We start from the raw sequence: 71,505 nt of genomic DNA, 5'->3' as shown, positions 1-71,505 counted from the left end.
AGGAGTTTGGGGGAGAGAGAGTGGTTACCCCATGTACTTATCATGGGCCACCCACAACTGAAGCCAAGAGGACTCTCAGAAGGCTCAGCAAGTACAGGTGTTTGCTGACAAGCCTGACAACCTTAGTTTGATCCCCAGATCCCACAGGGTAGAAGGACAAAACTGACTCCACAATTGTCCTTTGACCTCCACACTCTCGATGTGGCACAACCACGCCCACACACGTGTCCACAAACAACAAATAAAAGAAACATTAAAAAAAAAAGAAAGCAGTCGCAGCTTGGGCTCGCAGACCAGGTTCCCAGCCTCAACCTGCTGAGGAGCAAGCTCTGTGCCGGAAATCAGGAGAGATGAGTTTGGTTTCCCTGTGACCTTGGCACAATGCCTCACGCCTCACACCTGGGTGGCGTCCTTCCCTGTGGAAGGAATCTGTCTCCCATCAGGCCAGAGGATTTACCCACCAAACTATCCGTTTGCTTGGTCTGAGCTGATTCACCAGCCCTGGGGTCCTCTCTTGCCTCCCTGTCCGGACCTCTGTTCCTGGTGCCCCTTCCCGCGGGATCATCTCTGCTCCTGCCCAGCATCACTTCCTTTAAAGACCATCTTATCCTGTACATTCACAGCACAGTGTCTTTGGATCTCCCGAACAGCATGTTTCCTTCCTTCCTTGCTTTTACGTGGATTATATCCTTGGGTAAAGCACACTGCGTGGTCTGGATTAAGGGATTTATGCAGTGCGGAGGACCAAACCAGGGCTCTGTGTGTGCTGCCTAGAGCCCAGCACTAGGCTGTCTCCCTTTCATTCTCCTTCTCTCTCCCCCTTCTCCCTCCCTCTGTCTCCCCCTCCTCCCTCCCTCTGTCTCCCCCTCCTCCCTCCTTCTCTCTCCTCCTCCTCCCTCCCTCTCTCTCCCCCTTCTCCCTCTCTGTCTCCCCTCCTCCCTCCCTTTCCCTCCTCCCTCCCTCTGTCTCCCCCTCCTCCCTCCCTCTGTCTCCCCCTCCTCCCTCCCTCTGTCTCCCCCTCCTCCCTCCCTCTGTCTCCCCCTCCTCCCTCCCTCTGTCTCCCCCTCCTCCCTTCCTCTGTCTCCCCCTCCCTCCCTTCCTCCTTCTTTCTGTCTTCTTCCTCCTTCTTATTTTCTCTCCTCCTTTGAAATGGAGTCTCCTTCTGTTGCCCAGGCTGTTCTGGTACTCCTGCGTTCAAGCAATCCTCCTGCCTCAACTTCTGCAGCTCCTGGGACTACAGACATGTGCTATAACTATTCTGAAGCTATTTCCTTCCAGTTGCAGTGTTCCCTCCTGGAGGGAGGAGACAGGCTCGTAGGAAGCCCACAGAAACAAGAATCAGAAAGCATGGAGAATCACAAGACGCCCGTCCTCCCTATGGAAGCAATAAGCACGCTGCGGAAGTGGAGACTCATCCCTGGAGATGCCTACAAGCTGGGCCAGGAGCTGTGGGGGTGCAGTGCAGCATCGGATGTTTTCTCCCATGCTGGGGTAGGCTTTGAGTCACTCATCTTCCTGGGAGCAGCCCTAATACGTGTGTTGGTTTAGAAGCTAGTCCCAGAGAGCTGTTTCTTCGGCCAGCTGCCAGTGCCCTGTCTCTGGTAGACAGATGTTTGCTCACACAGGAAAAGTCACACAACAGATGCTTAGCCAGTATTTGTCGCTCTAGACTGCTTTATTTTGCCTAGCCCAGTGCTCACATTCTGAAGTTCAAGGTCCTCGTTGGCTGCATAGTGAGATCCAGGCCAGGCTGGGCTACATGGAACACTGTCAAAAGAAAGAAAGAAAGAAAGAGGCCAGGCACGCACCTTTAATGCCAGAAATCTGGAGGCAGAGGCAGGCAGATCTCTGTGAGTTTGAAGCCAGCCAGCCTGGTCTACGGAGTGAGTTCAGGGCTGCATAACAAGACCCTGTGTCGAAAGAAAGAAAGAGAAAGAGAGAGGGAGGGAGGGAGGGAGAAAGGGTGGGAAGAAAAGAAGAGAAAAGAACAGAACAGAAGAGAACAGAAGAGAAGAGAAATAGTATGCACGTCTCCCCCTATTCACAGACAGGGAAGAGGATGCTGCCCTGCTGGGTGTGCCAGGAACGGGCTGTTGTTAACTACGCAGCCCAAGAGGGAGGGTGAAAATTAAAACTATGAGCCAGGCAGTGGTGGCGCATGCCTTTAATCCCAGCGCTGGGGCGGGCGGGGGGGGGGGGGGGGGGGGGGGCGGCGGGGAGGGAGAGACAGGTGGACCTCTGTGAGTTCAAGCCCAGCCTGGTCTACAGAGGACCTGTCTAGAAAAGCAAAAACTGAACTAAACTAAATTAAAACTAAAGTGAAAGGGCAGAGCAGATAGCTCCCTGGCTGCCAAGCCTGATGGCCTGAGTTTCCTCCCCAGGCCCTTCATGGTTGGTCAGCTGTCCTCAGACCAACATGCCTGCTCTTTGACACATGCACAAAATAAACAAATGTTAATTGATTTATTTAATCAATCAATTAATTAAAAGTTGGGCACCGTATTGCACACCTGTAATGCCAAAACTAGGGAGATGGAGGCAGGAGGATTCCGAGTTTGAGGCCAACCTGAGCTACACAGCATGAGTCTGTCTCAAAAAAAAAAAAAAAAAAAAAAAAAAGAGCCCAATGTTTTTAGCTTCAATTAAAAGAGTCATTTCGGGCTGAAACTCTCAAGGGTCTTTGCAAGAACAGAAGCAGCTGAAAAGAGCTGCTTAAAGTTTAAACTGTTTGGATATAAACATTTTTAGTGTCCGCGAGCCACCCATATGTACATCCCTTCCACGGCTTGTCTTTCTTCTCCTCGCTGCTCTGGAGGGTGACGTGAGCCCCATCCGCACAGGAAGGATCTAAACGACCCGATGATTACAGGATAATACTCATACGATGAGGTTAAAAGCACTGGCTGCAAAGTTCTTTCATAAGCCCCGCTACACAGGAGGAGAAAATAATTTATGAGAACACGAACAATTAGCACTTTGTAAAAAAAGAAATAATGCGCTTCACTTGATCCCTATATTTAACATCAATTAAAGATTATCCTCATGAATGAAACCCGACCTGGAAATTAACAAGGGATTTAAAATGCATTATGCAAGTGAAAGAGAGAGAAGCCCCAGCTAGCGTTGGTTCAGGGTTTCCGAGGTCCACAGTCGCATCTGTGCAGGGCAGCTTGGCCATTCCTCCACCTTTCTCTGAGATTCAGGAAGCCACCGCTGCTGCACCACATGGCAGCCTTCGCCTTTGCTTCAAGGGAAGAGAGAGAGAGAGAGAGAGAGAGAGAGAGAGAGAGAGAGAGAGAGAGAGAGAGAGAGAGAGAGAGAGGAGGGGGAAAATGGGATCAAAATTCCCGTGTAGCTGCAAACACAAGGTTGGCACCCTTCATTTTTAAAAATAACTTCTGGGTCAATCTTTCTTTTTCTTTTTTTTTTTTTTATTCCAACTGATGAAACTGACCCAGCGAGTCCCCTAGAAAGGATATCTGTGCTGCTCCAGGACCCGTATCTGGACCATCTCCTCAGGACTGTTCAAGTGAACCCACAGGGCAAGGACAAAATGAGGAACTATAATCCAAGTCCACCGGTTCCAAATCACTGAGGGTTTTTTTTGTTTTTGTTTTTGTTTTTGTTTTTCACCACCAAAACAAGAAGCTCAGAAAAGATCAACTGAGCCAGATGTGGTCGCTCGCGGCTGCAACCCCAGCATTTGGGCGACTGGAGCAGGAGGAGTAAATATCTCGACTTCAAAGCTATCCTGTGCTACACAGTGAGTTTTAGGCTAACCTGGGCTGCATAGCCAGACCCGCCCCCTCAAAAAAAGAGAGGATAAAACAGATGTCAAAAAACAAGTGTAGGCTCTAGCTCCTTTTTTACATTTCAATGTTATCTTTTATTTGTATGTATATGTGTGTGCCCACAGAGGCCAGAAGAGGGCGTCAGAGAGCCTGGATCTGAAGTTTCAGGAGGTTGTGAGGCGCCAGAGATGAGCTCTGGGATCCCAGCTTGAGGGCTCTAAGCCACGGATTCATTTCTCCAGCTGGTCTACAGCTCCTGTGTCCTCAACAGCCTCTTTCCCACTAGATCAGCATCGTTGTCCGTAGATCCGGAACTTGTACTAGGTTCGTATGTTTCTGTGGCTCACAAAGGACACTCGTGAGGGTGGAAGCACAGATACCTGCCAAGGGGGCATGCTCAGAGCCCTGCGTCCAGATCTGAAAGGTAGACTCTGGCTTTGTGGCCTTCTGAAGCCAGCACACTGCCGCTTCCGGAGGTGGGGAGGGGGACAGGACAGGACATGTCAGGACCACTCTCTAACGCTGACTGCTAAGAATTGGCCCACTGGGAGAAGCAGAGTACGTCTTACCATCTCTCAGATCCCCCTGGAAGAAAGGGTCTTGTTCACAGCCTAGAAGGTGCCCCTTGAGAAATAGACTTTGGCTCGTGCCCCTCCCCCTGTACTGCCAACCTGACTATGCTCCGGAGTGCTTTGGTTATTGTACTTACTGCTAGATCCAGGGACAACTTATCCCCTTTCAGAGGGGTGGGCGTCTCATCTCTCTCACTCCCGCTTGCTGTGCGGATTGGTTTCTTCATTGTTATCTTGGGAAAAGAGGAAGCAGATGTTAACCATTACCCCTGGAGAATTCACCTTGCTGTGCTGTAAAATTCTGCATTATTAACATTCCAAAATTCTTCCGTTCTCTGCACACATCTTAGATGGGGTGGGGGTGGGGGCAGGCGGCGGTGAATATTCGAGAATTCAAAACTGTGGAAAGGATGGAGGTGGCAGAAGTTTATTAAATTGGCCCAGGGCGGTTTTGAAATTTGAAAGTTTCTTACACTCCATGGCTCTGGGCCAACTCTCAGCCGGCTCAGCTGAGCAGCCCACACTGAGCTCTGTCACTGAGGTGCCTTCTCTCCAGCCCCACAGATGAAGGCAGGCATTTGGGGGTACTGAGGGAGGCCTTCAGGTTTGCCGGACTCCAGCTTGGCTCAGAGGAACACCGAGAACAGTCAAGATGACATGTGGGAGACACCCAGGTGACTTTGACAGTGAGTGGAATCTTGAAGCAGTGATGGTGTTGGTGTTGGCTGGTGGTGTCTCCCACCAGATGCCATTGGTGGGACCCATGGCTTTCTCCTTCTCAGATCTGCCTGACCCATGGGGAATGGGGGTGGGGTGGGGAGGGGGCTTGTGTCATTGTTGTATTGCCATTCTCATTTTTCTCTGTTTGGTGGGGGAAAGAGGGAGGCAAAACCAAATATTTGTGAAACTCTTTCAGACACAGACAATATGCTTTTGCCACAAGATGACAGTGGGTTCCTGTAGTGAGAGAGACGAGTGCTGAGATCAAGGCTTTGAAATCAGACCTCTTGGGCTAAGGCAGAAGTCTTCTGCCTCTGTACCTTTCCAGCAGTATCACCTTGCCGTCATCACTGACCCTCAGTTTCCACCTCTGGGAAATGGGGACACCAGCAACACCTGCGCTGTAGAGATGACCTGAAGATGGAATGGGAAAACTAATATAGCATACATACATACATACATACATACATACATACATACATACACACACATACATACACACATACATACATACATACACACACATACATACATACATACATACACACACACAGTCTCTGGCATGTGGCAGATGCCCAAGAAACGCAAGTGGCATCTTTTATTATCTTTTAATTCTTTGTTTCACTTTATGTGTACAGATGTTTGGCTGTATGCATGTATGTATACCACAGGTGCCTGTTGAATCCCCTGGACCTGGGGCTATGGATGACTGTGAGCTACAAGGTAGGTGCTAGGAATTGAACCCTGGCCCTCTGTAAGAGTAACAAGTGCTCTTAATCTCTGAGCCATCACTCCGGCTTTGGATTTTGTTATTTTCAGCATGGTTATTGTTGGTGAGGTTGTGGTTAAGCAGCTAGGTCCCCAGCATTGGTAGCACCCCACAAGTCTGACCCTGGAACGGCAAACTGAGACTTGCTTTATGAACCAGTAAGCTTGACAGGAGCCATGCTGCAAACAAAACCCCCTCCCCAAAGGGGGCACGTCTCTCCCCAAATCCACTTCCTTGGCCCTCAGATCCTACCCTAAGCTTTAATTTCAGAATTCCTAGCTATAAAAAAATTCACTAAGAATATTTTAGGATGCAGGGGTGGCACATGCCTGTAATCCCAACACTTGGAAGGCAGAGGCAGGTGGATCTCTGTGAGTTCGAGGCCAGCTTGGTCTACAAATTGAGTCCAGAACAGCCAAAGCTGCACAAAGAAATCCTGTCTCAAACAAAACAAAACAAAACAAAACAAAACAAAAAACAAAGCAAAAAGAATATTTTTAAGGAGAAAAGAAATAGAATCTAGGGGATGGAGAGATGGCTCAGAGGTTAGGAGCACTGTCTGCTCTTCCAGAGGTCCTGAGTTCAATTCTCACCAGCCACATGGTGGCTCACAACCATATACACCCTCTTATGCCCTCCTCTGGCCTGCATGTATACATGCAGATAGAATACTCATATGCATAAAATAAATAAAATCCTTTTTTTTTTTTAAAGAAATAGAATCTAATTCCTGCAATTAACTAATTAACTAGAACCCTCAGTTAATGGAATTTTAAAATGCATCACCCTTAAGAGAAAAGCTGGCCCAGTACTAACCTCCATGTCCGTCTCCTCCTGGGGGGAGCCTGTTTGTTCTTTAGCCTAATGAAGCCTAAGAAAATCCAGGTGAGTCCTGGTGTCCCCTGAACCTCAAGGCACGGAGGACAAAAGACTCCTCGGCTTTGCGGTAAAGAAGTCAAAGGCTAGGAGTTCACCGTAATGCCATCACTTGAGAGGCTGGGGCAAAAATGTCCTGAATTCTAAGCCAGCCTGGACAGTGAAACTACATCAAACAAAAATAGTCAGAGGTAGATGGGGCTGGGGGGGGGGGGGAAGCCTGGCACAGAATCGGATGAAATCCAAAGGGGTGGTCTCATTGACTAAGGTGACTGACCACCATAACTGGTCCTGAGCCCACACTCCCTGACACTTTGGGCCACTGTTCTTTGCAATATTCCCAGCTCAGGGTGTGCGAGGCTGAGTCCCCACAGAGGGAGCTGTGTGGGCAGGAGCTCCTCTGCCTGAGCAGACAGCCACCCATCACTCCTGGAGAGGCAGTACTAAGGATGTGAACTCCATCACCCTTTCTCCCCCTTCACCCCTCCCCTGCAGGCTGGGAGAAGCCCAGGCAGTGGTGTAGAGTGAGAAACAGAATGGCAGCTCCTAACCATTTGGCTACCCCATCCCCTTTCCAGGATTGACAATGCAGACAGAGGAGTCTTCATTTCCCCAAACAGACCCTCTCATTGCCATAAGGATGGCTGCTCTAGGCCCTAGAGTGCTGTCAAGGGGCCTTCTGGTGAATAAGGGGAAACGGACACCTCTCTGGGGTCAGAACCAGTGCCGGATCCCCTGGGGAGACTTGTTTTCATGGCACCCCCCCCACACACACACACACACTGTCATTGGGTGATTGCAGGGTAGTTATATGAAGTAACTACTGAATAATTTGATAGCAGTCCCGATAGGTGCTGGGTCCCCTTCGAAATCACAATCTGCAGGCTTCGCATCCTCAGTGCGCTGGGCAGGGTTAGTGCCTTGGAAACCCATCCTGGGGCTGCAGGCAGTGTGCTCTGAGCCATTGCGGCCTAAGCTGAGTTGACAGGCTCCATTAGAGAGCAGCTCTGTCGTGGAAATTGTGATGTTAACCAAGGCCCATGTGGCGGACAGCAATTTCCCATACTGCCCTGTGCCGAGGAGCAGGCCAGACAGTTCCATTACCCATCTGCTGTCCTCTAGCTTGACCTGCAGTGAGGTGAGACTCGGTGACCCTCCCCTGGCCAAGAGAACCCCGTGCTACCACACACCCAGATCCACTCCAGAGGCCCAATGTTCCCAGCACCCTCGGATCAAGTCTTCAGGTGATTCTTAAAGTTAATCCAAAGTGTAGAACCTTGAAGGACTTGGGGATCTAAAGTAGGGAAGCCCCGCCCCCCCCAACCCCATCTACCTCTGACTATGGGTGGGTGGGCAAGATGACCTGAGTCCACATGAGCTTGCACACAAAATAAATAACTATCTCACAATTTTGGTTCTGGTGGGGTTTTGCTTGTTTATTGTTTGGTTTGTTTTGTTCTTCGAGGGGGAGGGTTCTGTGTAGCTTTGGCTGTCCTGGACCCGCTTTTTAGACCAGTCTGGCCTCAAACTCACAGAGATCCGCCTGCCTCTGCCTCCCTGAGTGTGCTGGGATTACAGGCGAGCGCCACCATGCCCCAGTTTAATGCAGAATTTTTAAAATAAAAAATAAAAAATAAAAGTGGGGAAAAGTCTTCTGAGCAGGCTCTGTAGCAGCCAGAATCCTGGAGCAAAAGCAAGCCTTTTCTCCTGAAGGCCTGAGCACCCCCATTCCCAAGGTCCAGGACAAAGCCCAGACTCTGAATCACCTTTCTGTTGTAACTGCCCAAGATATGGTAGGCAGATGGCAGGTAGGCCAGGCCAGGCCAGGGGCATGCTGAGCCTTCCTTCACTTAGAGGGGAAAGGAGTTGTCTCCTGCCACGGAACTGGACTGAAGAGGAGGCCAGAGGCCCTATCCCCGAACTCATCCACACAGGAGGCAGACCTGGAACAGTAATCCCCTTGAAGTCAGAGACCCTAAGACTTTGAACCTAACAGAACGAGATCAATAAAAGAATGAACTCACGAATCCACACACTCCAGGGACAGAGCCCTGGGTCCCAAGTCTGTCTTCCTTTCTGGGCCCAGGATCCAAGGTCTCACTGGCCTCAGAGACTTCCAAGCTCTGTCGATCCAAAGGTGTGGCTGTGGATTGGGCATTGTGGATCCCGAGTGTGTGAGGAGCATCGTTTCGGCTTAAAGGAAGGCCGGATAGTGTGAGGTAAACACTAAAGTCTGAAAGGAGTTTAGAACAGCTAAGACGTGTCGATCATGAACAAGGGCCAAATCTAACTACAGCCGGAGCTGTGCCACCGGTTCCCTGTACAGCAGCCTGGATCCTGGCGACCTCCCTCCCTAGACTCACCCGCCAAGCAAGACAAGTGGCTCCGGTCACCTAACATAGCTCTCCAAGACGACGACCCATCCCAGCTGCGAGGCAGCTCCCAGCCCCTCCCTTCTCTAGGCCATCCGGCAAGGCGGGTCTTGGGTGCTAGTGCCGCCTCCTGCGAAGCCTCCCTGGGGGTGGCGGTGGGGATGGGGTGTCCTTCAACCACACTGGCTAGCGCAGCCGCCGCGGCCCAACTGGCCCCGGGCGGAGATCGAGGCTGCCATCTAGCGGTCGCGCGGCAGGTGCCATCGGGGACCCCAGTCCGGCCGAAAGCCAGAGTCTTCCCGGGTCTGCGCCTGCTTGGCTGATGCAGAAACTATGACTCTTAGAGAGTTGTGTGATCTCACCCCCTGAGCCTCTCTGGGTCAGCTCTCCTTTCCCGGTAAACCGCATTTTCCAACTCCTTCATTCGGGTCGTCGGAAAATGCGGAGCTTAGGGTCATCACACCCTCCTTCTCCCAGACCACTGCCCCAGCACTCTTTCCTTGTCCAAGCAAAGAGCCGGTCTGGTTCCCAAAAAAGGAGGAGATGGAAGGAGGAGTTCCGGAAGCCGGCAAAGCGGAGATCCGCTCTGAACAGCAGGATCCTTTTCTAGGAATTGTAAACCCAGAACTGTAAATAAAATGCTAATGATTTACTCGTGCTCAAACTCCGGGGGCTGCGTTGCAGCTTTTCAAGACAATTCCAAGCATGGCTTTCCAGGAAGGCGGGCCTCCCCGCGGGGCGCCTCCTTAGGCTCTCTCTGCATGGGCTTCCCCAACTTGGTCTTCTACTTCTGGCGTGGATTCCATGAGGGTTGTGGGAACCTCCACGGACATCTCTGTAAGCCTTGACTGCCCTACCCGTGCTTAGGCAGTTCTTTAAATGGTGAACTTTAAATAAATACATAAATAAATACTTGAAAGCCATCCAAGGAGTAGAAGTTTACATCTGTACCTGCTACTGGGTTGTCTGATGCTTGGGTGTGCTAGGTGAACTGAGGGCCAAGGGGTAAGGAAAGAGCCCAGAAGACTGCAGTCTTGCCATCCCAACTGACAGGAACCAGCAAAGATGGCTCCGTGTCTCTGTAACTGCGGTGCTCCATTTGAAAGATAGAAGGCAGAGGCAGGAGCCTCCCTGCCAGTCTGTGCTCCAGATACCCCGGTGCAGACAGGAAGAAACAGGAGACCTTGCCTCAAACAAAGTGGGCAGTGAGAACCAACACCCAAGGTTATTCTCCGACCTCCACATATGCCATAACATGCATGTACTACACACACACACACACACACACACACACACACACACACACACTTTTTTTTTTAATCTATGCAAAGAAAAGGAAAAATAATGCAAAGAAAATGCATCAAATTGAGCTACTCACTACGGATGAACGGATGATCTGTGCACTGTGGTGCCAAAGAAACAAAACAGAAAGCACACACAGTGGGGTTCTACTTATGTAAAGTTTAAACACAAGAAACAACAAGATAGTTGGGTGTAAAATTATGAAGACAAGCCAAGAAATGATCACCACCAGAACTGGGGACATAACTCAGGGATAGAGCCGTTGCCTAGCTCTGGCAGATGCCTTAGGTTCTGTACCCCCAAACCACCACGAAACAAAAAACAAACGACAAAAAGAGACCAATGGCAATGTTTAGCTCATACCGGGGCTTTTGTAAGGCTGGAAACACTCAAATTTTTCGTTTGTTTGAGACAGGGTTTCTCTGTGTAGCTCTGGCTGCCTAGAACTCACTATGTAGACCAAGCTGGCCTCAGACTCACAGAAATCCACCTGCCTCTGCCTCTGGAGTGCAGGGATTAAAGGCGTGTGCCACTATTCCCCAAACAATGCTCAATTAAAAAAAAAAAAAGACGTATACCTATTTCCTTGTTTGAATGTTTGCCTGCGTGTATGCATGTGCACCATGCGTATGCAGTGCTTGAAGTGGCCAGAAGAGGGCATCGGATCCTCTGGCTCTAGAGTTATAGCAGTTAGCAGGGCTATGCTGATGCCAGACACCAGCCCAGGCTCTCAACAAAAGCAGCAAGTGCTCTAAACAGTTGAGCCATCCCTCCAGCCCCTATTCCATCTTTCCCCATTGTTTGGAGACAAGCACTTAAGAAGCTCAGGCTGACCTGGAACTCAATATATAGCTGATGATGATCTTGAATTTTGAATTCCCAAATTCTCCTACATCCACTTCCCAAGTGCTGTAATAAAAGGCATTTGCCATCACACCCAGTGACTCCTATCTCTGCATAAACTAAATGGAAAGCTTTTTGGGTGTGTGTGTGTGTGTGTGTGTGTGTGTGTGTGTGTGTGTGTGTAGCCAGAAAGTAACGAATAAAGAAAATGTCCAGCTTGTTTGTTTGTTTTGTTTTGAGACATGATGTCATATAAGTTGGCCTCAAACTCCATGTACAGTTAAGGATGACCTTGACCTTCCGATCCACCAGAGTGCTAGGATAACAGCCTGAATCCATTCCTGGCTCCTGCAGCACTGAGCCCCCTGCCCAGGACTTCATGTGTGATAAGCACTCACTCATAAGCAACACTCCCCACCCTCTAGATTGTTTTTAATATTTTTATATTTATTTGTGTGTGTGCACACTTGCATGTGTGTGTACATGGATGTAGGCTGTAACATGTGTGGGGAGGTCAAAGGACACCTTATGTCAGTTCTCTCCTTCCACATGTGGGTCCTGGGGCTCGAACTCAGGCTGTCAGGCTCGGCGGCAAGTGCCCCTACATACTGAGCCATCTTGTGGATGGCTCTAGTTTATTTACTTTTATTTTTGATGGTCTCACTTTGTAGCTCTGGTTCTCCTGTAACTCACTATGTAGACTAGGCTGGCCTTGAACTCACAGAGATGTGTTGGTGTGTTTTTAACAACTAATTTTATTTTGAGCTCCTTAAATCTCTTCTACCTTCTCCACCCCAGTCCCTTCCAACAGCCAACACCAAGTAGGAGAGAAAAAAGGTTAGTGGGGAGAGGGTTATAGTTTTCCTTTCCTGCAGTTTAGGGTTGTCATGTTCCTTGGGGCAAGTCCAATCCTCCTTTCAGGACCTCTGACTTCTTGTCCAAATGCATCAACAGCAACCAGGAGCAGCAAGGGGGAAACCAGTCTCTCTCGATCTGATTTTTATCCTCGCTGACAAAGACAATGCTGACAAAGATCATGTGCCCTCTCAGGAGGCAACTATCAGCTGTGGACAAAACAAAGCAGCCCCACCCAGACTCCCACACCCTCTCCCCCCTCCCCCACTGCTCCCCACCCCGTATCCCACACTGGGATAAAAACAAAAACATGTCTACATATAAACCAAACCTTCCACAACAGAGATCTGCCTGCCTCTGCATCCCAGGTGTAGGCATTAAAGATGTGTGCCACTGCATCCAGCTCAGTCTTCTTCTTCTTCTTCTTCTTCTTCTTCTTCTTCTTCTTCTTCTTCTTCTTCTTCTAATATAACTTTCTCAAACTGCACTCTTAGTCTGGATATCCACATTGCTAAACTCTCTAAATTACTTGTGTTGATCTTTTGTTGGCTGTGGTGATTTCTAATTCTATTCAGCCTTAGACAAACGGGGAAAATAAAAAGCGGTGTTGGATAGCCTTAGGAACTCACTGCATGATCTTCGGCACATCCTTTCTCTGTCAGCCTCAGTTTCCCCTAGTATGTGGCAAGGGAAAGTAGAGGAGATATCCCAGGCCACTAGCAATGTGAAAGGTGCCTTGTGTGTCTAGAGAGGTTTTCCCTGTTCTGGACACCTGTCTCTGGAGCCCAGGAAATCCTTTGGAGGTATTACAAAGCCAGAGCAAGTGAGTACCCCACAACACATACCCAACACCCCAGGAGCATCTCTGACAAGATCACAAAGACTGCTCCTGAGGGCTGGGCACCCACCTCTTGCCTCCTCCTCAGAACTCAGAGAGGAAGACTCACAGATCCTCCCTCTACAGGGGCAAGAGCTGTCTTTGGGCCTCTCATGCCCCTTGGGGAAACAGACACCGCTAAAAATCCCATTGATTAATCGGGTCCCACCCTCGGATCAATGGCTGGCATTAGTCAAGCTTAGTGCAGTTTTATTAGTCTGGCTGCCCTCTTGCAGATTTTATAGATGAAGAAATAAAGTGAGGAGGAGAGGGAAAAAGGACAAAATCATTAGTCTGAAAGGAGTAAAAGAGCATCTCTCTGTTTTGTATTCTGATTCAGGGCCAGGCCATCCACAGCAGGAGCACACACAACAATCCATTTCAAAGCTATTTCCAGAAGTTCTGCCCAGCCTCTTGATTTCCTGTGTCTCCGGATAGCTAAGATCCCAGGAGCATTCGGTCCATAGCAACCACCAGCTCCATCCCTGAGGCCATTTGACGAGGCTCCAAAAACACCTGAGGCCCCATTCGCTGGTTCATTCATTTCTCACAAGGGTCAGACTTTTGCAGAATGTAGGGACACCAGCCTAGCCATGGGCCAGGCAATCTGTATTGAAAGTGTCATGTCTGCTCTGAAGGGACGGATCCTTCCGCGGGACTCCAAGAGGAACCAGCTACACGGTGCCTGCCCACCTTACCAAAGCTTTGCTTCAGCAAAGGAAACCCATGCGCCTGCTTCCCAAAGCACTCCAGAGAGGTGCTTTGAATTAAGACCAGAAACGCTTTTAAAAAGACTCCAGTCTCTGGTCTTCTAACGATGACCTCTTCCTTAATTTTGTGATGGCTTCGTTCTGCCTTTTTCGATCAGCTAGGTAGCTATAAAAAGCCAAGCACCTCCTCCTAACCCCATTAGGATGAAAGCGGAGGATTTTATTATTCATTTTTAATAGGAAGACTCTGAAACCCCCGACCTCCCTGGAAGTGTAAAAGGTAGGGTTTTGATGTATCTGGGTACGGAGAGAGGTGGTGACAGAGTTCACCCTCCAAGAGTGGGAAGGTTGGGAAAGGCTTGGGTGACCCATCTGGGCACAAAGGGAAAGTGGGTAACCTCCGTTAGTCCCCTCCAAGGCACCTCAGCTCCAACCGTATGGGCTGACGTTAGGACCTTCCTAAGAAGCCAGGAATCAACTCAAATCCCCTAGAACACAGCCTCCTGGTAATTGTCTGTTAAACATTAGCAACACACACACAAAGGTAACTAAACAGAATGGCTCCCCCCAGGACTGTGCTGTTCATAATGGTAATAACGCCCTTGCCACAGACAGTGTCATTATCCCAACGCCATTAACATCAATATTCGTATCAAATACCATCTGGCGAAGGCGCCCACAAACCGAAACCTCTCCCTCTCTGGGACTTCCCAGCTTAAGAGGGGAGGGGCAGGCCACAGCTTCTTCCTCCTGCCACTGATGCGCAGGGCACAGGGGTCCAGGCCTGCCTGAGAACCTCCAGGGCCAGGCTAGCAGCTGTGCTCTGGGAGGATGTAGGAGAGTGACAGACACCGAAGTGTAGTGTTTTTTTGTTTTTTTTTTGCTTTTTTCAATTGCCATCGACTCCTCTTCAAGTCTTAATTATGGAGATGCACCCAACCGCTCCTTCATGTTGTCATAATAGGGAAGTGATTGAGTATTTATAGAACCCTCAGAAGAATCATTGTTTTTTTCAGAGAAACAGAACTTAACCTCCCGCCAGTCCCCAGGCTGTCTTGAAGACAGAGTTATATACCAAGCCCTATACTTAAGCAGAAAGAGCTTTCTATGGGGAGTGATTTTTGTGACCCTACAACACCAGCTCTTCCTGGAGAAAGGTCAGATACCGGGAGCAGTACCAGGCTCCTCTTCTAGACTGGATCTGGCCCTCTCAGCCACTGCGTCAGGATGCCCTTGAGAATGGGAGGTCAGCCACCCAAGCGTGAGACTCAGCCTGGGCTCCTTCAGGAAGGGAGAAGCCTGGGACTTTGGTAAGACACTGCTGGGCAGGCACAGGCAGGAAGCAACTCAGGAGCAGGCTTGGAAGAGATCCTACCAAGCACTGTCCAGCCTCATCTCACTCCCTGTGGGTGTTAGCTACTGTGATGATTGGGGATCACAGGAGTACCTGCAGGTTATGGGGCGATGCTGACAAATAAGCAGTGGTGATGATGGTGATGGTGATGGTGATGATGATGACGACGACAATGATGATGATGATGTCAGCAGCAACGGCGATGACGACGATAAAAATAATCACAACTGCCTTGCTCTACACACAAGAAATGATTCACATTTTTCTGCTTAATCCTCATAATCACATGAGGTTAAAAGGTAATTGTTCCCATTCCATACAAGACAAAGGAGAGATTCTGAGAAATCAGGTAACATGGGGGTGGGGGGCTGGAGTTTGAGTCTTCGCCTTACTGAGCTCAAGCTCTGAGCTCTGAGCCATTACTCTGTCCCTCCTCTCAACAGCACAAGACTCTGGCTTCTGGATCGTCCGTGTTCCACCTCCACAACTTTTAACTGCTTAACCTCTTGGGTCATCTCTGCCTCTCAGCAGTGCGAATGCTCTTCTGCAATGAGGGGCTGAGACAGCCCACACCTCTTAACGGGAACAGACTGTACAGAGGAGGGCCAGGGCTGTGGCTCAGCTGGTAGAGAGCTCAACTGACAGGCACAGAAACCTGGGTTCAATCCCAAGCACCACGTACACTGCTTGCAGTGGCTCTTGCTGAATCCCAGCTCTTAGGATAGAGGCAGGAGGGACCAGGAGCTTCAGGGTCATCCTCAGCTACATAGGGAATCTGAGGCCAGCCTGGGCTACATGAGACTGCCTTATAAGAAGGCAGGTTTAGCTGGGCGTGGTGGCGCACACTTTTAATCCCAGCACTCGGGAGGCAGAGACAGGAGGATCTCTGTGAGTTCGGGACCAGCCTGGTCTACAGAGTAAGTTATGGGCTCTTGGGGAGGACTAAAAGCAGGGCATCTATTGCCACCCCAGCAGACTCTCAAGAGAATACTCATAGGCCAAAGAAACGCCTGGACTATGGGTTGGGGAGAGGCCTCTGCTCCTAAATAAACCCACATCTTTAGAACCAGGCATCTGACCAATGGACACAGAGGACACGATTACTTTCACTGGCTGTTGCACCATCTTTCCTATAGAGATGAGACCGTCTGGCACATGGAGAACCATCCACACTTGCACTGGGTCACCAGACGTGAAGATGCATGAGGCAGGAAAGATTTACTTTAAACTCTCTCTCTCTGGAAGGACATAGGGCTCAGAAAAGTAAAAGGAGTGAGCTTTGCAGTTTTGGAGGCAGAGACTACCAGGAAGACAGCGGGTCTTTGAGCCTAGAACCAGATTCTAGAGTGGCACTTGGTGATGGCCCAGCACAAAGCCTTCCTATAGAAGATAGCAACAGGCTAAGGAAGGGGACACTCTCTACCCTTGGGGACTCCGGGTCTTTGAATTCAATACTATTCCTACAGCGTCTCCCACCGCAAAGTAGATTCAGCCGCCAACCTCTGTAGCCTCTAACGTGGCCCTTCGAGGCCCACAGCAGATTTGCGTTGTCTAGAACAAGTCAGAGCTGGGCTTCCCTTGTCTGGGAAGGCAGAGCCCAGCTCACAGGTGGAGAGAGGCGGACCAGGATCTGAGAAGTGAGCCAATCAGATGCAGCCCACACCCACCGGAGCTCACCTTTCCTACAGTGAGGAAGTGACTCATGGCTCTGTCAACACTGTGCAAACAGATTGAGGACACTGTGTCCTTGGAGCAAAGAGAAACATCCCTGACACCAACTGCACACGTACCCAGCCCTGCCCTCGACTCCTTGGTCACCTGCAGTGCCCCCTGGACACCCTAGACACTGTGCCCTCTGAACCCAGCATACTTTCCTTAGTGCAATAAGAGACAGGGTCTCCATTAGTACTTCACAAGGAATGAAAAATCAAAGGGGGCATACTTTCTTCACTGTATTTTTTAAACATTTGGGTAAGAAAAGTCAGATGTCAAAAGAAGAAAGCCCTCATTTACATCTTTTAAAATATGAGCAATTAATATTTTCTGCGCAGGTTCATGCTCCCTCCACTCTGTTTGCAGGGCATTCATTGTTCAGCCCTGCCTTGTAATTTGTTGCGTGCTTAAATATTCAGTCTGTATTTCATTTGGGCTACACATTTAATTCAGCCAACATGTTCATTTGAAGATCAATACTGTCATAACTATGTTGAAAAATTAAATTATTGTAACTTTATTTACATTTCTTAAAAGTACTGTGAAAATTATTCTTAACCAGGACCTAATCAATGTTAGAGTCTAAAAATATGCCACTCTGCATGAAGCTATAAAAAGATTAATGTACATTTTTTTACAAGAAATTAGTAGCTTAATGAAGTGGATAAAAACGCTGTCACAATTTTTATTGGATCTAAATTGCATAGTAGTGGAGGTACAGTAAGTGCCTTCTACATAATGACATAATGAGTCATGACTAGTGCTGGAAGGCTAATTTGCCCTTAACTGACACAAAACCAAGGAATTAACATCCCAGTCGCTCTACGCCAATAGCAGATGCATTATTTCATTGCACAGCAGGGTTTTTAACTAAACTCTTAACTGTAGAAATATTGATCTATTCTTCTGTGAAATGATGAAATTGGAATTTTTTTTAAAGGACGTCTTAAATTATGGCTGCAGCAGTGACATTTGCTTTCACACTCCCCTGCCTGCCTACAGAGCAGATGCAAGCAGAAAAGTTATGGAGGATCCCACCTGTGTCCCTGGGTCCTCAGTCAGAGGAGAAAGGCAAGGTGGGGGAGGAACGCTGTGTGGAGGTAAACTCTGGCACAAAACAACTAAAGCCTACTAGGAGAAGCTGGGAGTGTGGTCCCCCTGACAGGGCATTTGCCTGGCACGCATACATGTTGGATGGCCAGGACTGCATAGGCTGGGTGTGGCACCTGTAACCCCCCCATGTTTTTGCTATGTAGTGCTTGGACGTAGAGGCAGAAGAGTAGAAAGTCAAGTAGAATTTAAGACCAGCTGAGAATATGTGAGACCCTGTCCAAAAAAGCAAAAATCAAACAAACAAAACACATACGCGCGCGCGCACACACACACACACACACACACACACACACACACACACACACACACACACACCCCACTGGGAGAAAACGACAGTCACAGCTCTTCTACATGGATCCAGGTTCTTTAATGAGTGTTCTTAAACATGTCTCGGCCCACAAGTTGGTTTACTTTGAAGATGAGTTAGCGTTTGCCAGTTGCTTGGGTACAGCACCCCCTCCCTGAAACAGTGACATTCAACTTATGTCCCAAGTAGAAGCTGAAGGGTTCTGAGTGGAACTGGAGTAGCTGAGAGGCCTAGGGAGTCTAGAAAGAGATGAGCAGACAGCAGCAGGAGATGCTGCCCTGCCCTGGCTTCCGCCATCTCATGTGTTCCTTCTTCTTGTATTTATTAGGAACCTACGCAGGCCCAGCCACGGCGAGCCTCACTACCCTTGGAGGGTCATTATTGCTTCTGTCAATATAGCACCATGTAACATATTTCTTTGTTCAATTAAGTGAGTCAAAAATTCATCTTGCTTTGAAATTCTCACAATAACCCTTGTACTAACTCCTGGTACTCAAAGCCGTCACAACCCAGGAATTTAGAAGAAAACAGAACAATGTACTGATTAGCAGATACACATCTGACACCTCGTGTGCATCTGTTTGGCACATTGAGGTCTTACAAACACACACACACAGAGAGAGAGAGAGAGAGAAAGAGAAAGAGAGAGAGAGAGAAGAGAGAGAGAGAGAGAGAGAGAGAGGATTCTTTGTGTTTGAAGTGCTGGGAGGCCAAACCCAGTTATTTCTTTTTTCTTTCTTTCTTTCTTTTTTTGTTTTTGTTTTTGTTTTTTCAAGACAGGGTCTCTCTGTGTAGCCTTGGCTGTCCTGGACTCGCTTTGTAGACCAGGCTGGCCTCGAACTCACAGCGATCTACCTGCCTCTGCCTCCCAAGTGCTGGGACTATCTCTTAGTCACCTCAAGAGATCGGGAAGTTCTTCTACACGGTGTCCCTGTCACCGGTGAAGACTCAACCCGTGATGCAATGAGCGCTGTGCAGCCCAGGCACAGGACTCCGGCCATGGATGACTGGGCTCCAAGCAGGAGCTAAAAGAATGACAGTCACACAGGGACAGTCAAGGGCACACAAAGGAAGAGCAGTGAGACACTTTGGAATCTGTGGATGAAAAACTCTGCCCCCTGCCGAGTTGAGGGCCTTGTTCTGATACATGTAAAAGCAACAAACACCTCTTCGTTTTCTCTTCTATTTTTATAGTCTTTTTTAAAAAAAATGAATATATGTATATTGTTAATTATAAAAAGGATACATATTCATTTACTCTAGAAAAACTGGAAGATGCTGTTAATATGGTTTTAAAAAGAAACCCAAAAGTTATAAAGCTTTTCAAATCTATGTTATTTAAAAAAAAAAGTAGAAGAATCGATCTATTTAAGAACATCCTAAAATTGGTTTGCTGAAGCTTGTTTGAAAGATCCTGTTCTGGGCTCTCATCAGCATGGAGGCTCGTCCTTTGAAAAAGGGCCCATTTGATAAAGGGCAAGGAAAGCTCGTTATTTTAATCAGCTGTTCCTTCTATCACAAGTGAGTTTATGGTTCTTCATATTTTTGGCCTCTCCTCCTTTATCCATGCATGTCACATACTAATGCCCTTCCTTGTTCTATTTTTGGAGTGTAATTCTTACTGATTTGTGAAAGTGTATAAAAATATTAACTTTGTCTATTATGCACAGCAAACATTCCTCCTAGCTTCCCTTGTTTTGTTTATAGTATATCCTGACAGAAAGAAGCTTTCGTTCTTACATAAACACAAACACACAATCAACACGGTTCTTCAATCACCTCTCTCCGCTCCGTTCCCCTACCCTTCTCCGTAGCTTGGCAAGCTTAGAACCAGAAGACTCACACTCACTTACCAGCTGTGTGATTTAGGGGTAAGTCAAGTCACCTCCCCGAAGCCTCTGTCTTTCCCCTCTGCATCCTAACTTCCGTCACGATGAAATTCAATCAACACTATGATATCTATATCTCAATGACACATCCCCAGAGTCCTGCAACCAGTAGGCACTCCATAAATATCTGGCAAATGTGTGAATAAGTATCTGGCTTTACCCCCCTCCTACAGTAGAGCCCAGAAATCCTGGTTCCTAAGCAGTCTCCCACCAATCAGGAGCCACCTCTGGCAGGACTGTTGACAATGGTCCCGTCGCTCCCAAGCTCAATGAAGTGAAGTCTGCAATGAGTGTGCAATGTTAGCCCAACTCTGAGGTCAGCACAGGAGGGAGCCAGTGCCCAGGCCCTGCCTTGCAGCCTAGTGATAAGCCTTCCAGGATTTCATTAAACACATGGCCCCAGAGCACCAGGAGTGACCATCGAGTGAGACACCCTGATCACCCTCTTCCAAGGCTCAGGAAACACTGGGGTTCTGGAAGCAGAAAGAATATAAGAGCCAGAGGAAGGAGTGGCATGTTGTCAACTGCAGACATCCGAGCATGGTATGACCCTCCACTGCTGTTATTACCGGAACAAGATGCCATCAGCATTCTGTCATGAGAAGAGGTAGGCTCATTAAGACCCACTTATAAGCAGCTAAAGTTTTCTACAGGAGGGAAAGAGACTTTATTCAGTGATGTAGCCACCAGTAAGGTGCTCATGTTCCTGTAAACAGCCCTTCACCCATGCTCCAATAAATAACCCTGATTAAATTCATGGATGAGCACACACACACACACACACACACACACACACATAAAGTAGAAAGAGATGGGGCTGGAGAAACAGCTCAGAGGTTAAGAGCACTGCCTGCTCTTCTGAAGGTCCCCAGTTCAATTCCCAGCAACCATATGGTGGCTCATAGCCATCTATAATGAGATCTGGTGCCCTCTTCTGGATTGCAGACAGAATACTATCCAAGTAATAAATCAAGCTTAGGAAGAAAGAAAGAAAGAAAGAAAGAAAGAAAGAAAGAAAGAAAGAAAGAAAGAGAGAAAGAGAGAAAAAAGCCAGGCGTGGTGGCTCACACCTTTACTCCCAGCACTTGGGAGGCAGAGGCAGATGGATCTCTGTGAGTTTGGGGGCAGCCTGGTCTACAAAGAGAGTCCAGGACAGCCAGGGCTACACAGAGAGACCCTGTCTCAAAAAAACAAAAAAGAAAGAAGGAAAGGAAGGAAAGAAGGAAGGAAGGAGTCTGATTGGGAAAGGAAAGGAGCTCGGTGGAAATGGAAAGAGAAAATGGTGAATATAATCAAAGTACATTACACGTGTATAAAAATGTCATAATAAAACCCATTATTTGGTGCAATTAGCACATGATAATAAAAAAGTTTTAAACATCAACATCATCAAAAGAGGAGCTGTGCAAGATAGTGCACACCTGTAAACCTAGCCTTTGGGAGCCTAAGGCAGGAAGATTACAAGTCCAAATGAACATGGGCTGCATAATAGAAACTCGGGGTGAAGTGCTTGCTTTGCATGAGGATCTAAGTGTGGCTTTACAACACCCATACAAAAGTCCAGAGGTTATGGCATGCACCTGTAATGTCAGCTCCAGAGAAGTAGAGACAGGGAGGATCCCAGGGGTTGCTGGCCAGAGAGTCTGGCTTAGTGGTTCTCAGCCTATGGGTTGTAATCCTTTGGGGGTTGAAAGACGCTTTCACAGGGGCCACCTAAGACCACCAGAAAAAAAAAAATAGGTATTTATATTACGATTCATAGTAGCAGCAAAAACAATTTTATAACATGAGGAACTGTATTAAAGGGTGGCAGTGTTAGGAAGGGTGAGAACCCCAAGTGTAGCTGAATCAGAGACCTCCAGGTGAGACCTGGCCTCAGCAGCAGCTGGCCCACAAATACAGAGGGGGAGAGACGGGGCAGGGGGAGCTACAGGAGGGCAGGAGACTTACTGAGAAATGAAGAAGGGAAAAGCAGAGTCTAGGAGGGCTGGAGAGATGGCTCAGTGGTTAAGAGCACTGGCTGCTCTTCCAACAAAGGTCCTGAGTTCTGAGTTCAAGTCCCAGCAACCACATGGTGGCTCACACCCATCTATAATGAGATCTAATGCCCTCTTCTGGCCTGCAGGTGTATGTGCAGCTAGAGCATCCATATACATAAAATAAATAAATAAAAATAAAAATTTTTGTCGGGCGGTGGTGGCACACATGTTTAATCCCAGCACTTGGGAGGGAGAGGCAGGCGGATCGCTTTGAGTTCGAGGCCAGCCTGGCTTACAAGGTGAGTCCAGGACAGTCAAGGCTACACAGAGAAACCCTGTCTCGAAAAAACAAAAAACAAAACAAAACAAAACAAAAAGGCTCACTAGGGAGGAACCCAGCCAGGAACCTGAGCAAACAGACAAAGGACCTGAAACATCCAGAAAGGAAGAGGCTGTCGGCCACGTAGAGGGAGAAAGTGATGGCAGGGGCTTGCTTTGGTCGACAACGATCAGCTTAACGCTCTATTGGACCTCAGGGCAGTTGGTTTTAGATTCATGACTTCCTTCGCCCAGACACTTGTGCCAAGTGCTAATGTATCAGTTTCAAGGGAAACTCTCCCTTTACAGAATTTACATAAATGGGGCAGAATTGGAAACCTCAAAGAGGGAAAATCCTGACTATGCAGCCAGGCCTGGTCCAGAGGAGATTTCCTAAAGGGCTCATGCTTGCATGCACAGCTCACTCTTCATTAGCTCTTCATCCTCCTGTATGCAAGGGAGGACAGGCAGGCTCAGTCCAGCTAGTCCGGAGGATGCTGCACACAAGTTCAGAGGAGCACACACCGACACCTGTGCTTGTGCTGCGAGCCCTCTGCACTAGAGGTTCACCTGACCTCACACTTCAAATCCTATCATCTGAGAAACTGGTCCTGGCTGAGGATTTATGTTATGTTATGTTATTTTTATTTATTTATTTATTTATTTATTGGTTTTTTTGAGACAGCATTTTTCTGTGTAGCCTTGGCTGTTTTGGACTTGCTTTTTAGACCTCGAACTCACAGAGATCCACCTGCCTCTGCCTCACTGAGTGCTGGGATTAAAGGCGTGCACCACCACACCCGGCTTGAATTTTTTTTTTAACTTGGCATTAAAACTAGATCTTTCCAGTTCATTTCTTTGTAATCATAATAGTAAATAATAATAATCTTGAGGGGACAGGGTCTGTATAGTCTACATTGGCCTTGCACTCTTAATCCCCCTGCCTCTACCTCCTGAGTGCTGGGATTGCAGGGAGGTCCCACTGTACCTGTTTCTTGGCCATAGTTATTTCCTTTCTCACTGCCTGCCTGCCTGAGGTCCTAACCAAGGATCGTGACCCACACAGAGGACAGTGGGCAGACGTATCTGTCAGGAAGAGACCAGCTGCTGTAACCAAACCTCGATCTCACCACCAGAGAACTCTGCCCCATGCACATGCCCATCCAAGGTGAGAGGTTGGGATGAGCCTTCCAAGGCAGGTCCAGGCGACTACGGTCCTTCTACACGGAGACTGAAGCTTTAATGTTTTGTGCTCACCTGCAGCACTCTAGGCAGAAGAAGCAGGCATGAGAGCGCTCGGAGCTGGATCTTGAAGCAATCCAAATTGCTTCAACCCTGTGGTGTTGCTAGAACTTGCACAACAAGAGAGGTTGAGCGTGTGACCTGAGACCACAAAAAGAGAGCTCTGGGCCCTGGGCGGTGCAGCTTCCTCAGAGTCCTAAGATGCACTACTCCCAGTTCACGGGTAGCCCTCTGCCTTCAAGAAGGTGGAGGTTTGCTCTGACATTGGACGAGTGAGACTTCAGCTCCAATTTTTGCCAATAAAATTACCAACGTGGGGCAACAGGTGGTGGCATACGCCTTAATCCCAGCACGTGGGAGGCAGAGGCAGAGCAGATCTCTGTGAGTTCAAGGCCAGCCTGGTCTACAGAGGATTCCGGGACAGCCAGGGCTACACAGTGAAACCCTGTCTTGAAAAAAACAAAAACAAACAAACAAAAATTATCAATGTGAAAAAAAGAAAAGAAAAATCTAGCAACATGAAGCTGGTTGTAGTGCCACACGCCTGCAACCTCAGCGCTAAGGGGGGTGACACACAATAGCATGCTTCAAACACACACACACACACACACACACACACACACACACACCCCTGGAAATACATTCATATATATTACTTCCTGAAGGTGCCTCAGTTCCCTCATCTGTAATCTAGACCCTAACAACAGTTTCAGCTGGATGGAGTAACGTAGAGGCAGGAGTGGAGCGCGCAGCACTATTGCTTATAAAAATAGCGTGACTGTCATTAGAACCTGGCCTGGATATTTTTCCCCCCACTTTAAGACAATAGCTCACTATGTAATCCTGACTGACCTGAACCTCATTACATAGACCTGGGCTGGCCTTGAATTCAGATCCACCTGCCTCTGCCCCTCCTGCGGTGAGCTTGCAGGTGTGCACCACCACACCCAGTTTTCTGTGACCCTAAGAACAGAATCCAGGACCTCATGCACACTAGGCAAGTGCTCTACCAACTGAGCTATTTCTCCAACCCAACTCTGTAATCTTTAATAAAAGAAAGTACCCTAAGAAAGGAGTACTGGGGCTAGACTGGAGAAAAACAAACATACTAAGTCAACAAACATTTCTCTTTTCTGACCATTTTCTTGTATCTGGGGGTGGGGGGTGGAGGGAGTCCAAAATAAATAACTCATGACCTAATGATGCCTTGGAAGAGGAGAGTCAGACACCTCCAGAGGAGCAAAGTAGTCCAGGTCTGCAGCTTGAAGGACTTTCGAGCTCACTGATGACCCTAGACAAAACCAAGAACTGTTGTTTGTTCTCGCTCTCCAGGTTTGTGTGTTGAACTTTGCTAGGAAACATTCCCTCCCTGCCATCCGGTGCCCTCCCCCCCCCCGCTCCCCCCCACCCCACACCTCTTCCACCAACCTCCCTCCCCCGGTTCCGCCAAGAGCATCCTAATGCCATCTCAGCCATCTTCTTCCAACCAGCTGACCATAACGCCCCCCCAAGCCCACCTGCATGTTTCCTTCCCTGCCTTGCAGCCGCCCACCCTCAAGCCTAGCCTCTTCCCAATCACTCTACATGTCAAAGGACGTTTCAAGCCCCACATGGCTTCCTTTTAGCCAAACAGCCTGCCTTTCTCAATTATCCCAGTTCTGCCAAGAGGCTAGCACAGGGGCAGATAGTAGAGGCACAGAGCTCACAAGCTCTATCTTAAACATTAACCTCGCCCCCTCCCCCCCAAAAAAGAGTGATGGCAGAGCACAAAGGGAGCCTCCATGCATGGAAATTAAAAACCACTCCATTGCCAAACCCGAGGCAGGTATTAGATAAAGGGTTGGTAGAGTTCTGGGGCTGTTTCTCTGTCTTCTCCCAAAGCTGCCAGGCCAGGGCCTTTTCTGGAACAAAACTTCTATACTGCATTCCACCACTGCATTTTTGGAATAAAGTAGGCCTTGTCTGCTCAAATAAATTAGCACTGCCTTCTGAGCTCATTACCTGGAATGCAAAGTGTGCCTGCCAACTCGCATGGAGACAGGAGAGGACACTGAAAGAGATGTGCACAACTTACCCAAACCGCATGGGCCTCCCCCCATGCTTTCGAAAGGACCACAAGGATCCGGAAAGATGGCTCAACGTTAAGGGTACTAACTGCTCTTGCAGGGGACCATGCTTTGACTCCCAGCACCCAAATGGTGCCTCTCGAGCATCTTGGAGCGCCAGTTCCAGGAGATCCAACACCTCTCCTGACCTCCCGGGTGGGACTCAGGCACACACGTGATACATAATCATACATTCAGGCACATACATAAAATATATTAATAATTCAAAAAGAAACAAATAGGAAAAGGATGTTGCAGAATATTAACGTTCTGTTCTCTGCTATCCCTGCTTCTGTCCGCTGTGTAGGTTTTGTTATAGCAACCCGAACCAATCATCTCCCAGATGCCTTCTTGATGTTTGATCATTACAGCTCGGATGATGCTCTTTGAAGTGGAAGAAACATCCGGAGAAAGTTGTGACAACCTTGAAAGCTGTGGTTGGTGGATGCAGGCACTTTGAGTTGGGGTGGGGGTGAGAGGGTTTCCTAGCATTCAGTTCCTCATTCTGTCCTTTGAAATTGTCTAAAATAGGGGGCTGGAGAGATGGCTTAGTGGTTAAGAGCACCCTCTGCTCTTCCAGAGGTCATGAGTTCAATTCCCAGCAACCACATGGTGGCTCATAACCATCCATGCCCTCTAATGCTCTCTCCTGGCCTGCAGGTGTACAGGCAGACAGAACACTCATGTACATGAAATAAATAAGATATTTTTAATTGTTTAAAATTAATACTTTTTGGCAATTTCACACACACACACACACACACACACACACACACACACACATATATATATACACACATATATATAGTATTTTGTTCATATCCCCTCTCCCCTCTGAACACCTTTTTCCATCTAGGCCCCCTTCCACTTTATTCATGTCTGTGTGTCTGTCCCATTGATTTTAACTGGGGTTACTGCACATGCAATATTCTAAGTTACATTTTAAACAGATCTGGAGATGCACTGATGTATCTGTTTCCTTTTGCATCAGCGTTTGTCTCTACAGAACAAGGTCACAGCAGTGGTTGTGGAGTGACAGCCAGCCCTGGGAGAAAGCAGGTGCTGAGGGATCCTGTGATGCTGGGTTTTGCCTTTATGGAATTTTTAATCTCTCAAGTTCAAGTGTGGAATAATTTCAATAAGCCTCATTTCAGACAAAGGAACATGGTGAAAGCTGGCGCTTTAATTTGAGTGTGTGGCATTTCCCCCCTGTGGGAGTCTTTATGGGTACTCACAACGCATCTACAACAAATGGCTTAGGAGCAGAAGGCCTGGTCCCTATGGGAATGTGACAATGTTGTGACCTTCATCCCAGCTAACCCTTGTTAAAAAGAGAAAGTAGCAAACCGCTCCACTTCCAATAAAATTTCTCAGATAATTCCTGAATATCTTCCCAGAGGGACTTCAGAAATCCTTTGGTTCTCTAAGTTAGACGAACCCTTGAGTGGTACAGGCAATAAAAACTTTCAGAAATGAGCAAATGTGCAAAGCAGAGAAACTATGCGCTAGTATAGTACAATACCGCCACCTAGAGGCCACATGCTGAGGCACCAGGCATGACAAAACCAGCACAACGTAGCAATGCCTGGGTGTGAGATGGGCAAAGACTTTTCCTTAATATGGGCTTGTTAGGGGGGCGGGGGGGGGGGGAGCTAGTCAAATAAGGCCGCATCATTACCTGTAAGGATTGGTATAGAAATAGCCAGCCAAGAAACCAGCTTACTTCTGGTTAGAAAATGGTATTAAAAGAACCAATCCCAGAGCTGGGCGTGGTGGCGCACGCCTTTAATCCCAGCACTCAGGGAGGCAGAGGCAGGCGGATCGCTGTGAGTTCGAGGCCAGCCTGGTCTACAAAGTGAGTCCAGGACGGCCAAGGTTACACAGAGAAACCCTGTCTCAAAAAACAAAAAAACAAACAAAACAACAACAACAAAAGAATCCATTCCAGACCTGGGATGTGATAAAGGTAAGAAGCAAGCATTGGGCTCCCTGAGTTTGTCACCCTCACCCCCAATTCCAATCCTACTGAAAGATTTCACGGTGGCCTTGTATGTTGTTCGCGTCTTGCTTGACAGGCATACCTTTTTAAAATATTTGTTTATTTTTATGTAAATGATGCTCTATCTGCATCTGGCCTGGATGCCAGAGAGGACATCAGATCACATTATAGATGGCTGTGAGCCACCATGTGGTTGTTGGGAATTGAACACAGGAGCTCTAAAAGAACAGACAGTGCTCTTAACCACTGAGCTGGCTCTCCAGCTGGATAGTCATTTTGTTTGTTTGTTTGTTTGTTTGTTTTTCAAGACAGGGTTTCTCTGTGTAGCCTTGGCTGTCCTGGACTCACTTTGTAGACCAGGCTGGCCTCGAACTCACAGCGATCCACCTGCCTCTGCCTCCCTGAGGCAGGGAGGCTGGGAGGCAGGGAGGCTGGGATTAAAGGCGTGCGCCACCACACCCGGCCCCATAGGCATTTCTTAAGGGGTCAAATAAAGAGGCATATGAAATATGTACCAAGGTAAGCAGGCTTCTTTATTGCAGGTCTCAGGTCCTTCAGCGTCTGACTGTAAAAGCTCCATCTCCCACAAGTGATGGCAGGATCCATGCCTCCGGATTTAAGCATAGAATCCTTTTTCTGCCCTACACATAGGAACAAACCCTCCCTCCTAAGTCAGCAAGGTCAAGAGCTTAGTGTAAGGATAGAGACTGCAAACAAACTAGTTCCAATTCTAACTCCAGCACTTCAACTTACCTTCTCTGTGCCTCAGTTTCCCCATCTGTAAAAGAGGAATCGAGCAGCTATCACACTGCAATATAAGCCACCTAAGACAATTAGTGATACTTGCTTCTCCCTCATGTCCTTGGGTATGTGTCATTAACTCTGGTAAGGCAGTTCAGAGAAGCATTTTATTAAGAGAAAGATACTGCTTTAATCCCAGCACTTGGGAAACATAGGCAAGCAGACCTCTGTGAGTTCAAGAGCAGCGTGGTCTAAGCGAAACAAGGGAAGAACAAATAGAGAACTTTACCAAAATCTGAGTGCTTTTCCCAATAAAGCTTGAGAATGATGCTATCATTTGAATCACGTTTCTCTGTATGAGCACACAGAGTTCAAGTGCAAAATCAACAAAAGCCACAAACGGTACTGACATATATACACGTGTCTGCAAAACGCATATATATTTATAATTTATAATCTGTATGCATCTATGTGTGTGTGCAAAATACATATATAACATTTATACTCTGCACAACCACATAGAGCATTTACATCTGTGTGCGCCTATGAATGTGGGGCACAGAAAAGGCAATGCTTTGAGAACTAGCTAACAGCCTCACACCAGAGGAACTTAAAAGTGCCTGGCAAGCCTCCCAGATCTAAGGTATTGTAGACAAACTCCCACTGGGGCACACACATTTTAGGTAAAACTTCTTCCTGAATACTTTCCACATGCATTTCTTTTTCATTGTTTCACTTTTGTTTGTTTGTTCACTTTTTTTTTTTTTTTCTTTTCTAGACAGGGTTTTTCTGTGCAACCCTGGCTGTCCTGTAACTAGTTCTACACACCAGGCTGGCCTCAAACTCACAAAGATCCAGAGGCAGAGGCCTCTGGAATGCTGGGACTAAAGGTGTGCATCACCACCACCTGACTCACTTCCTTCCTTTCTTAATCATTCGTGCACTATGATTTTGTCAGGGTAGGGAAAAGTACTATGTTTTAGTGTATTAGTGTATTGCGTATTAGTTTTTTAAAGACAGGGTCTCCACTCTGTAACTCACTCTGACTTAGAGCTATGTACTATGCTTCAAACTCTCACTGATTCTCCTGCCTCTGGAGCTTTAAATTACATTTGTGTTTTGTTTTTGTGGTTTGGTCTTTTTCTTTAAAAATAAAATAAAATAAAAGTCTCAGAGTTGGGAGGTCGGGGTGGGAGTCAGGGGCTAAGATTCTGGCTTAAGTGGCCCTCCTGCACTGACCTGGGGTAGCTAACACCACAGGTGCACATCACAACCGCTGTGCTATGCAAATCTCAACGCAGCATCCCCAAGCCTGGGTCTGAGACAGGAGGCAAGTGAGCACAGGTGCTGGCTGGGGGGCATGCTCTACTCTGCCAATCACATCCATGACGCTTGGCCACCTCCGTTTAGCCACGGCACAGCTTTACAGCTGCTACTTAGGCCCAAGGAAGCACGCCCCCTTGCCCTGCACACCTTCCTGTCTGCCACTCTCAGCAAGGCTCTTTACCCATCCCGACCTGGTTCTGTCATGTGAAAATTTGCAGGGAACGGTTAGATATATTTAATAGGTCTTTTCCAAGCAGCTTCTGTCATCTTTATTTTGGAGTTTCAGAACTTTTTTTGTTTTTCGAGACAGGGTTTCTCTGTTACACAGAGCCCTGGCTGTCCTGGACTCTCTGTAGACCAGGCCGATCTTGAACTCACAGAGATCCACCTGTCTTTGCCTCCCAAGTGCTGGGATTAAAGGTGAGTGCCACCTTGCTCAGCCTGGAATTTCAGAACTCAGCTTCTAAAGTCCCTTCAAACAATACCTCCTTCTGGTTAAATTAATGAATTATTTCTTCATCAGCTCAGACTCAATCTAGTATAAACATCAGGTCAATACTGAGTACCGAGGAAACTTGGTACCATGACTTTAGGGGCTTTTACATTTACTGTGTGTTAGGGGGTAGGGGCACACATGAACTACAGTGTATATGTGGCGCTCAAAAGTCAACTTGCAGGATCCTAGGGACTGAACTCAGGTCATCAGGCTTGGTGACAAGCATTTTCACCAGCTACGTCATCTTACTACCACGTCCACTCCTGCTCTACCTCACAGTCTCTATACTCCTCAGCTTGGATGTAATGTACAGTCACGCCAGGCACCACCAGTGAGGTCTGTTGACAGAAAGCCCCAAGTCCAAACACATTCTCACCTGAGCCCACACCTACTCCAGGGCAGAAATGGGCCATGAAAATGACATCAAGACAAACCCAGAAGTGCTGAAATGGAAGAAATGGTAACTGTGCAGAACAGCACAGGACAGAGACTGACAGAACCACCCATCCGACCACAACCACAAGGAACACTTATTTTGGAGTAAATACATTTATTGATACCCATTTTACATATAGTTCAATGAAATAATCTATAAATATAAAAGCATTTTTCCTTTGGATATCACCATGGTCCATGTAAATACTCAACAGTCAGTCATCTGCAGGAAGCACTTCCAGTCTCACTGCTAGGTTACAGACCTGAGTACATGTCACTCAACAGCGGCACTGATGCACTCAAGTGGCCCAGTGGCTTTGGAATGTGACTACTGGGCATGTGCAGTAAAGAAAATGTGTAAGTCTAAATCATTGGGAAGGGTATCAGCAATGAACAAGAGAAATAATTATGAATTCATATCCCAGGCAAAGGAAAGTACCACAGGCAACACTAGGTGCCAGGAGACCACAGAGTATGCGAAGTAGCCCACGCTGTAGCACTACATGCTCCCTCCAACCCCCAGTGCACAGTCCACCAGAGCCTTAGGGCCATCTGTGGTCAAAACAATTCTTAAAGAGCCTACATAGCACAGAATAAAAGGTATGGCATCAAGATTAAAGAAAAGTGAGCTAAGTACTTCAGTGACATAGTGAGTGTGTCCCCTCACTGTGAGGAGCTGTGGGGAAAGCCTTTCTGTCTTAAATTCCCTGTTACACTGTGAATGATCATGATCAAATGAGGAGAGCACATCCGTCTGCTACCCAAACCACAGGTGTGGAAAATCTCTTCTGTTTCAAAAGTTTTTTCCTCAACACATCCAGAAAACTGATGCAGCCCTTGCTGAGCCTGGCTCTCCCCGATGCCACACACAAACTTCCTCTTTTCTTCAGGACAAATACAGAAACATCCTTTGCCGCATCTTCTGAGTCAGCAAGCTAATGTATTTCCACGGTCTAGATAGAGGTACAGTGAGATCTGAGCTCTGAAGGCAGTGTTAGAACGTAAGCAAAGCAAGGTCTTTAGACACTACTCAAGTGAAAGCCTAAGGGAAGCGTATAAAACTCAGGTTTCCTACTGTTTTAGGCTGTAACTGACAGCGACATTCAACTGGTAAAGATGGATAACCGGTATCATCTCCAGGTCCAAAATATTCCAACTATTTAAAGTAGGACTCAATAGGGGAGAAAGACACACTGAGCTCTGAGGTCTCTATAACTCTTGCGCTGTACTGTAAAGACATGGCAGCTTCAGTTGCACACAGCTGGCTGAAGGGCTTTCATCAACACGAGAAGCTCCACCGTCATCCCCAGACTCCCATGGGCAGCAGCTCGCGTGTCCTGTAGCACATGGCACCTGACCCTGGAGTGAGGAGTGAGCCGGCCCTGAGCCTCAACCGCTGAGATTCAGACTAGATGGCGTTCCGCGGTGTGCCATTGTGTGCCAACGCTTTCAGGCTGGGGGCACTGGTCTGGTGGCTGCAGCTTCTGTGAGAAGTCACACCCACCTCAAACACCTCATGGATAGCCTTGCGGAAACAGTGGAAGTTGTAGTCTATCAAACCTGCAAGAGAGAGAAGGCCCGTCTAATTAGCGTCAAATGTGAAGCTCCCTACTATCTGAAATTCTCCACACTGCAACCATGGTAAAGCAAGAACACAGCAGCTAACACTTCACCTCTGGGGCACGAGTGGGGGAGGGCTGGTAATCTAACCAATTAGACGGGAAGGTGAATGTGTGAAAACAGCCTGAAGTCAGGGTAACACTCACTCTACTGCCACGCTGCCCTGTAGAGCAGCTAGTGAGGTCTGCAGGAAGCAGGCAGGCAGTTCTGGTACAAGCTCAGCAGGGCTACCGCAGCCTGCGCCCATCTTAGAGCGGGGAGACTTCCTCTCTGTTTTAGGAACTGGAGATCCACTTGAGACTCTGGGAGAACAGAGGTTTCTCTTGTGACAGAAAGCAGGTTGCCATTTCCCCCTTCACCTTTACACGAGAGGAACCCCAATTCTGAATGAGCAACTGATATTGAGCTTTAAAAAAATCTATTTCCCAGACCCCCTGAGCTGTATACAAGCACTTGGCTTGAACTTATAAAATGCCCAAAGTGGAAAGCAAGCTCTTCAATCCCAAGAGCCACCATCTATACCCACAGGCAGAGAAAGACCATCCCTCCTGCAACCATCCACATCAACCTCCAAAAAGCACTGCGTGTCCGAATCATCGTGCGACCTTTCAGTATTTCTAACAGACTTGGTAAGTCTTTGAACAGTTATTGACAGCACGAGAGTGGATGTAATGTGTCAAGCAGCAGCATCAGGTCGACACTTGAAAGCATATACTGGGGCAGAAAGCCAAAACACAACAAATCAAAACAGTCTGCCAACCAACTACCAACGCGAAAGCAGTCCACAGAAGGGAGAGCTAACGCAGGCAGGGCAAGGCTGGCAAAGGAAACTTCAGGGAGGAGGCTGAACTTTGGGTACATTGGCCAAATTTCAGTAAGTTCTCACACTATGTACATGTGCACACATAAACACAAATAAATGAAATGTTACTAAATTATAAAAACAAAAACAAGCTACCAAAGAAAATTGAACGCCCATGAATAGGCGCTTCACTATAAAAACATACCTGTCCTAATTAGCAACGAAATATGTAAAAGTGAGATACAGGCTGAGAACCAAGTATTATCAAGGAGACAACATGATGAGAACACTCACAGGGCTATGAGGGATGAAAACGACAAAGCCCCTTGGGAGAATCCTTTGTTAATGCACCTATGTGCACCATTCTTGCATGCACACCCTAGAGACAGACGACAGGCATACAAAGCAAATCTGTTCATGGGCATTGGCTTTGTTTTAGGGTTTGTTGCTGTTACTGTTTCTTCATTTTTTGATGCAGTCTCTCGTGCAGCCCAGTCTAACCTCAATTCTATTAAGTGGCCAAGGATGACCCTAAACTGCTGATCCTGCCTCAACTTCCCAAGTGCTGGGATTATAGATATGAACCACCATTCCTAGTTTATGTGCTGCTAGGATGGTGAACGCAGAGCCTCCTGCGCACTACACAGGCACTCTAATGATAGAGCCACCTCTCCAGCCATTTTGTTTTGTTTGAGCTGGTACCTTGCTTTGCAAATCCTAGTGTGCTGGCTAGTAACTTGACACAAGGTAGTAGGTCATCTGGAAAGAAGGAACCTTACCAAGAAAATGCCACCATAGAACTGGCCTGTAAACTGGGTGTGGTGGCGCACTCCTGTGTAATCCCAGCACTCAGGAGGCAGAGGTAGGTGGGTCGCTCTGGGTTTGAGGCCAGCCTGGTCTACAAAGTGAGTCCAGGACAGCCAAGGCTACACAGAGAAACCCTGTCTTTGAAAAAACAAACAACTACAAAAAATAACAAACAAAAAAGAATTGGCCTGTAGGCAAGTATGTAGAGCACTTTCTTGATCGATGATCAATATGGGGAGGGCCCAGGCTTTGTGGTGGTGTGAATCCTGGGCAGGTCCTAGGTTCTATAAAAAGCAGGCTCAGCAGGCTATGGAACGAAAGCAGGTAGGCAGCACCCTTCCATGGCCTCCGCATCAACTCCTGCCTCTAGGACCATGTCCTGCTTGAGTTCCTGCCCTAACTCCTTCAGGGATGGACCGTGACTGGAACTGTAAGCTGAAACCCTTTCCTCCCAAAGTTGTTTATGGTCATAGCATTTGGTCACAGTGACAGAAACCCTAAGACCTAGATGGCCTCAAACAACAGGCCTCCTGCCTCAGCATTTCAAGAGCTGGTACCAAAGATATAAACCATTACACACAGCCTATTCATGGATATTTGTCACAAAATTAGTTGTTCCTTTGAAATAATCTGAATGTGCAGCAACAAAACAAAGTTCAATATATAATCCATATGCAGCAGTGGGGAAAAAAATCTCAAAAGTAACCCTGAACAAGAAATACGCATGTTGCAAAAACTAACTTCAATTCAGCATCATTTGCACATTATTTATGGGTAGATATAAAGCGAAAGAGTAAATTATGCATAAGAAAAATAAAACACATAGCACCAAAAAACAGATGTAACCAAGAGAAAAAGATATACAAGACTGCAGTTGTGTGTCATACAACCCTATTCTTAACTATGTGTGGCTGTGGGTATGTGTACCTCAGTGCAGTACCCATAGAGGCCAGGAGGCATCAGACCTGCAACTACAGTAACAGGTGGCTATGAGCCATCCCCCATGGTTGCTATGGTCATCTGAAGAGCAGGAAGTGATCTTAACCACGGAGCTACCTCTCCAGTCTGCACTGGCTTTTAAGGTCAAAATAAATATGCATATTTTGCTAAATATGAAAAAAATGTTTATATATGAAATATTTCTTTTAAAGCCCAGGCAGAAGAATGGGATTTTTTATTTGTGTCTGCACATGTGAGTGTGTGAATGAGTGCAGGTATATACTTGCCACAGCATGTGTGACCAGGGACAACTTAAAGTGTGTATTCTGTGCTGCTTCAACTTCTACCTTGAGACAAGACCTCGCATTGACTGTTATATATGGCAAAACATGGCACACAGCAGAGATCTTCAAATATAAATCATCCAATGTAGCCAGGCGGCGGTGGTACACACCTTTAATCCCAGAAGTTGGGAGGTAGAGACAGGCGGATCTCTGTGAATTCCAGGCCAGCCTGGACCACAGAGTGAGTTCCAGCACAGCCAGCTATTACACAGAGAAACCCTGTCTCGAAAAACAAATAAATAAATAAAATAAACAGGGGCTGGAGAGTTGGCTCAGAGGTTAAGAGCACTGTCTGTGCTTCCAAAGGTCCTGAGTTCAACTCCTAGCAACCACATGGTGGCTCATAACCATGTATAATGAGATCTGGTACCCTCTTCTGTCCTGCAGCTGTACATGCAGACAAAACACTATACATAATAAATAAATAAATAAAAATTTTAAGAAAGCATCCAATGCATTAGTTACAGTATTCTGCTGCAGGCTATTGTAGCAGGAATGTGGACTTAGGCCAGAGTCATTGAAAGCAGAAATGTAAAGGAACCACAGGGAATGTTTTCTAGGAACAAATGGTAAGAGTTGATAAAAATTCAATATGAGCAACACAGAACAATGAAAAGAGGAGAACATGAAATCCCATCTATGGACTAATATACAAAGGCATCTTTAAAACACCAATTATCTGACTGTAAGACATTGAAGTTTGAACATAAGAAAAACAGCACAGCTTGTGACAGAAGCAGGGAAGGCAAGAGTCAGAGGTGAAAAGCTTGGGTGGGGGGCTGTCATCATCAATCAGTGATGACTGCCCACAATGGCCAGAACACCAGGCAAATACTGAAGCAAAGATGTCTTAATAATAACTCCAGAAAGAGCTGCAAGTGTAAAATTTTCAGTCACAAACTGATAAGCCCAAACCTGGAACTAGGGCTGAAGAGAGCCAGATCAATGGGCAAAATCACTTTTACATAAGCCTAACAACCTCAGTTCAGTCCCTGACAGAACCCACAGTAGGAGAAAACAAACTCCCAAGCCATGCACTGGAGGAGCTGAATAGAAAGAGTGAGAGCAAGCAGAAAGACTCAACTCTAAAGAACATGGGAGTAGGAAAAAGAAAACTAGCTAGAAGAAAATAGGAGACAGAAAAATATACAAGGTGACGCAGAGAAAAAAGCTGTGATCAAGGAAGCGCTGGCAGTCACAAGCTGCAGAAGACGGAGAGCCTGCAGAATGAGTGAGAAAGGACACTGCAGCCAAAGGGGACAGTTGCACACAGGTTCTCAGACAGAAATGACAGGCAAGAAAAGCAAACAAAAGTGTATGACAGAGGAGTAAATAAAGGGGATAGAAAACAATTTAAAGCACAAGATTAAAGGGAAAGAGAATGTCCAGGCTACGTATAGACAGAAGGCACAGATGTGCTGAAGTTGCTTATAAGACAGCCATTAGTATTATGGTTCTGTAGTGTTTTCAAGAACCCGAAAAATCGTGACAAAAAATGTAACAAGAACAGCATTTTAGCTAGGAGTGGTGGCCCACAGCTTTAATCCCAGCATTCAGGAGGCAGGTGGATTTCTGTGAGTTCAAGGCTGGCCAGAGCTACATAATAGAGACTCTGTCTCAAAACCAAACCAAGCCAACAACAAATGAACAGCTCTTTAGACTGGCACTCTTCCAGAGAACCATGCCTTGCCTTCCAGCACACATGGCGGCTCACGATCATCTCTAACTGCAGTTCCAGGGCATCTAACACCCTCGTGTAGCTTCTGTGGGCACTGCATACACATGGTACACAGGCGACACAGACAAGGAAAAAACCTCACACACATACAGTAATAAATTTTTCTTTAAAAAGAAAAAGAGGGGGCTGGAGAGATGACTCAGTGGTTAAGAGCACTGTCTGCTCTTCTAGACGTCCTGAGTTTGGTTCTCAGCAACCACATGGTGGCTCACAACCCTCTATAATGGGATCTGGTGCTCTCCTCTGGTGTGCAGGCATACATGTAGGCAGAACACTGTATACATAATAACTAAATCTTAAAAAAAAGAAAGAAAGAAAAAAGAAAAATCTCTCTGAAGGCTAGGGAGATGGCTCAACATTTAAAAAGTGTTTGCTACACCCAGATATGGTTCCCAGCACCCAATGGAGCCTCCGAACCACCCATAAATCCAGTGTTCCAGAGGATCCAACTACCCTCTTCTGACCCCTCAAGCCCACGCACCCATGCAGCATACACACATTTACTCATGCACACACACATACATATAAAACAGTAAATAAGTCTCTTTTTTGTTGTTGTTTTTGTTTTCCAAGACAGGTTTCTCTGTATAGTCCTAGTTGTCCTGGAACTCAGAGAGATCTGCCTGCCTCTACCTCCCAAATGCTAGGACTAAAAGTATGCGCCACCACTGCCCGGGGTTTTGTTTTGTTTTAATGATGACTCACAGTGCCCTGTAACTCCAGTTCCATGGGCTCCGCTGCCTTCTTCTGGCCTCCACTGGCACTGCATGCATACAGTACATAGACAAATTCATTCACACACGTGCACACACACCTGCACACACACACAGAGTAAAAGAATAAAATTTCTAAAAGGAACAAAATTTAAACAATGAATAATAAATACAAGCACCTTTAAAAGAAAAACTTCATTACCTTTTCGTTCAAAGCTCTCTTCCCTAAGAATGCAAACCAGTGCCAAAAATTTAGTTACTTCCTTTAAATAAAGGACAGTTGTATTATTCAGCTTGATAATGGCCATCGACTCTTTGTCATAAGCACTTCCACTTCCATCTTCCTTTAATCTATTTTAAAAGAAAGCACCATTCATTACACGTTTCCCGACTAGGCATTTTGTACAGGAGCAAACCTTTCCACCCCATCCACAAATGTCTTCTGAGAAGGAGCAAGACTCCTGAAGTACACTGGGACAGTCATCATGCAGGGTAAGTCACAGTCCAAGAGCTCCTGTCAACAGCAAAGCTCTGCACACCCCTCCGTCAACAGTGTGCTCAAGCATTTGGAGACAAAGGTGACAATGATGCATCTGTGAACCACTGACATTTCCAATGCCATGCTGGCCGGCCAGTTGGCCCTGACAGGGCTCTGAAGCTCAGCTGAGGCCCTTCTCTCTCTACTCCCCTCAAGCTACATGACCACCGAGGATCTGCCACCTACTCAGCCAGCTACTGCAGGATATATTCTACATGCCAAAGCAATCACACTTTTTCTCAGATATCTTTTGTTGTTTCCTTACAAATAAGTAAATGAGATCAAGAAAATTCATAGCCTACAGAAGAGCAGTCCCAGCCAGAGAGAAGGAATTATGTTAAAAATCAACAACTTTTAAAAGAGTTTGAGGACTGTCGAGGTAGCTTGTCAGTAAGGAAGTCTGCAATCAAGTCTGACAACTGGACTTTAATCCGTAAGTGGAAACACAGAAATGATTCCAGTCAGTTTTTCTCTGACCTCCACATGTGGTACCACAGCATGAATGCATGAATCTGCACGGAACTGAAGATTAGTAGAGGCGTTTGGGGCTGAGAAGATGGCCCATTGGCTAAAAGCACTTACTGTTCCTCTAGAGGACCCAGGTTTGGTTCTCAACACATATATCAGACGCTCAGAAACCTGTCCTCCCACTTTCAACAATGTGCTGTGCTCGCTGGCCTTTGAGGACTTACATACACACGATGCACAGAAACTCACACAGGCGCACAGACACGTGCTCATAACAAACAAATCTTAAAAGAAGTACTAGCCTTCCTAAGGAGGGTGAAAGGCACAGCACTCAAGAGGGAGGGAGGAGAATGGAGAATTCAGGGACAGCCTGCTCTACAGGGAGATGGTTTCAAAGAGAAAGAAAAAGCAATTCAAAAAAACTGTTTTTTTGTTTAAAAAGTGAAGGAAACATATTAAGAAGAAAACGCTGCTCTAACAGCACCTGGCAAGAAAGAGCGTCCCCTCCCGTTTTCTGTTTCTATCATCTCATAGTTTACTTTCAGGAAGGAGGGCTTATGTTTTAAAATGTTCTAAATCTTACAGCATATGTTTCATACATTTATTTGATCTCCACAACAACCCAGACAAGAATGGTTACTATTGCCCTGTTTAACTACTTTAACTTTGAAGGGCGTAAGGAGGCAGAGATAAAAAATAGTAACCTACACACAAGTAAGAGAATTATGCCCATTTTAAAGTCGTAAAACTCTAATTTATAAAAAGTAAAAAGATCTCTGGCAAGGTCTGGACTCAAACTCAGGGTTTTAATTCAACCCAAGTTTCCAATATCACAACAGTAGGGAAGAGTGGGCCATATGCTTTATGGAAATAAAAGAAACTTTATGGAAATAAAAGAAGAAGAGGAAATGCAAGTGTTCCGTGCTGTCAGCTGACAGCCAGAGGTCAAGGAGATCCTATTCTATGCCACACAGGAAGTGAGAGCAGGCACCAGCTGACAAGACACACAGACACACATGGACATCTTTGGCTGGACCCACAGCCAGCAGCTGTAAACAGCTGCAGTTTCTAGTGCTAGCCACACGATCTCAAGTCAGACACTAACATGAGAACATTATGTCATGCAAGCTTGATGACCTGAGTTCAACTCACATCAAGGTGAAAGAAGACAAGTGAAAAAAGCTGTCTTATAAGCCAGGCGTGGGAAAAAAATAAAATAAGCCAGGCATGGTGGCTCAGGACTGTAATCTCAACCCTTGAGGGGAGGCAGAGGCAGGTGGATCTCTGTGAATTTGATACCAGCCTGGTCTATAAAGCAAGTCCAAGACAAACAGGGCTACACAGAGAAACCCTGTCTCAAAAACGCTGCTGAACAAACAAAAAGCACAAAACGGTTGCCCTTTGAACTGCATACTATGCCATGGTGTGCACGGGCCCTGCACACACATATCAAACAAACACACATGCAAACACGTGCACATATACACATACAATCTTTTTAATTAAAAAAATAATAAAGCCACATTCTTGGCTAGGGGGACGGCTCTATAAACACTTACTTGCTTGGCAAACACAAGGCTATAAGGGGCAGAAAGAATAAGAGGGACATCTAGATAGCTAGTCATGCCTGGAAATTAAACAGATTTTGAGGGTTAATATAGTTAAGAAATAAAATATACTAAAGACCTTAAAAAGTGGACTCAAAACTTAAAGGTTTTTATTTGTTTTTGTTTTTGGTCAAAATTCTCTAAGCTAGCCAGGCGTGGTGGGTGCATGCCTTTAATCCAAGCACTTGGAAGGCAGAGGCAGGCAGATATCTGTGAGTTCGAGGCCAGCTGGGTCTACAAAGCGAGTCCAGGTCAGCCAGGGATACACACAGAGAACCCCTATCTCAAAACAAACAAACAAACAAACCCCCAAAAAACAAACAACTCTCTTAAAGAGCTTGTGTGGTGATAGACACCTGTAATCCTCGCCCTTGGGAGGTGGGGACAAGAGGATCAGAAGTCCAAGCTCACCGTCTACTAAATCTATCAAGTTTGAAGATAGCCTGGGCTACTTAAGACCCTGTCTCATTAAGAAAGAAAGAAGGAAGGAAGGAAGGGAGGAAGGAAGGAAGGAAGGAAAGAAAGAAAGAAAGAAAGAAAGAACAAAGGAAGGAAGGAAGGACTGGAGAAATGGCTTAGTGGTTAAGAGCACTGTCTGCTCTTACAAAGGACCCACCCTTTGGGTGCTCTTCCCAGCACCCACACACAGCTCACAACTGTCTGTAATTCCAGTTCCAAGGGATCTGATACCCTCACACCAATGCACATGAAATAAAATTAAAATAAAAGTTTTTTGAAAAGAAAAGAGGCTTTAAAGCAAGTATGTTTATATGAATTTTAGTCTAAATATGTCCAAACAAAAGCAGAAGGTCACAGCCAAAAGAAACTAGACTTAGAAGCAACCCGCCTTAAAGGGAGTCAGTTGAGAAGAAAGGGAACCTGCTTGGTACTGAAGTTCTCAATGAAAGGCTTGTGGCAGGGACCCTACCCTCAGGTATACACTACTCCTGGGACCCGGCAGTGCCCTTTGCATTCATTCATTGCCACTTTCATGGGATGCATGGAACACAGGGACTTCAAATCTTCCCTTCTATTTATTAGTACTAATACAGCCTGAAAATAAAAGGTCTAAAATAGTAAAACTGATAATAATTTTTTGAGGTTTTGTTTTTGTTTTTGTTTTTTAAGGTACAAAAACCAGGTACAGTCAGAGCGATGGCTCAGCTCAAAAACAACTGGCTGCACAAAGCCTGACATCTCAGCTGCTCAATGGGAGTGCAAAGGTAGAGACAGGAAGCTCAGCACAGCAGGGCCAGCGAGCCTGGACTCCACAGCACCCAAGAATCAAGAGAAACCCTGTCCCATCCAGGCAGAAGGTGGGAACCCACTCCTTAAAGTTGCTGTCTGACCTTCACATGAGCACCATAGAGGATGAACATACGAAATAAAGAAATAATAGCTTGAAAAATGTGAAATAAGCCTCCTCCTGAGTGCTAGGAGTAAAGGTGTGTGCCACCACGCCCAGCTTGAGAACCTATCTTGAAAAGAGGGGGAAAAAAAAAAAAAAAGTCCCAGAACTCAGGAGGCAGAGGTAGGAAGAATCTCTGTAAGTTCAAGAGCAGCTTGGTCTACATAGAATTCTAAGCCAGCCAAGAATACATAATGAAACCCAAACAATACAAAAATCAAAAGTCCATTCCATGAAACCTGACTTTAAATTAGGCAGTGGCATTTATTCAGACTATTTTTAATGTGCTTTATTTACTGTTGTTTGGTTAGGCGGGACTGGCTTTTTTTATGCATTTTTAAAATTAATTTATTCATATTACATCTCAATGGTTATCCCATCCCTTGTATCCTCCCATTCCTCCCTCCCTCCCATTTTCCCCTTACTCCCCTCCCCTATGACTGTTCCTGAGGAGGACCTCCTCCCCCTTTATATGCTCATAGGGTATCAAGTCTCTTCTTGGTAGGGGACTGGCTTTTGATCCTCCCAAGTGCTGAGATTCTACAGATGAGCACCTCACCTGGCTGTTCAGACCACCTTGGGGACAGTTTGAAACAGGGTCTCATTTTGTAGCCCTGCCTAGCTTGGAATGCACTAGGCTGGCCTCAAACTTAAGAGATCCGTTTGCCTCTGCCTCCACACCTGGTCCCAAGATTATTTTAAATAAGTTAATCTAGTTGGGTTGTTTAAGCCTTGCTAAGACCCAGGAGAGAGAAGACAGTACAAACTCCCCCCAGTACAGAAGGAGAGACTTTCCAAGTGCTCTCTGCTATCCTCTGAAGGTCCAGCTTACGGACATCATGCCTAAACAAGCCCACTTCAGCCTGATGAGACGACTCAACGAAGAAGGGTGCTTGCCACCAAGCCTGACAACTGAGTAATCACCCAGACCCACATAGTGCTAAGAATCAACTTCCAAAAGCTGTCTTCTGAGCAGAGTACAAGTGGCATGACATGCACAGCCATCCATTTTTATACTAGCATACACGGTAAATAAATATAATCCTTAAAATAAAAAAATTCTCACTTCAGTATAAGCCAGAGGCAGGAATTAGCTAAGCTTTCCACCTATCTGGGATCTTGCAGAAATATGTAAGCACTTACCCATATATACAAGACACGTCAATCACAACATCAATCATGTCACAGCAAAGCTCGTAAGACTGCATATCCACAGGGGAACTGTCTGTTGCAATGTAGATTTTGCTGACAACATCAAAGAGAAAAGCTTTTTCAATACCTGAATTCTTGGAAAAACAAAATTGGGTAAGTGTTCTGTTTCTTTTAAGAATCACAATTTACAATTTTTCAAAGACCTTAAATTACTGAAAAACAATCTAATTTCAAAAGTAATTTTCCCATTTTTTTTAAATGGTTCTGGGATACTGAATGCAAGGTTCAATCAAATGCTCTACCACTGATTTCCAACCCAACCCTTCATATCACTTTTCTTTTTAAAGAAAGATTTAATTTATTTATTATGTATAGAGTGCACCTTAGATCACATCATAGATGGTTGTGAACCATTATGTGGTTGTGGGAACTTGAACTCAGGACCTCTGGAAAAGCAATCAGTGCTCTTAACTGCTGAGCCATCTCTCCAGCCCATCATTTTTAAGTATACTTAAACACCAAAATAAATAATGCTTGGTTGGGACTTTAGACAGGGCCTTACTAGGTAGTCTTAGGCTGACCTGAATGCTCAATCCTCCTGCCCCTGGCTCTTGTGTGATAGAATTACAGATGTGCAACAGCACAGGCAGCAATTTATTACTTTTGTGTATGTCATGCTAAAAATTGACCCTATGGCCTTTCACATGTTAAGCAGTGGTCTACCACAGAGCCACATCCCAACCTTCAGGAAGATGCTTAAGAAAAGTATGGGGGAACTTTACCTAAAAGGTATGCACATGCACGCGTGCCCACACACACACACACACACACACACACACACACGTGTACACACACACACAATCAGAACAAGCTATATTTTATGCTCTAACTAATCTTACATGTTGAGTCTTAATCTTTAATTCAAGCCTCTTTTTCTGGAGAATTAAATGCAAACACATCTAACAACAGCAGAATTGGAAATTAAATCAAAGTAAATAATTTACTTACTGATATAAAGATATTTAATAGGTTTTCCAAAGTTGGCAGTTGTGGAATGAGTTTCTGTACCACCTTACTAAAGGCTTCAAATATTGAGTGGTCATAGATGCTAGTCAAATAAAAGCTAAAATATAGAACACAGGATGGTTATTTAATAAAATAAGTCCAGTAACTACTGTCTTAATGTCTTAAGTTTCACGGTTCTTCTTTTTTTTTTTTTTTTTAGATTTATCTATTTACTATTATGTATACTACTATGTACACAGTGCTCTGTATACCTACAGGCCAGAAGAGGGCATCAGATCACATTATAGATGGTTGGGAACCACCATGTGGTTGCTGGGAATTGAACTCACGACCTCTTGAAGAGCAGTCAGTGCTCTTATCTGCTGAGCCATCTCTCCAGCCCAAGTTTCAGGGTTCTTAACGTTCACATACACCCTGTCTGCTACCCACATCATTCCAATAGTAAGACTATTTCCCAACTGGGTTGTGCCTTTGCTACATTACACAGAGGGCAACTGAGAGAGCACCCAGGAAGGCTCATCAAGAGAGAAGCATCAGTTTTTTTTGTTGCTGTTGTTTTGTTTTTTTAATTTTTCAAGACAGGGTTTCTCTGTGTAACTCTGGATGTCCCAGACGCACTGTGTAGACCAGGCTGGCCTTGAACTCACAGAGATCCGCCTGCCTCTGCCTCCCGTGTGCTGGGATTAAAGGCGTGCGCCACCACGCCCGGCTTGAGAAACATGACTCTTTAAAGGCTACTTCCCAAGCACAAAACTGAGACAAAAGCTAAGATCAAAATTCAAGGTAGAGACATGGTCATCTGTTTTATTCATTTATTTATTTATTTTAGACAGAGTGGCATGGAACTCAGGCTGGCCTCAGACACACTATATAGCTGAGGGCGACCCTAAGTTTCTAATCCTCAAGTGTCCACCTCTCTAAGTGAAGCTGGACTTATAGGTTTTCTCACCACACTCAGCAGAATAATGTGGTATTTATTAAGTAATGCAATTCACAATTCTACTAAAATGTCACCTCAGAAAGGTCTTTCCTACCAGCCATGGTGGTGTACGCCTGTAATCCCCGCACCTGGGAAGAGGCAGGTGAGTCTCTATGAGCCTGAGGCCAGCCTGGCCTACATAGCAGAGTCCAGGGTTATATAGTGAGACCCTGTTATCTCCTCTACCACCCAACGGAAAGTTCTTTCCTGACCAGCCTATTAAGCAATAAATCATACCCACAACGCTTTTGCCGTATGTTCTTCATAACATCAGTAAGTACACTTCTGCAGCCACCACGCCCTAAACACTTGACCTCTCAATAAATGACTGCTTAGATTAGGTAATTAGCCTAAGGAGGATGGAGATCTATGAAGGAGATGGACTCTAAATGGATTACAGTAAGAAATCAAGTGTAGATTTCACAAAACAAATTTGAGAGAGGCAGCCCTTAAATACAGTGGACAATTCCACCTGCTTTTTCCATTGAGGATATTTTTCATCATTTAGTTATATCCATAATATATTTTATGTACATATTACCACATTAGAAATGAGGAACTGTATTTATACTCTATAGGCAATTTAAAGAAAATTTCAAGACTGGGCTTGCAGTGGTGCACGCCTTTAATCCCAGCACTTGGGAGGCAGAGGCAGGCGGATCGCTGTGAGTTCGAGGCCAGCCTGGTCTACAAAGTGAGTCCAGAATGGCAAGGCTACACAGAGAAACCCTGTCTCGAAAAACAGAAAAAAAAAAAAAAGAACCTAATCAAGAAGAGGTTTCCTCTAGAGGTCAGGGCACCACAGCAGGAAAGGCCACGTGTCTCCTGACACTAGCAAGAAGGAGCTCTCCTCTAGAGGTCAGGGCACCACGGCAGGGAAGGCCATGAGTCTCCTGACACTAGCAAGGAAGAGACATTTAAGTGTTTCCTTGAGGCAAAAATTTCAGCAAGGTTAGGGTCCTCAGAACTTGTAAGAATCAAGGATGAAGAGGACAGATAGAGCCCACAAGGCAGCAAAGCATGCTCATAAACTGAGTTCCTAGCAATGGAAAAGCAAATTGCACCTCATCTATTGAACTGCTGGTATTACAGGGAGGTGTGGGATGTGCTGGGGTAGCTCAGGGGTAGAATGCTTGAGGGGAATATATGAAGTCCTGGGTTCAACCCTCAAAGCATATAAACAGTAAAAGCTTGATGCAAAATTCTCCTGAGGTTAGTTCAGGGCCCTTCTGAGTACAAGGGAAGCCATGGAGGGTCCTGGAGTGCTCAACAACTGGGAGTACAGAGTCATGCTGGCTCCTCACCAGGACAAAGGACAAGGCTGAAAAATTCTGACCAAAAAAAAAAAAAAAAAAAACAGATCCTCAAAATTGAGGTATTTATGAGATGGTACTTTTACTTTCTCGCATAAACATTTATTTACTTTTGTTTTTCAGGATCTTTCAAGGATCTTACTAAGTAGGCTTGGTTGGCTGACCTCAAATTTGCAACGATCTTCCTGCCTCTGACCAAGTGCTGGGATTACAAAGACATAATACCATACACAACTCTAAAGACAACTTTTTCAATTTTATTTTTTTAAGCATGGATTATCTGTGTTTTAAAATTTTAATCCTAGATGGTCAATGAGATCTTCCCTACAATATTTTCTAGAAACCACTGAAAGATTCTACAACCTAAGGCCCAGGAACTTAGGGCTAGGACAAGTGACTTGAGTCTAGAAGGAGTTTCTGTAACAGACCAGAGGTAGGGAAATTACACTTGCATCTCCTCTGCTTCCCCTTTAAGCTGTTTTTATGATCAAGTGAGCATCTTCCTCCCACTATTACAAGATATACAATAGCATTCCTCAGAGACTTTCAGACTGTAAACACACAACACACGTAACTATCAAACCCAGGGCTTTGCTCTTTCAGGTAAGTTCCTGACTTTTAACTGGAAGCCAGCTGTCCTGCTGACCCAACAGAACACTATGTAGATGCAGAAGACAAAAGCTACCTAACTTCTGAGTTTCTACGTATAAACTTATTAAAAGCCAAGGTACACTAGATTCAGTCCAGACTTGAAAGTGTACACCTTTAAAAGCCTCTTCCTACATGAGACTGACAAGACTCAAACTCAACTTTCACAAAAGAATACGACAGATCTCTTGCACAAAGCCAATGGGGGTTAAAAAGTGAAGAAACCAAGAGGGCAGACGTCCGAAAGCCACCTCATGACATGAGGAAGCAGCCTGACTCGTGTCCCTTGAGATGAATTTGCAAAAGCACCAATGGAAACATTTCACATGACTTCAATCATCAGGAAAATGAAAAGGGGAAAAATAACTTCTCAGTAACACAAAGCTTAAAAAACAGCCTAGAATCCACCAAAGAAGAGATCAAAATTATTACAGGATTGGGAAAGGGCACAGCCGTCACAGAAATCTGGTTTTGTAATGACAGAGACGGGAATACAATTACAGGGCTCTCAAATCGAGCAGTGTGCTGTTACCTAAGATGGAGCTTTTCCAGCCCGGCATCTGCAAGGTCGTCATTGGCCCTTTGATGAATGTCCCTCTGTGTTTCTATTTTGTGATCATCAGACAGACCATCGACTTTGTGGATAAAAACTTCAAAATTCATGTCTGGGTTAACTTTGTAGGCTTTAGAAACAGTGATGTGCAGTCGTGTTAAAGCCTCCATGTAGTCATCCTGAAAGTCAGAACAAAATGTTTTTAACAAAAATATCTCATAAAACACAAGTAACAAGTTAAGAAAGCCTCAACCATCTCTTTCCCCAACCAGAGAAAAGTTATGCTAATTGCTCATAAATATTCAGATGTGCTGACATACAAAACTAGTTAAGCAGTGCTTCAGTTTCTTAATGTAGAAAGTGAAATACCAAGTCAGTGCCTGAACATCAAATGTTACTATTAAGAAAAGAAAGGCAAAATGCACACTTCTTCCTACTAGAACTGTTAAGGTAACCCCAGCTCTGCCATTTCTCAGGTGTGTGGTTCCAAGCACACTGCTTACACACTGATGTACTGTAAGTGGGAATAACTAGCACACAATATTCAGATGGTGTATGGAAAAAAATGCACTGACAACTGAGCTGGAATCACCCAGCAAGCTTTCCTAATGCTCTGGCTTACAAAAGGTAGGCCAAAGGTAAGGATACAGCCTGCCACACGGTGGGCCAGAGTATACATTGCTAGATTAAATTCAACTTCAACATTATACCTAGATTAAAGTATAATGGATTCATTTGTCATGTTCTTCCTGATACTGTGGCCACTGATGGGATATTTCAGTGGGTAAGGTGACCATTGCAAGAGATAATCAAGCACAGCAATATCTACTACTAATCAATAAAAGTAGACAGTAGAAAGCCCACGGTAACCGCTTATTAACTGGGTGCCATCTCCTAAGCACCTGAGAGTCTGGAACTGTACGATTACAGGTCCCTCTGCAGTTGCACAACTTATACTGTCAGGGATCTACTGGGAAGGGAGAAGCTTCAAGCACATGACAAAGAAGACAGACAACTTTCCCCTGTCTCTAGAGCTTTCTGCCACCAGAGAAGAGCACACATCGTCACGCCTAACGACCTGTGCATCGATGACATATATCAACGCTCCTGTCCCCCTGAAGATCATCTCGTAGTCAAAGGTTGGGTCAAAGAAGTCCATCTGCCCAGGAAAATCCCAAATCTGGAAGTTCACAAAAGAGCTATTGGAAATGTCATCTTTATAAATCTTGTTGGTACTTTCCAAAAAGAGAGTCTCATTGGGTGACATCTTATGAAACACCACCTGTTAAGAGAAACAGAAACAACTTCAAGATTATTTAACTACAGAATTTATATTAAAAATCCCATGGCACTAACATTAAAATTTTGACCTTGATACAAAGTAAATAATATGGTGATAATTGGATGGTAAACCCCTGGTACTACTGTTCTGTTTCTGACAAAAGATACCAAGTTAACTTCCTCTCAATTCACTTTGAAGATGAGTTTTTCTTTTACTATTTTAACAGCATTACTTCTAATGCCACCATTTCTCTCACCCATGCCATTTTTTATTCTCAGTGTTTGTAATTTTTTATTTGATTTGGTGGGGAGGTGGATTGTTTTGAGAAAGGGTCTTAGCTATGTAGCCCAGACTAGCCTCCAAATCCAATCTTCTTGCTTCTGCCTCCTCCAGTAATGGAATTACAGTGCCACCCAGACAGGCTCTATTGTGTTCTGACAAGATTTAAATTTGTCAAAACCTGCTTTAAGATTGCGAAACTAAGCTGGGCATGGTAGCGCACACCTTTAATCCCAGCACCTGGGAGTCAGAAGCAGAGGCAGGCAGATCTCTAAGAGTTCGAGGCCAGCCTGGTGTACAAAGTGAGTTCAGGACAACCAGGGCAGTTACACAGAGAAACTCTGTCTTGAAAAACCAAAATTTATTATTATTATTATTATTATTATTATTATTATTATTATTATTATTAATCACCACAAATTCAAAGCCAGCCTGCAATACTTTTAGAAAACAACAGAAAAACCACACAGCACGGCTGGAGATGCAGCTTTAAGGCTTGCCTGATACAATCCTAACATAGCAAACTGAGTGTTAACCTGGAAGAAGAGAGCAAAACTCCTCACAGGTTTTGCAGTGGGAGTTTGCTTACCTAGCAAAGCAAGGTTCTGTGTTCAAGCATAGGCACTTTCCACCCCTTTCCTCAAAAGATTCCAACTTTTGACACAGACATGAGAGAGTTCATCAAATGCAAGAGTGGGGGCGGGGGCGTTCACTTTTTAAAAGAACCCCATCTACAAAATACCAGAGAGATTTCTTTTTGGATAGACTGTTGTGTCAGGGTGCAAACAAGGAACGCGCGAGAGTCGGTGACACCAGTTTTATCAGAATGTTTTGTTTGTAATAGGAATGGCTGATGAGAGAAGTCAACCCTGCCTCTACTTCCCTCTCATTAAAAATAAAAAGTCTCAAGACATTCTATTCGTTCTTGACAGACCTAAGGTGAAAACAAATGCAGTGATGTCCGTCTGCCTACAAAACACTTTTGTCTCCAAAGACCTTTGGGATCTGTCACCTGTAACTGCAATCACAGGGCAGAAAGTACTAAATAAAGTAGGTGCAGTGATGGGACCACCCCTACCCCCAAATGTTACAGAAGACTCCAATAGACTGATAACAAAAGATACTGAGATGCCCAGTGTCTTTGCCACAGCTCTTTCGGGAGCTGCTACGGCCCGGAGCTTGGGAGGGGGATCCCTGAAAACTCCGGTCACCAAAGTGAGATGCAGCGACAGAGCACGCTCACCAAGTTCTCCACGTGAGAGCTGGAGAGGACGGGTTGGTTTCCTCAACGCCACAAGGGCTGCGACCAGGAGGGCGGAGATCTAAGGGCGGTGCCCGACACCTTCCTCCTCCCTCCAGCCAGCGTCGCCTCCTCGCCCCGCTCGGCCCTCGGCCGACCGAGTCGAACCTGGAGGCCCAGGTCCGGGACTCTGGGCGAACCGCGCCCAGGCTCCGCGCTCGCAGGCGTGGACCGTGCGCTGGGACGCAGCGCCAGGCCGCCACCCTCCCGGAGCGAGACCGAGGGTGGGAGGCCCGGCGCGGGGCGCTCACCTTCTGGATGGAGGACTTGCCGCTGCGCCGCAGCCCCATGAGCAGGATCCTTGGCTTGGAGCTGTCAGAGCCGCCGGGGCCGCACCCGCCGCCGGCCCCCGCGCCGCCGCCGCCAGCCGCCGCCGCCTCCTCTTCCTCCTCCTCCACGCCGTAGCCAAAGTCCTTGGGGAAGGAGTCGGCCGCGCCGTAACTGCCGGCCAGGGGCGTCTCCTCCGCCCCGTACTGCAGGGACATGGTGCTGGACCACCGCTGCCCGCGCCCTGACAGGCCAGGCCAGGCCAGGCCGCCGCCTCCCTAGGCCGCCGCTGTTGCCGCCGCCCCCGGCAGCAGCCGCCGCAGGGCCCGCCCCTAAGCCCGGCTCCGATTGGGCTTCCACCGAGCACCGGCTCTTTATTGGCCGGGCGGGCTGTCACTCCGGAGCAGCAGGGTAGGTGGTATGCATCACGTGCCCGGAATCACCTGACTAGCAGCGGCAGAAGCGGGGGGAGGGAGGGAGGAGTCACGAGGAGATCGGCCGGGCCGCGCCTCTTGTCGGGCTCCCGGCCTTGGCCCCGGGCGCAACCCGCGCGTACCTCCGCCTTCCCTGTACGCGCCGGGCTGCTCACTGCTCCCTGCTTGCCTCCTTGCATGCTCCGAGAGTACTGCAGGGAAGATGCTTCTGGGCGTCTGGGTAAGAATTCATTATCCCGTCCCCCCACCTTCTCCGGTTGCAGCTGCCCAGCCAGTATTTAGTGATGCTTGCCAGGTCCTGGGTACCAGGAAAGCACTGGAAACTGAATTGCCCCTGCCTGCCCTGGAGTTGTTTGAAGGTTAACAGAGATTGGACCTCTGTGTAAGTAGACTCAGTACAGATCATGTGAGAGGCCATGAGCACAGATGAACTGCTCCGGAATTGGGAGAGGAAGTCCGCAGGAGATCGTGTGTGAGCCGGTCCAGAACCATTGGATGCGGTGTGTGCGAAAGAGGCAGTCTCGGTGATAACCCTAGCTGGGTAGCTGAGCCGGGTAAGGAAAACAAATGCAAGCGTGCTGAGGTATCTTATCCCTGATAGGATACTGCTGCCTTATATTCCACGGACTCTGGCTTCCTCGTTCGCACTTAAGAGTGCTCCTCCACCCTCCCATCTTACTGCATCGACTTTGACTTCCTTGTGATTAGAAATAATGATGGCAAATGCTTGCTCCAAAGTATGTTTCAGAATTTTTACGTTTTGAACTCCAGAAGTGGACATTTGACCACCTTTAAAGTATAGCCCTGTACACTTAAAAGGAGTTGGAGTTGGCATAGGGGCCTTGGTCTTACAAAGTTGGCTATTGTTTGCAGGGCTGAGGATGGGATTCGGGTGTTTTGGGCATGCTAGGCAAATTCTACAACATAGCCTTATCCCCTGCTCAGATTGACTTGATTGTGGAGAGAAAAGCTCGTGGAGATCAGGCACTTTGGTTACACCTGATCTAGAACTTAAAGGCAGGTTATATCCTCAGAGGTCATCACAACCTCACCTAAAAAGCTATCAACACCATAGTATCTAATATCTAATAGGCAGGCAGAATGCACTTAAATGTACATGCCCCTCAGTCTCTGAGAGACTGCTTACAGGACACCCTTAATCCCATTAACAGACCAGAAGATGTCATGTTCCTTATATAAGCTAGAACCAGTATAATGAAATGGTATCTTAGCCAGGCATGGCACACACCTGTAAATCCCAGTATTTCAGAGGCAGATACAATTAAGTTTGAAGTCAGCCTGCTCTACACATCAAGTTCTTCACAGCCTAAGCTAGAGGGGTGGGGGGTAAAAGCTGTTACACTATATTGCATAGCATAAGGGCAAAAATTAAACTCTACACATGCTCAGTAGTGCCAGAGGAAATAAAATTTAAGGGTAGCTGTAATAAAGGCTCTGTTTAACAGTTTTGGCTGGGATGTATGAATAGAGGCCAGAGGACCCAATTTCTTCTTTGTTATTTGGCATTATGTATGTAAAGCTAGCTAGCTTGTAAATTTCTGGGCTGACTCCAGTCCACTTCCCATCTCACAACAGAAGCCCTGGGGTTACAGACACAAATCTGCCCTACTTTATGTGAGTTCTGGGATTCAAATATTTATGGGACAAGTGCATTACCAACTGAGCTATCTCAAAAGCTCTGTTCTATCTAAAATTTCATTCTGGGCTGGAGAGATGGCTCGGGGGTTAAAAGCACTTGGTGCTCTTGGAGAGGACCCACATTCAGTTCCAACACCCATATGATGGCTCACAACCATCTGTAACTCCAGTGTCGGGACATCCAATGCCCTCTTCTGGTTTTCCAAGGATAGTACACATATGTACATGTAGGTAAAACACTCATACACATAAAATAAAATGAAATAAATTGTACAAAGTTTCTTATTCAAGGTGTTGGCAATGTAGCTCAGTTGGTAGAATGCTTGACTAGTTTTCATGAAACCCTAGGTTCCATCCGCAGCACTACATACCCTAGGCCTGGTAGCACATGCCTATAATCACAGCTAACAGTCACACTCCTCAGAGCCTAAAGTGGGCAAAACAGTTGTCGCTTCTTCACAACAGCCGTTCTATTAGTCCTTCTCCTCCCGCCTTCATTACTGTTAGTCTTACACTAATGCAGTCTTCATCACACACCAAGTCTTCTCAACCTAAACTAACAGTGAGTTCCACGCCCCAAGTCTTCTCAGGTCCGTTATCTTCAGTTACTTCAATCACTGCTTCTATAGTACTGTTCTGTAGGACTTTGAGGGTAAAAATGTTTTATGTCTACACTGTTCAGGATAGTACCTGCTGGCCACATGTGCACTGAATGCTAGAAATGCTCCTGGTGTGATTGAGGAACGTTTTGTAGCTGGTGGCAAGCACACTGAACAACTGAGCCGTGTTTTCACATCCCTTCTCCTTATTGTTCATTCTTTAAAATGCATTCATCCTTGTCAGCATCCCTCAGATGCCTGGTACCTACAGAATAACCATAGGGCTTTCAGGAAGACTTACTTATACCTGGACAGGATTTGTTCTCCAAACTTGACTTTTAGGCCTTAGGTGGGCAGACTCTCACCTAGCTCATCCAAGTTGTCCCGAGCACCTAGCCCCGTCCAGCCACGTGTCTAGCTATATCTGCCAGGCCTATAGTAATTTCATGTTCTCTATTTTGTTTCCTATTTTGTCAGAAACCCTGCTCACTTTGTGTAAGTACATATTTTTAGTCACTATAGGACTTGATGTTAACTTTTTTGTTTGTGCTGAACAGTATATGTACCCCATTTTGTCACGTTCAAACTTGTTCCGTGTCATCCAGCCTTTCCAATTCTGTGGTGCTTACAGACATGGCAGCACTACCAACTACTCTGCAGGTAGTCCTTTAGTTTGCAAGACACTTTTATACCCACTGTATTTTAATCTGATCCTGACAGTAACCTTGTAAGGTAGGCAAAATGTGAAAACACAAATACACACGTATCTTAGGGGTGGGGAGGATGTTGAGACAGGAGCGTACATAGTAGCCAAGGCTGGCCTCTACTTACTATGTTGTCAAAAATTACTTTAAAATTCCTGAACCTCTTACTGCCAAATGCTAGGATTCCAGGCATGGACCATAATGTCTGGTATGTGTTGTGTGCACATGTGGAAGGACAGCTCTCAGATGACTCTCCTTGTGGGATCCAGGGATTGAACTGAGTTCTTCAGGCCTGTATCTAAGCAACTTTACCCACCGAGCCATGTCTATAGCCCATAATTCTTGTTTTATAGATGAAGCAGCTGAAGTTTAGCAAGAACTGAACTGATGGCCCACATTTCCTGTTTGAGGATTTAACTAGCATCATTTTGCCTGACCCTGACTCTTCATTCAAGTCCTTGATAGAAATGTTGGAAGGGGCTCGATGGTTAAGAGCACGCACTGCTCCTGGGAAGGACCTAAGTTTCGTTCCCAGCACCCATGTCATGTGGCTCACCATGGCCTATGACCTTAAATCTTTTTCCTAAGATGTATTTTTTCATTTATTTATGTTAATGGGTTTGTTTTTTAAAGTAAATATATGAGTGTTCTGTCTGTGAATACATCTGCAGGCCAGAAGAGGGCATCAGATCCCACTATAGATGGTTGTGAGCCACCATGTGGGTGCTGGGAATTGAACTCATGACCTCTGGAAGAGCAACAGTGCTCTTAATCACTAAGCCAGCTCTCGAGCCCCAGACCTTGCTTTTTTGCTTTGCTTAGTTTTGTTTTCAAGACAGGGTTTCTCTAGGCTCTATAGAACAGGCTGGCCTCAAACTCAGAGATCCACCTGCCTCTGCTTCCCCAAGTGGTAGGATTACAGGAGTGTGCCACTGTGGCTGGCTCAGACCTTGAATTCTTTTTTGTTGTTGTTTGTTTGTTTGTTTGTTTTTGTTTTTTGAGACAGGGTTTCTCTGTGTAGCCTTGGCTGTCCTGGACTCACTTTGTAGACCAAGCTGGCCTCAAACTCACAGCGATCCGCCTGCCTCTGCCTCCCGAGTGCTGGGATTAAAGGCGTGCGCCACCATGCCCGGCTATCAGACCTTGAATTCTTAAATATCAATGGTGACTCAGGTCTGTTCCACCTACAAGTGACAATCTAACCCACATGCTGCAACTAATGTGCAAAAGGGTGGTCCAAGAGACAGTCATAGACCTACTGACATAACTTGGACCAGGCATGGTGGGACACACCTTTAGTCCCAGCACTTGGGAAGCAGAGGAATGAGGGTCTCCAAGTTCGAGTCTGAGGCCACTGTCAACCACGTGGTAAGTTCCAGGCCAGCCACAGATACATATAGTGAGCCCAGTTTTAGAATGAATGAGTGAATGAGTAAATAATTAATAACAGTACCATGAGGAAAAAAAAAGGACTGGTTGCTGAAAAATAAAATGTACTTGTCTGCATCAACAAAATGACAGCCATACAAACCACTTGAAGTTAAGTCCCCTCTCTTCCAAATCCTCATGGGGCCCTGTTTCATTGTTCCTACAATGCTTAGCACATCCTAACCCACTTGATAGTTGTTTACACACATGTCTCATAATGAGGAAGTGTGTACCACACCAGCACTTAGCCTGGTGCTGTGCACCCAGGACGCACTCAGACTGGTAAAATAAGAGCATCTGCCCAGATGAATGTTCCTCCAGTAGCATCTGGTCACCTTCCAGAGACAAGCTTGTGACAGAGGAAGTGCAGGCCATTGTCACAGTGCTGCCAGCAGGACTGGCTCCAGTGCCCTTGTAATGGCTTGGTCAGGGTTCCCAGCAGGTGCCAGTACCTCTGCCCATTAGACCAGCTTTGACTGGATCTGTGCAATGATCAAAATTTAAAGACAGGCTGCCTAACAATAAGGAGAGAAGGACTTCCATGTCTGTCAGTGAGGAAAGAAGTGATCAACAACACATTGACTGATTGTTCCCAGAGAAACGGCAAAGGGCCAGATGTGGGGGTGAATGCCTACCATCCCACCATTCAGGAGTTGGAGGAAAGAGTTAAAGGCCAGCCTGGGGATACCTGAGACTGACCCCTACCCAAAAAAAAGAAAGGACTAAGAAAACGAGTGGTACTTTACCATTTACAAATCTCTCATATACATTCTCTCATTTCACCTCACAACAACCCTGTGAGGTAGGCGGCAAAGGGCACAGATGAGCACAGTGAGTCTCCAAGCCAGCAACTGACCTGCCCAGGGTTCTACAGTTAGCAGTACATCCTGTGTGGCAGTGTTTGGCCTAAAAATTCAGCACCCAACCTTTACTTGTCCTACCTACTTCCGGAGATAATAAAGATAAAATGAGTTCAAGGCTCAAAAAATAACCTTTGAGGGGAAAGAAGTCCCTGTAATTACATACTATAACCATCTGTGACATAATGGCTCATTGCCTTTCCTATCCCAGCTTGTGCATGAACCCAGAATTTCATATTATCTCTCTTCTGTGCTCAACTACGGAAGGAAGTAAGGCAAGGTAAGAGTGTAGTCCTGTTGGAAGCTATGTAAATTACAATCAAGGTAACTGCAGCATTAAGCAAACTGAAAACAACCGACTGATATGCAACCAGAACACACTAAAGCACACACACAGCAAGGCAGCATTATCGGATGGGCGTGATTGCACAGAAAGAAAATGTGGTGTCAGAGTTCACACTGGCACACACAAAGTTATCTAAGGCAAGTGGTGGCGAAGAAGAGTTATTTGTTCCACATTATAAAAGGAGCGGAAGATGCGTGGGGACCAATGCCAAAGCACCATACATCACAGCTGTGTGCAGCTGTCTACAGGAAATATGAACTTCAAGAATGAGTGTGCCTACTCTGTTCAACTCTGAACCAAGGGACAGCTCCATGCTAATCTCCTAGCTAAAATATAACCAGTACCATCATTCCTAACTGGATAATAAATAAAACATCTTTTAGTGAAAAGTTATGTGGCTCTTTAGCTTTTCTTCATGATCTACTTTGGATTCTCCTGCTTTAAGACCCAAAGAAAGTTATATTGAGTTTTTATTGGTGATTCTATGTATATGTGTTTATAACATATGTGATGAGTGAATTTAACATATTAAAAGTTTATAGCATCTTTTCAGGAAAGATTATATACTATACAAGCTATTCAAGTGATACAAAACCAGTTTTCAGTGTCTTTTCAACTGAGAAGAATCCTATTCAGCACGCTTCTCCTCCTGAGGTGGTTCATACTGAGCAAGCTATGGGGCAAAGACAGAGGATTTAGATGAATTTTATTTAAATTGGGCAAAAAACTTAGTAACACAATGAAATTAGATATTCAACTTAGTTATTGAGTCAGTAATCAATTTCTGAACTTTTCTTTCTTAGACCATTCACTTACTTAAGGATGAGTGCAATTAAACCTAACAAACCTTTTTTTACTTAAACCGTTATCACTGCCTGGGAACTAAACTTTATTCACTTCATGAGTGAACTATTCAAATACTAGGTACATAATAGTCTATCTTTCCAAAAATGTGGTTTTGTGATCTTGTCCCAAAAAGCACAGGGAAGAATTACGTGACTTCTATTAGTATGGTCATTCGATGAAAATACCTAATGTCTGACTTTAAAAGTACCAGAAGCCTTTAAATCAGCACTCGGGAGGCAGAGGCAGGCAGAGCTCTGTGAGTTCAAGGCCAGCCTGATCTGCAAAGTGAGTCCAGGTCAGCCAGGGCTACACAGAGAAACCCTGTCTCAAAAAACAAACAAACAAACAAAAAAATAAACTACCAAGTGTATATTTCAGCATCTTTGGTAGTTTAAGACATTGCATTTTCTTTAATTAAAAAAAAAAAGTGTGGCTCCTTCCAAGAACACTAGACTTAAAGGAGTTGACTTCTTTCATCTAGTTTCACATATGGAAAGTACATCATGTGGTTCAGAATGAAGAAACCTCAAAGACTTTGAGTTGATAATCAAATTTATAGGAATTTCAACAAAGGAAAAACTTCAGCTCTAGATAAAATTGAGTGCAGCTTCTTCTGTCCTCTTGTGAACCTGGAGCTAGCATGTTGCAGACAGTGCAGACTGCGCACTGCTTAACAAAGCAGTGGCCTGGACTGACCAAGCTGCTTAAGAACCTTAAAATTACCCATTTACTTTATGCAATATTAACTGGTACTCGTGCCTTTTTACTGATGCGGGTTCTTTTTTTGTTTTGTACTGTTTTGTTTTTTGAGACAGGGTCTCTCTGTGTGGCTTTGGCTGTTTTGAACTCCCTTGGTAGACCAGGCTGGCCTCAACTCACAGCGATCCATCTGCCTCTGCCTCCCGAGTGCTAGGATTAAAGGCGTGCGCCACCACCACCCAGCCTGATGCAGGTTCTTAATCCCCTATTATCCTATTTATTGTTGGTCTTGGATTTTTCTAGAGTCTGAGGCTTAAGTTTCCAGGCATTTGATTCAAACTGATACTGTCCTTCCCTGCTGCCCACTTAGTGAAGTTTTGGGGTTAGTTCTTTATTCTGATTTTACCCTGCTGCACATGAAACCCAGGACCTTTGCACGTGCCAGACAGATGGTCTACCACTGAGCTGCATACAACCCTGGCTGGAGTAAGGATCTGGTTGATAATCATTAGAGACAAGATTGTTTTTTAATTTGAATTTCTTTTGTAGATTTACCTTCGCTTTCAGTTTTTTATTTTCTTCTACAGAAGCTTCATATTTCTCTTTCATTTCTGCCAATTCTAGGCGAAGCAGCTCTATTTCTGGGTTTTCCGGGGTAGCAGCTCCTAAGTGATGCTTTAAAAAACTAACATCAGTGTTAAGAATGTACTCAGAGCAGAGTGAGTCCAAGGTCATGGGAAAAGTCAAAAGAACTTTTTCAATAAACAAAAGTATTTAAAGGTTATTATATATTTGAGTAGATAAAAATGTCAATAATAATAATGCTGGCCTTTTTGGCTTCAGAAATGAAAAGGATACTCCAGGGCACTGGCGGGCTTCTCTGGTTCCTCATATAAGGCTACCAGCACTGCGAAGAGGAAGAAAAGCAATGAAGTCTTCAGTGTAGCCGGCTCAAACATTCAGAAATTCAGTAACTACTACCTGCCTGTGGTATGGTGGGCAGATTGCGCAGGCCGTCCATACAGTGGTGAATAAGTCAGTGTCTTTACTAGCTACAAACTTACAGTCCGTTGCAAAAGATAAGGAACTCAGAGAGTACTGAGCTGCAGTGGTGGTTACTGAGTTTTGGACTGAGACTGGAAAATACTTTGCATCAGACCTGAGACCTAGCTGTGTTTCAAATAAAGTGGGAAAGCTTCAAGCACATACTAGGGGACTAGCATGTCAGTTTATGTTGTCGGTAAGTAGTGGAGAGGACCATACTATGGAGAACTGAGAAAAGATTAGCTGAACTTTGATCATAAGGACTACAAACATATTTCAACAGCTTTAAAGCAAGGGGGTGGCTGGATGCTACATGCAAGACTGACTGAAGTGGGACATGGAAAATGGCAGAACAATTAAGAAAGCGGGTGTGGTAGCTCATGCCAATAATCTCAGTACCAACAGGCGAGACGGGGGATAAGAAGTTCAAGACCATTCTTTACTGGAAAAGCAATGACCTAGAGATCTGAACTAACAACAAAAACATTAATGTAATCTAGCTGAAGAAATTTAAGAAATCTTAGATAACTAAGAAGCATTCCAGGCAGGAGAGATGGCTCAGTGGTTAGGAGTACTGACTGTTCTTCCGGAGGACCTGGGTTCAATTCCCAGCACCCACACAGCAACTCACAACTGTCTGAACTCCAAAATCTGACACTCTCACATAGACACACATGAAGGCAAAGTACCAATGCACATAAAGTAAAAATAAATAACTTTTAAAAAAAGAAAAGCAGCATTCTGCTGGGTGTGTTGGCACACACCTTTAATTCCAGCACTTGGGAGGCAGAAGCAGGGGGATCTCTATGAGTTCGAGGCCAGCCTGGTCTACAAAGAGTTCCAGGACAGCCAGGGCTATTACACAGAGAAACCCTGTCTCAAAATAAAATAAAATAAAATAAAGATTCCATTCAGAATGTTCAAGAATTAAATTTCAGCCAAGCATGGTGGGGCACACCTTTAATCCCAGCACTTGGGAGCAGAGGCAGATGGATCTCTCTGAGTTCCAGGACAGCCTGGTCTACAAAGTGAGTCTAGGACAGCCAGGGCTGTTACAGAGAAACCTTGCATTGAAAACGTAAAAATAAGTAAGAACTAAATGTCATGTTTGACAGGCTAGGCAGCAACCAAAAACATTACCAGTAGTCAACATGCTCAGATTGGCATTTAGAACTGTATTAAACTGGGAGCCAGGTGCAGCGGCACACACTTGTAATCCCAGCACTCAGGGAGGCAGAGGCAGGGGGAATCTCTGTGAGTTCCAGGCCAGCCTGGTCTACAGAGAAACCCTATCTAAAAAAAGAAAGAAAGAAAATGCATCATCCAGTCATAAGCCAGTTTACATGTCCACTTCTGGTTTTCAGATCTTTAATAAAAATTTAAAATATAGACAATATTAAAAACATCAAGCGAGTGGTACTTTTAACTTACACTAAGATACACAATTTTTTGAGATTTGCACATTTGTATCACCACTACCTACCATCATCTCTTAGTATCTGTTACAATACTCAAATCCCTATTTATTACTTTTATTAGCTATACGTTTAAAAGAGTTTCTTCCATTTGTACTGAGTTTAGACAGCATTTCTCGATGCAGCCCCGGCTGACCTGAAACCATGTAAACTAGGACAGCCTTAAACTCACAGAAATTGCCAAGCGGTGGTGGCGCACGCCTTTAATCCTAGCACTTGGGAGGCAGAGGCAGGTGGATCACTGAGTTCAAGGCCAGACTGGTCTACAAAGTGAGTCCAGGACACCAGGGCTACACAGAGAAACTGTCTCGAAAAACCAAAAAATAAAATAAAGTCACAGAAAATTGCCTGCCTCTGTGAGTGCTGCCTCCTTTTCTGGAAGTAAAGACGTGCACCAGCATGGCTGCTAGAATCTAAACTTTTATAGGGTATGGCTATTAAGGTTCTTGCCTTTTCCTTCCGTTATTCCACCCCATTTCCTTCAACTTCCAAATTTCTGTCTGTGATGCTTGCAAGGCTGATGCTACAAAGTGTTAAATTTCCTTTGCTTTTCTATGAGATGATTGTACATTTTATCTGAAGAGAATTCAACCAAATCACATGCCCCTTTGCTTTAGAAGCTAGGTTTGTTTTTACTAGCTACATATTGGGGTTGCTGGGGAATCAGAGGACACATTTCAGGAATCTGTACTCTCCTTCTATGATGTGAGTTCCAGGAATCAGACTCAGGCCCCCTTGGCTTGGCAACAAGCACCTTTACGTGCTGAGCCTTCCTGCTCAGTATTTACAGCCGGGTATGTTAAAGGTTGGTATGCTGCTTGAAGTAACTAAAATGGTACTCCAAATGATTGGTCATCTGCTCATCCGTGTTCTTGTCTTGAGGCTTTTTTGGTTGGTTAGTTAGTTGGTTTGGTTTTTTGGAGTTTTTGTTGTTGTTTGGTTGTTTGGTTTTGGGAGACAGGGTTTCTCTGTGTACCCTTGGCTGTCCTGGACTCACTTTGTAGACCAGGCTGGCCTTGAACTCAGAGATCTGCCTGACTCTGCCTTCCTTAGTGCTGGGATTACAGGTGTTTTTAAGATGTGGCCTCAGGGTTGGAGAGATGGATCCGTGGTTTAGAGCACTGGCTGCTCTTCCAGAGGTCCTGAGTTCAATTCCTGGCACCCATATGGCAACTCACAACTGTCTGTTACTCCAGTTCCACAGGACTGTTCAGACATACATGCAGGCAAAACACCAATGCAAGTAAAATAATTAAATCTCCTCTTTAGCACAGGCTAGTCTCAGACTTAAGCATCCCTCCTACTTCAGCCTATCAAGTACAATTAGAAATAAGACAAGAAGCCGGGCATGGTGGCGCACGCCTTTAATCCCAGTACTAGGGAGGCAGAGGCAGGCGGATGGCTGTTGAGTTCGAAGGCAGCCTGGTCTACAAAGTGAGTCTAGGACAGCCAAGGCTACATAGAGAAACCCTGTCTCAGGAAAAAAAAAAAAAGAAAGAAAGAAAAGATGCCAAGGTCTTCTGCAGGTATTGGCCTTAGGCTTTTGGGGCAAGGTCTCTCCCCAAACCTGGAGCTTGCATCCTTTTAGCTAGGTTAGCAGCCTGCAAGCCTTGATGGTCCTCCTCCTATGCCTGCCCCCACAGCATGGGGCTTACACATCCTGTCTGGCTTATCACATGAGTGCTCATGTCTGATCTCTGATCCTTACAGCTGTGCATCGAGTGATCTTAACCTGTGAGCCATCTCGCCAGCCTAGCTCTAGTTTGCCTTTCTGAGACGGATCTTACTATGTACTCCGACAAGCAGTGAGTGCAGCTCCACCTCCTCCATAGAGCACTGAAAACATCTCACCAATGCCTGGTTTCTTACAGTGTTTTGACATTAGAAACAATTTTAAATCCTCTCTGAAAGGTTTGCTAGATAGGAAAGTGCAAATTTGTATAAAACATCTATGACCCTTTAAAATTCAGTTTTTAATCATATTAATAGATACTATGTTGTTAGATGTTATTTAGGAGACTAGAAGTTTAAAAGATTGAGGGGTGGGAGCATGCAAAGGTTTCCAATCTCCTACACAGCCTGAAGGCTGCAGGGTGGCTCGGCATTCACTTATCTCCAATTGCCCACCTGCCTTTTACTGCTTTTCTGTACACTTACTGTATCCAGTCTGTTTCTCCAACTGCCTCTCCTACACACACACACACAATACTTGGGATCAGATGTATTTCAGTGTTTATCTCCAGAGTTTAGAATATCCACTCATACATAATGAGATGTTTGGGGGATGAGATCCAAGCCTAAACTTGAAATTCACTTAAATTCCATATGAACCTTATACACATAATGTGAACATGATCTTGTACAAGCAAATATTCCTAGGCTCCTTAATTTTGACTGACAGAATTAATCTAGTCAGATATGGAATTTTCCACATCTGTGCTCACTAAGTTACAGGTTTTAGAACAATTTAGATTTCAAATTTTCAGATTGAGGATACTTTACTTTAGATTCCATTCAATGTAAAATGTCCGTCTTTATTTCCCCCCTCTCCAGCCCCCAGTCCTGCTATGGTTCAAGCTATACTTTTACCACTAGCTGGCACTGTGTTTTAGTTTGTGTGTCCCTAACTAAGCCACAAGCTCCTGAAAGCAGGAACATTTCCGTGGCTGTATCCTGGGTGCCCAGAACACAAGGCTGGAGTAAGATCATTACATGAAGGAAATGAACAAGACGGGTTTTTACCACAAAACACAGTGTTTCACAGAGTAGTACCTTATATTTTGCTCACATTGACTTGCAAAGACATGAGGAAATTAGTAGTAATTCAAACTTGTCAGCTCATCCATGTAAGGGAATTAAAAGCTCTGCTTTCTGCTAAGTTCTCCCACAATTTCCTGGAGCTTTTGTTTCCCTGAAAATCAGTTACAAATTATTTCAAAGACACTTCCCATTCTCAGAAGGGCCAAGGCTTCAATGCCTGCCAGCAGTTCCCTTCTAGTCCCCTGAAAACACCAAGCAGCGCTGCATCGTTACTCAACATGTAGCAGGCATTCAGTATATTGTTGGGCCAGTTTAGCTGTATTCTCTCTCTGGGAATCCTTTGGTTTCAATCACCATATTCTCTAAGCTTATACCCAGAAAGGAAAGGAGGGGTATTTAACAGTAAGTGCCCTTTGTTGTTGTTTTGGTTTTTCGAGACAAGGTTTCTCTGTGTAGCTGGGCTCACTTTGTAGACCAGGCTGGCCTCGAACTCACAGAGATCCGCCTGCCTCTACCTCCCGAGTGCTAGGATTAAAAGCATGTGCCACCACACCCGGCTTTTTTTTTTTTTTTTTTTTTAAGGTAAACAATATAGGCATTTTTTATGTGCTCTGAAGATCTTAAATTATGAGATCTACACAAAGTAAGAATCACTACAGGCTGAGAGAGTTGAAAAGCCACAGCCCGAACTGCTAATTCTCCACTAGACTCACTTAATAACCCACTTTCGAATCCAGTAGTTTTCTTAGTTGCCTTCATCCAAAGGAAAATGTATAAGATCCCGCACACTATAAGGCGGGAGTAATTGGGATCTCAAGGTCCACTGCGGCTGCTCGAGGGAAAAGCAACGGAAGTTGGAGAGACTTTGCAACAGCTGCAAGAGTTTCAGTCTCGGGCAGAAAGCGCCCACAGGGGCGAGGCGACGTCCCCCAGCCGGCGTGCGCCCGACCCGCGGGACCCCAAGGCCTCCCCAGTCCCCGGGACGGCCCCACCTGGCCGGGAACGCGCGGGCGCGAGCAGCCGCCGCCCGCCCTGGCTCACCTTTCGTCAGCGTGTCCAGCACCCCCGACTTCTCCAAGTACCTCCGGAACTGCTCGCGCTTCGAGTCGGCGGCCTGAGGAGACACGGCGGGTCAGGGACCGAAGCCCGGGGCCGGAGCAGGAAGACGGTGCGCCCCGCCGCCGCCCCCAAGCCCTGCACGCGCCCCAACTCCCACCCGGCGCCGCCCGCACGCCCCGAGCCACGCCGCGCCCCCCTCACTTTGTAATGGGCCATAGTGACAGCCACAGCGGCGTAGCTGGCGCCGGAGACACGGGCTGGCGGGCTCCGAGCCGCACTGCTCATGCGCGGAACGGCGCGCGCGTCTGCGCACTGGGCAGGTACGGGCCGGGATCGCCGGGGTGTGGCCTGTTTTCATGGCGACCGGGACGCTGTGTATCCCTGTCTCCGCGGAACCCAGAGAGGCTGCGTGTGCCCGCCCTCCTCGGTTCCGGGCAGCCTCGCGTCTTCCTGTTCCGGTCGCCGCGGAGATTTGGTTACCTAGCAAGAGGCGAGGTTTCGGTAAATCCGGACAAGCCTCCCGTAGGGCCCTGAGTGGGTGTGGTCGGGAGTCAGAGCGGCTGTGCACCGAGCCTCTTCCCACGTGGTAGTGGCGCACTCCTTGTCTATTGGGTCTTTGGAAGTGTTGTGGACCGGCCAACGCCGTGTTTCTTGGCTCTCAGAAAAAATACCCAGCACGGGGGAGGTGAAAGCAGGAGAACAAGCAAAAGTTCAAGGTCACCCTCAGCTCTGTAGAGACTACGTATCTAGCTTGGAGTTTTTGTACAGGAGCCGCATGTAAGCTTTACGTCCGGTGAGGTTAACAGATGGCTGGGAGAAAGCTATGTAGGCTGCGTGCTTGTCTCTATGCAGCAGTGTTGGATTAGAGCAATAACTTGAAGTCATGGCTCTTTTTTCCTGCCTTTGTCATTAGTTTTTCTCCCCCAAACCCCAGTAGTTGACGTTAAGGTTTTTTCACATATATTTTGTATGTCTTTGTTATTTGAACCAATATGTATAAAATAATTACTGATGGTACTATGTATGTCTCTTTAGTTGCTCTTTCGTTCATCCAGAATGGTTGTCCCACTTTACCCTTCGATTGTCAGGACCCACCCAAAGGTCAGAAGATGAATTAAAAATGACTGTGCTGCTGTTTTGCTACTGGTAAAATTTCTGAGTGCAAAAGCGAACAATTAAGTGAATTTGCAGGTGTACTTGCTACTTGGCTAGATTTTTTTTTTTTTTTTACTTCTTTATATAGAATTCATTCTACATATATAGATATTACTTCTTTATATAGAATTCATTCGTGGTGGCGCACGAATTTAATCTCAGCACTGGAGAGGCAGAAGTAGATGAATCTCTGAGTCCAAGGCCATTAGGCTGGCCAGGGCTGCACAGAGAATCCCTGTCTCGAAAACAAAACAAACAATGTTTCAATGTTTCCATGTAAGGCCCTCCTTGCCTTTTGAAATCTAGTGAAATTTTTTATTACTTTTTTTATTTTGCCGGAGTTGGGAGAGAGGATTCGTGCCACGGGGTAGTTGGAGATCAGAAGACTCGCAGGACTTGGTGCCCCACCACGTGAGTCTCAATAATTGAGCTGTTATCAGGCTTGGCGGGAAGTACTTCACCTACTGAGCCATCTCACTGTTCCCTAGCTGCAAAGTTTCAAGACTATTTAAGAAAATAGAAATGAAGGCTATATATTGCACAAATAACAGGAATATTGTCTTTTCTGTTGGTCTTAAGAAAAAGAATTTTATTTGGACACGAGTAGCCATGGAACTTAAACTCATAAGGAAAGAACGCTCCAGTCATGAACCCAGCTTCAACTACAAGTTGAATGACATGGTGCAAAGCAGAGTTCCTCCAAGTGAGCCCTGCTTGCCTCCCTTTCTTCTTGTTGTCCCCTCCCTCCAGTCTGAGGCATTGCAGACTCATCCGCTTTCCCTAGCTTGGTGGGTTGGTTGGTGTTTCGAGACAGCGTTTCTCTGTGTAGCCCTGGCTGTCCTGAACTCACTTTGTAGAGCAGGCTGGCCTGGAACTCACAGAGATTTGCCTGCCTCTGTCTCACAAGTGCTGGAATTAAAGGCATGCGCCACCACTCCCGGCTGCTTTTGGGGATTTTTGTGTGTTTGTTTGTTTTATGGGGGAGGGATTGCTCTGTTGTTTTTTGAGACATAATCGCATTGTGTGTAGCCCTAGCTGGCCTGGAACTTCCTATAGAGGCCAAGGTGGCTGTGAACTCAAGAGATCCACCTGCCTATGCCTGCCAAATGCCAGGATTAAAGGTGTCTAACACCATGCCTGCTGTTTTCTCTCCCCACATTATTATTGTTGTTGTTGTTGTTATTATTATTATTATTATTATTATTATTATTATTATTATTATCTCTCTTTCTCTCCCCCCTTTCTCTCTTTCTCTCTCCCTCTCCTCTCTCTCTCTTCTCGGCTGTTTCAAGACAGGGTTTCTCTGTATAGCCTTGGCTATCCTGGAACTCACTCTATAGCCCAAGCTGGTTTCAAGTTCAGTGATTAAAGGCTTGGCCACCACCACTAGGCCTGCCTCCTCTCTTGAGCTCTCACCTATAATGAGCTCAGGTCCTCGTGCCTGCTGAGCCATACCCCCAAGGACTCCCTCATCTCTTGTATTTAGTTTTAAAGTGAATGTACTGAAAGGAGACTAGATGTGAGATAGATTCTGTATTCAACTGTTTGCTATTCAGGGAGCTTCTTCCACTTGGATGACCCTGGGACACTGCCTGTTGGCTTCCTCCATACACAGTAGTCACCAAGCCTCAGCAGCCGGAGCGCTAAAGTCTAGACCCTAAAGGCTTCTAAGTGGCTGCTCACACCAGACTCACTAGCCAGCACCTTAAGACCTCAGATGGCCAATTGACACACCTGGGAATTCTCCATCTGCTCCACTCAACCCTCTATGTGCCCTACTTTGCCCCACCCCTCCTAGGCCCCACCCTCAGTCCACATCCCCACCCCATATATTAGTGTAAGCTCCCTGGCTCGGGAAGCCAGGACTACCCAGGAGTGAGAAAAAGTAGACCTGAGTAAAGTGTGAGTGAAGGAAAAGGCATCAATAAGCTTGTGCCTGAGGATTAAACGTAGCCAAATTCTTTAGAATCAATCAAAATGGTGGGTCGAAAGGGGCCTGTTTTGTTGAGAAAAAGTTAACAACTGTGCCATGGTGGCACCCGGCAGCAGCGAGTCCAGGACAGCCAGGACTACCCAGAGAAACCCTGTCTTGAAAAACGGGGGTGGGGCATCCCTTCCTAGGAACCGGCTCCTAAAATGTATGCCAGTCAAATGCGATTTTGCAGGGTGGGGGTGGGGCAGCGGGCACTTCTTTCAATAGTCCTCTGAGGCAGTGAGCAGCAAATAGTTCATCCTCCAGGAACTTGAGGCTGCAACTTTCAAAATGATCTCCAATTTGAAAGGCCACATACAGATGGAACATCCGAAGGACTCAGTGCTGGCACCGAAGGCTACAGACAACAGGCCCTGATGGCAGGTTCTGAAAGGGACATTCCTTCCCTGAAAAGGACCTCCTAGGGCATCTGCAAGAACCTGAGATGCAGTTTTGAAAAGAATATCCTTCCCATCCAAAGGATCTTTGGTGCTGGGGCCAGCAATTAGGAACAAGGGCTGGCTCAGCAGCTCCAGGATGCAACATTCAAAAAGATGCACCTTTTGAAAGGACCTAGGGAACAGCATATTCAAGGGCCAAGGCACAGAGGCCACTGTTTAAGGGCCTGGTAAAAAGGACCGTCTTTTTTTTTTTTAAGGTTTATTTATTATTACGTATACAGTGTTCTAGTTGCGTGAACACCTGCTGTACCCAGATGGAGAGACCCCCCCCCCAAAAAAAAACCCACCAGGACTCGATACTGATGCAATATACATGAGGGCCTTTAATCGGCTCAGAGCCAGGCTCTGACCAGTCACTAACACATTGGCACCCAGAAAGAGCCCTGATCTCTGGGCTGAGGGTAAATTTATAGGTTCCTATCCCTCCCAGTGCCCCAAAGCAGGGGAGTTCCAACCTGGTAAGCATCTGTTGGTTGAGTAAATAAAGAGGCCTAATGTCTATAAAGGTGACAAGCTACAGAAAAAGGCTCCAAGACTTAGCTTTCTTTGTTCGCTACCTTGTTCAGGGAAGTGTCCGGTTTCTTATTAACCCTATCTCCAGTGGGCAGAAAGGGATGTGGCCATAAAACTGGGTCTCTTATCAACTCTATCTCTGGTGAGACCCTGCAGGTCAGTCACTAGGCAATGCTATCTCTAGTAGGGCTGCTCTTTGCAGTTGGCCAGATTATCTCCTATAGGCCTATTTCTTAACCTTTGCCCCAGTTACCCTGAAATCCAATTTTAGTTCTTCTGGTATCTCACACCTGTAGGCCAGAAGAGAGCATCAGATCACATTAGAGTTGATTGTGAACCATCATGTAGTTGCTGGGAATTGAACTCAGGACCTTTGGAAGAGCAGGTGGAGCTCTTAACCACCAAGCCATCTCTGTCCAGCAACAGTGGGACTGACTGGTCAGAAGCCTTCAACACTCAGGGAGCCAACATATCATAGCTCTAAAGAGAAAGGAAAGTTTAGCACTAGGGCAAAATCCCAGAATCCTAACAGCCTACACCACGGGTCTTGGCGAAAGTCTTGAGCTCCTGGGGTCCAATCAAGCTGTGGAACAAGAAACCTTCCAACACACAGCCAAAGTTGTTAGGAGAGGATCGGGTTTTAACAGAAAGCAGGTAGGCTGTTTTCACATGAAGGAAGCAGTCGTGGATGCCACAGGCAACTGGCTTTGTTGGTCTTTCTACCAGGCACTCTCACATCCCTGATCAAGTTCTGACTGGACGGCACTGGCTCTCCTCATGCTCAGGACAGGAAAGATGGACACTGCTTTCCCCACACGCATTGTGTTAGTACCTTGGCATCAGAGTGTTTGCCCAGTGGATTCTCAGCATCATCAAAAACGAATTGCATTAGGAGATCCACACCTTTATTTTCATAAAATTGAATAGCCTTCTGAATAATCACCAGCTTTCAAAGAAATGAGTACCTTTAAAGCAAAGATGTCTGTCCATCCTTGGCCTCCTGACCTTGGTTTGGTTGGGGAGTGGGGTCGGGGTTGGGGCCAGCAGCTCTGGGTAAGTCTGTCTCTTCCTCAGAGGCTGGTGCGACCTTCACCGCCACCTCATCCATGAATTTGGCATGTTCTGTAATCATCTCTCCAATCCCAAACCAATCTCACCACAGGCAGAGAGCTTAGGAAGTTTCTGCCTGATTCTCATTTCATTGTATCTTGTTGGACTTACTCAGTTGGCACCCTGTTGGTTCAAGCACAGCTCACTAGCAGTCTCCTCCCACTCTTGGAGTGTTATTGCCCGCCCCAGATCGTGGGGTCTCACCCATGCTTTCCCCAGAGACTTCTCCTTTATAAACGGGCTTCTTGTAACTTCCTCCTTGTGGTAGCCGTGAGCTAAATAGCTCTTCCTGCTGCCCTTTGTCAGGGATCTCCAAGACCTGGGACTTCTCTTCAGCCGACTTGGCTTGTTTTCTCCCCTGTGGCCTTGGGCCGAGCTCCCTGGCCGCCTCCTTTGACCACTGGAATGGTGCCTCCCCACCTAGGCTAATAAGTTGCCAAGTTGCCTTCCACCTTCTCCATGATGGCTGTGATTTTCCTCCTGCCTGTTCTGTGGTGTTTCTCTAATGATCAGCACTGTTTGGTGTATCTGAACGCTCCTTGTGGCCTTCTAGATTGTACTATCTCACTATGTCCCCTGGAGGTCCGCCACACCACCTCCTGGCTCTCCTTAGTCACATTCATCTTTACTTTTGGTTGGACTTTCTAGCTAGGACTTGGTCCAGACCTCTGCACACACCTTTTGTTCCTGCACATACCTGGTATTTTTATGAATTTGAGTGGTTCTGGGTTTTTTTGTTGTTGTGGTTTGGTTTGGTTTTGGATTTTCAAAACAGGGTTTTTCTGTGTAGCCTTTCTTGGCTGTCCTAGACTCACTTTGTAGACCAGGCTGGCCTTGAACTCATAGAGATCCACCTGCCTCTGCCTCCAGAGTGCTGGGATTAAAGGTGTGCGCCACCACTGCCTACTACGTATTTTTCTTGTTTGCTTTGCTAAACAAGGCTGTGATCCTCAAATTTAAGGTAGTCTTACTTGTTACTGTCACTATCTCAGTTTTGGCTGGGCGAAAGGGAACACCACACACACATGGTGGCTTTGAGGAGCCACACTCTGCAAACCCTGCTCTAAGACTCCACACATTTTCAGGAGGCACCCACTAGCAGAGGCAGCAAGTATGGGGAATGTCCTGGTCTCCCCCATTTCTGCCGGTAAAGATGAGCAGATCCTGCCTTGCCGACTTGTAGATCACTCACACATCCACTGTGGGCTGGGACAGCTCTGTGAAATCTAACCCCTTAAAAGCAAATGAACCTATAGTGGCTGTCCCAGAGGCTTGCCCACCCCCACCCCCACCCTTGTTTTGGGGGCTTACAGTAAAACTCACTCTCCTGAGTGTGGGAGCCCAGAGCTTGGAAACTCATTTCCTCCTGTCACTCTCCTGAGGACCAGGGCTTTTCCACTGACAGCCCTCCCCTGTGCTGCTCAGAGCGTTCCTACCGTACCGCTCATCTTAAAGTTTCCCCAGCCTCTGGCGTCCACACCACACCGTTGCCCTGGTCTGGGAACTAGTGAACTCACTTCACAAGCCCCAGCTTTAGCTACCCTGCCTGTCTGTGCTGCAGTGGGCGAGGGAGGGCTGTGATTTAGGCGCATGTTGGGTCTTCCACACTTTTATCTCTTGACAGGACCGGCAGCATCGGTGAACAACAGCTGTATGTGGAAAGGCACGGGCATTGTAGATGAGAGGCGAGCCTTGACAACAGAAGGCAAGGACAAGAGATGGAGTCCATGGGTGGCCAAGCCTGTCTAGCAGCTGCCGGGACACAGGCTCTGACTTAAATAACTCCAGTAACAGGTGTCAAGCCGACCTGGAGGAAAGACACATTTCGAGTGGCAGCCCCTGGCGAGCTGACCCTGTGTGGAGAGCTAAAGGTCACACTGCCCCAAACAGCTTT

At 46.1% G+C, this 71,505-nt stretch overlaps 2 protein-coding genes across 2 annotated transcripts; both read right to left on the bottom strand.

The window, feature by feature from the left end:
• Window positions 1-31,869: 31,869 nt before the first annotated feature.
• Rragc (Ras related GTP binding C) lies at window positions 31,870-50,794 on the bottom strand. Its single transcript, XM_051171366.1, has 7 exons — window positions 50,472-50,794; window positions 48,438-48,641; window positions 47,339-47,538; window positions 43,849-43,963; window positions 42,832-42,974; window positions 37,870-38,018; window positions 31,870-32,264 (listed from the first exon to the last, which is right to left on the bottom strand). The coding sequence occupies exons 1-7, from the start codon at window positions 50,703-50,705 to the stop codon at window positions 32,113-32,115; spliced, it is 1,197 nt and encodes a 398-aa protein (XP_051027323.1). The 5' UTR covers window positions 50,706-50,794; the 3' UTR covers window positions 31,870-32,112.
• A 5,313-nt stretch (window positions 50,795-56,107) lies between these two features.
• On the bottom strand, window positions 56,108-64,760 carry Mycbp (MYC binding protein). Its single transcript, XM_051171385.1, has 5 exons — window positions 64,602-64,760; window positions 64,383-64,455; window positions 58,921-58,969; window positions 58,618-58,747; window positions 56,108-57,190 (listed from the first exon to the last, which is right to left on the bottom strand). Exons 1-5 carry the CDS (start codon window positions 64,683-64,685, stop codon window positions 57,146-57,148), a joined length of 381 nt encoding a protein of 126 aa, XP_051027342.1. The 5' UTR covers window positions 64,686-64,760; the 3' UTR covers window positions 56,108-57,145.
• Window positions 64,761-71,505: the final 6,745 nt, after the last annotated feature.

Source organism: Acomys russatus, chromosome 29 (assembly GCF_903995435.1).
Source record: "Acomys russatus chromosome 29, mAcoRus1.1, whole genome shotgun sequence".
Taxonomy (NCBI): Eukaryota; Metazoa; Chordata; class Mammalia; order Rodentia; family Muridae; genus Acomys; species Acomys russatus.
Note: the sequence above shows the minus strand (reverse complement) of the source record. Positions and strands in the feature narration are given on the sequence as shown.

Coding starts and splice junctions, on each gene's coding strand:
- Rragc (XM_051171366.1), bottom strand. CDS start 50,705: ATGTCCCTGCAGTACGGGGCGGAGGAGACGCCCCTGGCCGGCAGTTAC. Junction 47,539..48,437: donor TATATGTCATCGATGCACAG/GTCGTTAGGCGT, acceptor TCTGACTTTCAG/GATGACTACATGGAGGCTTT. Junction 38,019..42,831: donor GACGTGTCTTGTATATATGG/GTAAGTGCTTAC, acceptor CTTTTAAAATAG/ATTAAAGGAAGATGGAAGTG.
- Mycbp (XM_051171385.1), bottom strand. CDS start 64,685: ATGAGCAGTGCGGCTCGGAGCCCGCCAGCCCGTGTCTCCGGCGCCAGC. Junction 58,970..64,382: donor GCTGGACACGCTGACGAAAG/GTGAGCCAGGGC, acceptor TCCTCTTCGCAG/TGCTGGTAGCCTTATATGAG. Junction 58,748..58,920: donor AAGCCCGCCAGTGCCCTGGA/GTATCCTTTTCA, acceptor CACTGATGTTAG/TTTTTTAAAGCATCACTTAG.